We start from the raw sequence: 72,089 nt of genomic DNA, 5'->3' as shown, positions 1-72,089 counted from the left end.
CACTCTGGATAGGCTACGAGATGCAAAGTATTTTCCTCGCTGGACCTTAAAAGTGGATATTGGCAGATCGAAGTTGACGAAAGAGATCGCGAAAAGACGGCGTTGTGACACCGGACGGTTTATACGAGTTTAAGGTTCTTCCCTTTGGCCTTTGTTCAGCAACCGCCACCTTCCAGCGAATGATGGACACAGTGCTCTCTGGTCTGAAATGGCAGTCTTGTCTGGTTTATCTGGACGACGTCGTAGTATTCTCTGCTACCTTCGAGCAACATGTGGAAAGGCTGCGGGCTGTGCTCACCGCTATCAAGTCAGCAGATTTGACGATAAAACCGCAGAAATTGCCATTTCGGCTTCCGTGAACTCCTTTTTCTCGGCCATGTCATCAGTGCGGAAGGCGTCCGCCCAGATGCTGGGAAGACTGAGGCCGTCGCAAAATTTCCAAGCCAACGGATAAAAGGCCGTGAGGCGATTTTTAGGACTCTGCGCCTATTACAGACGATTCATCAAAAATTTTTCGCGAATCGCTGAACCGCTGACTCGGCTACCAAAAGAAGATGTGCCCTTCGTTTGGCTACTGAACAGGAGGATGCTTTCAATGAATTAAGGAATTGCCTTCAAAGCCATCCTGTTCTTGCGCTTTTGACGAAGAAGCGGCAACAGACATTCACACAGATGCAAGCAATGCAGGTCTTGGGGCCGTACTTATTCAATGGCAAAATGGACAAGAACGAGTTATTTGCGTACGCCAGTCGCACTCTTTCGAAAGCTGAGGTGAAACTACTCAGCGACGGAAAAAGAATGCCTCGCTGTGATATGGGCTATCACCAAGTTTCGACCATATTTATACGGCAGGCATTTTCGAGCTATAAGTGACCACCACTCATTATGCTGGCTGGCCAATCTCAAGGATCCGTGCGGAAGGCTTGCAAGATGGAGTCTACGATTACAGGAATACGATATCACAGTCGTATATAAGTCTGGTCGCAAGCACAGCGATGCTGATTGCTTGTCACGTGCTCCGATTGAACCCTCTGTCTCTACTTCCGCCGACGACGGACAGGATTTACCATTCTTGGGAGCTGTGACAACATCGCAGATGGCACATCATCAGCAATCTGACCCGGAACTACTACAATTGATCAAGTACCTACAGAGAGGGTCTGGCGATGTTCCACGAGCCTTCGCCCGCGGCTTGTCGGCGTTCGTTCTCCGCAATAACGTCCTGTATAAAAGGAATTTTGAAAACAATACAGCGGCATTCCTGTCGTCGTCCCTGCACTTTTACGACCTGAGATCTTGGAGGCTTGCCACGACGATCCGTCAGCTGGACATTTAGGAGTAAGCAGAACATTAGCACGCATCCGCAGTAAATATTACTGGCCGAAGTTGCTAAGCTCTGTGCAACACTATGTCAGAACTTGCCATGACTGCCAAAGACGCAAAACCCCACCGTTGAAACCAGCAGGTCTCCTTCAGCCTATAGAAACACCAGAGGCCCCATTCGCACAAGTTGGAATGGACTTACTCGGCCCATTTCCTACGTCGTCGTCGGGGAAGCGGTGGATCATAGTTGCGACCGAATATCTGACTCGATATGCGGAGACAGCGTCTCTTGTTAGAGGAACGGCCGTGAAGTGGCCGAATTCTTCGTCACCAACATCGTACTGCGGCATGGCGCTCCTACAGTGCTAATCACGGACCGAGGAACCGCGTTTACGGCTGACATGATAAGTCCATCATGAAATTGACGCACACCAGTCATAGGAAACGACAGCATATCATCCACAAGCAAATGGACTCACAGAACGACTGAACAGAACGTTGGCTGATATGTTGTCGATGTACGTGGACATAGAGCACCGTACATGGGATAAAATATTACCCTATGCAACGTTCGCAGTATAATACCGCAATGCAAGAGACAACCCGAATGGCGCCGTTTCAGCTTGTTTCGGCCGGAGAGTCACCACACCTTTAGATGCTATGCTACCTGTTGATGAGGTGACAGAGAATGAATATGACGTCAGTGACTATATACAAAGAGCTGAAGAAGCAAGACAGCTGGCGCGACATCGTATTCACCAACAACAGAAAGCCGACACGCATCGATACAATCTGCGACGGAGAGACGTCCAGTATGCACCGGGAGACAGAGTATGGGTGTGGATTCCCGTACGGGTACGTGGCCTATCCGAAAAGCTGCTACGCCGCTACTTTGGACCATACAGAGTGCTTCCGCCGTCTTGGCTCCGTGAATTACGAAGTTGTTCCGGAGGGACAGGAAATCTTCATCACGACTGGCGGCATCGCACAGAAATTGTGCATGTCGTCAGAATGAAACCTTACTACGACAGGGAATGAAACATCGAGGACGCCACACTACTTGACGGCAACTGCAATCACCAAGAGGTGTTGTAAACGATCGCCTGGAAACCAGTTGCTAATCGGCATCGGGACGATGCACTCTCGAAAGGGGGGTAATGACACAATGTGGTTTCAAACTACGCGCCAAGGCCGATTTGTGCGCCCTCCCAATTGTTTGGGGCATACGTGCGAAAGAAGGTAAATGTGTGGCTGAGAGCGCGTGCCTGCTTGACCCAGGCCAGAACAGCTGCGCGCGACCCGCGCGGGACACAAGCAGGGGAAGAGAAGAAGAAGAGGTGTAGCTTGAGAGCTGGCAAGAGGACTCTTCTCCAGAGCTGCTCGGGGGCTTCCGTTTTAGTCATCTCCTGCTTCCTTCTCGGGCACAAGTTCGCCCAACTCGCTATAGTTTATTAAAGTGTGTTTTTTTGAACTGTGCGTTACAATATATATATATATATATATATATAGATATATATATATATATAGGGAATGAAGAAAGAAACTACGACTTTTGTTGGTTTGGCACTGTATATTTTCACTAACGTTTCGTCTGGTGGACCAGACTTTGTCAAAGTAACAAGTACATCGCGGTGGGTTTCCTTATAAACACGCTTAAAGTAGATACTTTCAAAGAACTTATCGATAGCAAGAGTGACAACATAAGATAGCGGTCACACGCAGTCGACATAGATTCATGCGCGCACATTTGGGACTCGTGGCAGCGAAGTCAGGTTACACAGAGTAAGATAGATTGCACACACAGTTGACATGGCATTACACACTAGTGATATGACAGAATTATTGGATTGCACGACACATGGAGGAAAAGGCAGGGGGGGGGGGGAATGACATCAGATCTGTGCTTTATCTATTTTTTTCGCGGGAACGTAGTTACATGCTAGCATTAAACTGCACACAGTCTGAGATCGCAAACAGAAAATCTACGCAGCACTAAGATATTCAAACACATCAAGGTCAATACGAGAAGAAACTAAAAAAACTATTAAAACAGCACAGACACCGTACATGATGCACACAACTCAGTACGTATGCACGTAGTCTGGTACGAAAGCTGAAAAATAGTGGGTGATTACCAAAGTAACCGTAGAAGAAACACGAGCGATATTAGAAACAGAGCTGCCTATCCCGTTGAAGACCAGGTTATGATTAATAGTGCTTAGTGGGGACGCTTGTAAGCGTGCCTGTGCTTTCGTTGATACCGGATGAGACGGTGTTAAACTTATAGATTAGGTAAGACTCGCGGGCTTCACGATCATGATGAGAACGAAAGCCTGACTCAAGTATAGTGGCCCGAATATTTTCAAAAGAATGTCCAGGTAAACGAATGTGTTTTGATAATGGTAGGCTAGGAAGCTTATGGAATGCGATCTATGGTTGTTAAAGCGTATTCTAAATGAAGTTTTCCGTTTGGCCAATGTACTGTTTTTTGCAGACGGTACACTCAAGCATGTATATAACGTTAGAACTATCGCAATTAAATGAACCTCGAATGTTAAGGGAGAAGTCTGAAAACGTGCTAATGGCTTTCTGTGTCGTTTGGCATATGTACGCACACCTTGCAACGTGCTTTGTTGCAGGGTGCACAGCCAGTTATTTCGGGCTTATTTACTTTCGATGACGTTAATAAATCTCGGAGATTTTTAGACCGTCGGTACACAACGCGAGGTGGTTCAGGAAAAATACTCTTGAGATGTTCGCTTTGGGCAAGGATATTGTAGTGGCGTTTTAATATAGAATGTACCTTTGGTGCTGATGCTGAGTGTGTTAGTACAAGGTTGGTGCTATTCTGTTTTGGTGCTATTCTGTAAGCACCAATTTAAGCATTGTACGTCAATTCTTTCAATAATCATACTTTTACATTAGGGACAGCATTCAAACATATGACAATATATAGCCTCTCTATGCCATGACACCTTTGGCGGTTCTGCAAGTAAGTTGTGAGAGTCTACTAACAGAGAACTTTTTTGTTGGGCGAGTTGGTGTACGTTCATATTTACACTCGAAAACATATTGAGCGCTTACAAACAGGGACGTAAGGGAGACGACAACACAATGCGCTAACTTCAACAATTTTTATTTCCAGAAACCTCCAAACTATATATCCGTGCACAGTGGCGCCACCAGTCCATCCACTAGCCAACCAAAAAAGCCCTCTCCCAATCTAGAAGGTAAATTGACGGTGCACTGACACATGTGTCACCATTGCGAGATATAGCCTGGGCTTCGATTATCTCTCGGACGTCTTTATCTTTATGCTTTGCAAGCACCTTACATGCATCATACATCGGTACACAACCGCATTCGGTTGGCCGCTCCGGTGCCCAAATTTCAAAATTGACGTCGTCAGTGCCACCGACATCTTTTTCGGTACTGCTGGCCTTTTAAGAAGAAAAAATCCAATTCTGCCTGCATTTTATACACTTGCTGGGCAAGAAGTTGGATCTACAACAATTGCCAATGTAGAAAAGGAATAAACGCTGACCACAATAAAAACACTTTAAAAACAAACGACGTTTCGGCTCCCGCATGGGAGCCTTGTTCACAAAGAAGTGTAAAAGTCAGGTACGTTTCAATAGGTTTCAATACGTTTCAATAGACCTATTGGTACATTTCAATAGACCTATTGAAACGTACCTGACATTTACATTTCTTTGCGAACAAATTCTCCCGTGCGGGAGCCGAAACCTCTAGTTTGTTTTTAAAGTGTTTTTATTGTGGTCGGCATTTATTCCTTTTCTACATTGCCTCCTCCCAACCAGACGGGATTCCGTCGAACCCTGGATTTCAACAATTGCCAATCCTTGTGTGAGGGCCTCATTGGAGGGGCCGTGACTATGAGTGCAACGAAAGTATGCAATGTGTTTTGAATGATTGTGAAACGGGATGTGGAGGAGAATAAATGGACAAAGTTAAAGAAATATCAAAAAGGGTTTTTGTTTAAAATTGGCATCAGAAATTTTCATTGTTCGGTGTTTCCTTGAACTTAGCCCGATCGTATCTCTTTACTGAAAAGTTATATAAATATAAGATTCGGCAGTTTGGTAGATAATTATGCAAAGAATGCGATGGGGAATTTTTTTCGCTCTGCCACAAGGCATTTTTGAGATAAAGACCTTCAAAGTAAAGAAAAGAACGTTTCCTGGGCCAATTTTGAGGTTTTTTATAAAAGCATGCACACAACACATAAAAACTAAAAATACCTGATCACAAGCAAAAACATGCATATATTTAGTTAAAGAAATTTCAGCTACCTAACTTTAACATATTTTGTGCAATTCGTAACGAAAGATGGCCAAAACAGCAGAGCGGATGAGCGCTCCACTCCACCTCTTCGTGATTATTGATTCCCTGTGCTTCGAAAAAATTTTTGCCGGCAAAACAAATTGCGGATCTCTTTTTTTCCACTCATCAGGCAATAATATATAAAATTTTGAAATAAATTTAAGAGGTAGACCAGCCATCGCTTGTTCGATCTTACGTGGAATCACCCTAGTACATCATACTTTCAATTGATTTGTGGTTCATGGTAAGTGCATACACTTTCCTGCCTTGTACACTGATGGAAACGGCAAGGCAGATTGAATGACGAAGAAAAGGCAAAGTTTTGGCACCACCACACCAATGGTCGAAAGAAGGCGCAGCACCTTTTTTGGTTTGAACCCGTGAACAAGATGGCACCTGAAAAAGTCAACATGAGCAGGAGCATAAAAACTATGTCCAGACTGAGACTTAACTGAAAAAGGGCGCTTTTTCGTCTCACCACCATTGAAATGCCACGGCAGAAGCCAGGATGCTTCTGCCGCAGCAGTTCAGCATGCTCAACATGCTCAGCAGCAGAGTGCCTCAGTCAACTGAGCCATCGTGATGAGTGAAACAAAGAAATGAAGAACAAGAAGAATCTCGAGCTAAAGTTCAGACAGTGGACTAGCTTTGTAAAATTTATAAAAATTTTGAAATGATGGTTCTTCCTTACTTTAACCTTACCATATTCTTGTAAAGCCTTCGTTTAGCCATGAAAGGTACAACCTGCAACTCATGCATGTAGTCACATACCCAGGCAACAACATTGGCTGTAACCATCGGCAAATTCATGCCTTAAGCATTGCAAAAAAGAAAACTAAGCAGCAAGCAGAATGTTGCCCACAGCTTTCCCTTTCAACAATGGTTTGGCTCTCCCACAGCCACACGTGCTGCAGTGGGCATGTGGCGCGCAGCAGGCTTCCATCAATTTCTTTCTGAACTCTGCAGACAGCCTGGCACGAACAGCACGTTCAAAAAGAACCATAAGGCAGCTGCCAAAGACAAGGTATTTTGCCTCCGAGACTAGATCCACATTGACAGGCTCTTCTGGGCTGCAGAATGAAAAAAATTTATGATTTAATGGAATCTGCACTGAAGACAAATGTCGATGAAAAGATCTGCCACATACATGCTTGCTTCTGAGACAACAAAAGTTGAGTGTTCTGCTTCATTAACATCTGCATGTTGTACGATCTCATCATCCTCATCAGTGGCCAGGTCAGAGGCAGCCGATACGTCCAGCTGCGGGGCATAGTCGGTTGGCGGCGTGGAGCAGCGGGGATAAGTAGGCAGAAAGCTGCACTCGTCGGTCTGTACAGCTTCTACAGTAAAGAAGTGAAATGTTAAAGTTGCATGCTGAAATGACGCCTGAAATATGATGCTTACCACAGCTTTTGAATAGGCCAGCTGTCATTGTTCCTTTATTTGCAGATGCATTTGGTACATACGCTTGGCTGAACTTCGAGGCAGTTTCAGCAATTCTGTGCCCACAGGTGGGGCATGCTGTGTCGCAAGTGCCATCGGCAAGTATATGTATGAAGCCACCAAACAGCAATTAGAGAAGCCAGCAATAAGCCAACCTCTTAGGTGTACAGATTTTATTGCGTGCGGCTACCTGGTAGTCATCATGTAATGACTTCGTAAAACGACAAGTTCCAAAACATACAACATTGCAAGAAAAATGATGGTAGTAGACAGAGAAGGGCTGTACGCTTCACCGTGGACGAAGACAAAGTAGGCAAGCTGCTAAGTAAACTGCCCATGTAAAAACTGACGGCCACCTGCAGATCTTATTTCGAGCACAGCGCCTTAGTACCGAAACTGTTAGAGGGTTCACACGCCGCTTACCGTCCACATCGGCCGTCTCAAGGTCCGTGGCATTGAAAGCGCTGCTCACATTACCGTTTCTCACCTCCGTCGACTCCGTCACCTCGGCATTCGTCGTCGGCGAGCACGTCCCACTGTCGGCCTGGTTGCCGTCGAGCGCCTCGGTACTCGTCGACGGTGTGCACTGTCCGTCCAAAGCGAGGGCAGCTACGGCACTCACCAGTGCATTCCTTACGACCTAAGAATCGTTACGTACGTGTGAGTGTCACACAGTGATACTTTTAGTGTCGCTAAATAAATGAGGAAATACGAATACCTCTTGTCGCCGGCACTTCTCAACGCTGGTCGAGGCTTCCCGCTGTTGGGTTTGCATGAGAATTGAAACTTGAGCTAGTTGGTACGGATTCATCATGATTTAAGCAGCGCACTTAGGGACAAGGACAGAGAAAAGAAGGTGCACAACACGGGCGCTCGCGCCCATTGCAAACAATGCGGCTGCACACCATTCTTCGCCGACACTATGATTCTGTCACGTCATAGACAACAGTCATGTCATAGACAACAGATAGCAAGAGAAGTCACCTCCACATCTCCACACGTGGAGAAATCATCTCCACATCCAAAGGAAAGGAGAAAAATGTATCAGTCTACCTTCTCTCGCGCTAAGTGACGCGGAATTTCACTACCTAATGGTGCATCCAGACGACGGGCCAAAGGGCCGCCCGCCGCGGGCGGCTGAGTCACGTGACGCCGGGGCCGCGAGGGGCCCGGCCGCTTGCGCCGTACACACGCGAGGACCAAAACGAGAGGGAGATGCGTGGGCCGAGGCTAGTTCAAGCCTCTCGCCGCAGCTTGGCGGGTGGCGCTGCGACAGTGACTTTCACACGCGGTGCGCGTGCCCCTCGCACGCCGCTCCGCTCAGCCGCTCAAACGCAGAGCTGCACAAACAGAAAGCCTATGTTGAGAAAAAAAGAAACAAGTGAAAGCCAGCAGTGATCGCACACACACACACACACAAAAATTGACAAACTAAGGAAACGAACAACATCAACAACGTGTGTAAAAGCGGGCAAAGCATGGTGTGTGGCCCCCCAAGAGGTTGGCGGCGTCTGTCAAAGGGTTGGCTTGGGGTAGTCGCTGACAGAGGTCACAATAGGGGGAGGAGAGAGCAGCGGAGGCTACGGAGCTAGACAAAAGAGGACAGGAAGCGCCGCAAAATTGGAAACAGGCACTGCCCACAGGCGAAAGTCGGGAGGGCTTCGCATGCGAACAACAGCAAAAAAATGCCGTGACGCGAAGAACCGCACGACACACACGAAAGAAGACCTAATTGATACCAGCTGACACACGAAAGCTAAGAGGAAAGGACGTACCGCTACAGAAGTTGTCAGTTTGAACATGGAGGTTGCGCGCAAGAAATCCCTGGCAGCGATGGCTCTCGCGCTGTCGATTGAGGACGATGAGGATCTACAGATATATTCGTTCAAAAGGAAGCGATCCTGTTGGATGAAAACATGGATGTTTGAGAAAGATAGAGGAATTCAGAATCATCTATATCGAGAGCTTTTGCTCTCTGACCCGGACGAGTATCGTCGGCTTCTTCGCCTATCGTGTGAACAGTTTACGCAGCTGCTGGCGCTCGTGGGGCCAATGATTGCCAAGCAAGACACTACCATGCGCCGAAGCATCTCCCCAGGGACACGGCTACAGGTCACTCTTCGCTACCTTGCAACTGGTAAGCATATTTCGTCACTAATATTTTGTTGCATTAGACAGATTTCTCGTTATGTTAGCCGCATGGGTTCAAAGCTGCTTTTTAAACTAATGCCACGCGTTGTCTCTTATTACAGCCATGTATAAATATAGCGATGTCAGTTAACTAACATGGCACATCAATTGCCTACTACTGAGAAATTACTGTTTTTTTGTTGTGCTTATAGTCCTACAACATTCACGTTTGTCGTAGCGATAGTTGCAGTAACTTCCGCATTCTACTAATTTTTTTAAGGCGCAATGAAAAGCCAATAAATAGTAAAGTCGTATTTTCTAACGTTACAGGGGAGAGCCATCATTCGCTGAGCCGACAATTCAGACTAGGCCATTCCACTGTCAACGACCTCATTCCTGAGACGTGCGCGGCAATCTACGAAGCCTTAGAAAAGGATTTTGTGAAGAGGCCACGTACTGAAGAGGACTGGCTCCGTGTGTCAGACATGTTCAGAGAGAGGTGGCAGTTCCCGAACTGTGTGGGAGCCATGGACGGAAAACATGTTTGCATAGTGAAACCACCACGCTCGGGATCAATTTATTTTAATTATAAAAAAACATTTAGCATCGTGCTGTTCGCGGTTGTCGATGCGTCATACCGATTTATCTACTTAGATGTAGGAGCACCAGGCTCTCAAGGAGATGCCGGCATTTGGCAAACGACAGAGCTGCAAAAAGACATCGAAAAGAAACGTGCAAACCTTCCAGAGCGCGTGCAAGTGGCAGCGTCACCTGATATGCACCTGCCACCAGTCTTCGTCGGGGACGACGCATTCCCTCTTGGAGAAAATTTAATGAAACCCTTCGGGGGAAGCTCCCTCACGGACGACCAAAAAATCTTCAATTATAGGTAATATTTTCTAAATTACTTTAGAGTTAAGTAGGTAGCAAGGCAGGCAAGTTGACGTCAATTATTGCGGAAATTTACCACCACTGACTCTAAATGCTTGTGTGTTTTTTTTTTTTTTTTTTCAGGTTGTCCAGGGCTCGCCGAGTCGCCGAGAACGCCTTCGGTATTCTCGCGAATAGATTCCGGTGCTTACACACCGTTATTAATGCTAGCCCCGAAAGAGTTGTGCGACTTGTGCAGGCTGTGTGCGTTCTGCACAACTTTTTGAGCAACGACGTGCACATTAGCGGTGAAGCTGCCAGTGTGCCCCCATCAAATGTGCTGCACCGACTGCAAGCATCTCGCGGTCGCAGTAATGCCTTCGTTGCCGCCGTACGTGAAAGCCTGTGCGAGTACTTCAAGAATAGAGGGGCGGTGCCGTGGCAGAATGACTCTGCCTACCTGAACTTGACGAAATAAAGATAAAAACTGACTGACGGAAGAAGTTTCATTTATTCACTTGGTTAGACGTTGTTTATTGGTGGGAAAAATCTATACATGAATAATGGAGTGATAGAAAACTCCGCAAAACACTGCTTCAGTTCAGACACAGCACAAGACTTACAGCACACACATAGTTCACATATACATATGAAGCAAGTATACCAATAATTATGAGAGGTGTAGAGGTTGAGAAGGTAACGTAAGGCGAATTAAATTAAATATTATTTCGTGCAGAGTGCGCTAATTACTCACTGTCGAGGTATTTTTGAAGCAGAGAGATCATTTCTTGTTGGCACACCAGCTGTGTTGAAAAGCTCATTTTTTTCATAACCGATGCCACGTATCTACAGAATTGAGCGGCAGGCTCTTCCGGATCCACTGGCTCAATATTTTTTGCTATGCGCTCCAGAAGAGTTTGCCGCTGTGCGAAAATTTCATTTGAAATTGCAGACGTATTTGGTTGCCGCTTTTTCTTGCACGGCCCACTCGTGCTAGCCTCTGTCGCTGTCGCAGCAGTCTCCTCCGTTGCTCTGTTCAAAACCTCTGTGACGCTACTTCGGGCTTCTGCTGCTTCATCGCGAGGTTGTGTGCTCTCCTGCTGTATTTCACAGACACTGTCCGGAACCTCATCTGCGTTGCTGAGATCTCCCAGCTCATCAACCTGGCACAAGAAGAGGAGTTGCATGATTGTAACATTGTACAATGGGAAAGTAACAAAACAGCCTAGCATACAGCGTAATGACAACCGCTTTAAGGCATCAAATCTTATTGAAGGTGGCACTCCGAAACAACACCTGACGAATAGCTAAAATTCTTCAAGTACATGGGTAACTAAAGCATTTGCAGCCCTGAGCGCAATGCACATTAACTTCGTTCACTCCCTGACAGATGTATTTCATTAAAGCGGTAGTTCCACCACGACAAAAATTAGAATAAGGTAACTTGAAACGAATGTTTGTACTCGAAACGAATGTATGCCGTACCATTCCTTGTGCACTGCGGGCCCCGCTGACGAAACGATGCGCAGGCTGATTGATACCCTCCAAAAACTTCATCGCACGGTAAACTTCCATTTGCCGGAGTAGCACTCCGCCAGCGCCTGGCCGCTCTTCGTGTCCGAAACCTTTTTCTTCTCTTTTCGGAACGTCCGGCGCTTATTCGCGAAGAGTGTTTTCAGCACTTCTGCAATAGGATATGTTAACAAACTTTATCATGGCTCGCAATGAAACACGCTAGTACTCAAATTTCGGCATGCGACAAAAAATATGTTGCAACCTTGATACAAATACAGAAAAGAATTTCACGTACCGACGTTGTAAGGGCCATGTGCAGGATACTTCGCGGTCATCTCTTTGCCACCCGTTCCCACAGCGCCTGTTTCTTTGGGTTGTTTGATAATCATCTCGACCAGTGTCCCAAAGTGTCGGGAACTGCTCCACCAATGAGAGAAAGTATAACGTAGCATCGTCGCTCCACGTAAGCCATCTTTACACAAGCACGGCAGAACGAGTACTGGGCCGCAAAAAACGACGCGAATGATCCCGCGCGCTTGTTTCAAACAGAACACACATGTTCGAATAGCCGCCGGCGTGCCCAGCTACCAAAAAAGATACTAAAAAACCCGGTTTTGTGACACACCAGCCCGCGATAGCGCGCGGGCCGCCGTCGAGGGCCGGTACGGGCGGGCCCATGAAAATGTTTTCGGGATTTCTCGCGCCCTCCCTGCCCGGGGCCGCCCGCGGCCTCTCCCAACCGGGAAGTGGAGGGTCACGTGACGGCGAGGCCGCGGGCGAAAAGAGCGCTTTGGCCCGTCGTCTGGGATGCACCATAAGCGGCACCTGCAGATGATTACGAGATTATGTTTTCTGTTCCTTTTTTGTATTTCACCTTTTATTAGCATGTTTTTTCCGAATAAAATCAGTTGCGAGTTAGTGCCCGTGTTGTGCACCTTCTTTTCTCTGTCCTCGTCCTTAAGTGCACTGCTGTAAATCATGATGTTGGTTTTGCAGCGGCTCTGAATCGTCAGGCTTCAACATTCTTTTCATATTTAGGCAGCATTTGGGCAAAAAGGGACCGGTCGTACACAAAGTCGTTCTTCGATGGCTCCCAATCCTTTTCGCCTAACTGCGATAGTCCCACAGCTTCCGGAGCTTTTTGCCTTTAGGAAAAACGTGAAAGCTGGGTCCCGGCTGTGGCATACGTGTTAAAGCAGCCCACGGCCACGCATTTCGTTGGCATTAAAACTTTCTGAATCAGCTGCTCGCGGACAGGCGTCACGTGGAAGAGAGATTCAGCGGCAGGGAGTCTGCTAACAAGCAGCGACGGGCTGTAATAGACGGCATGTCCGGTCGTGTCCAATCTGCCTGGGCACACTGCTAGAGCTCCACGTCGTCTGCAAGCTGCAGTTAGAGCGCCGATTATCAATTAAATACCGAGCTGCAAGATTTTTCACTGTCATTATCATAACTTATCGTATATGTACTTCGTATTTCTGGCCGATTCCGCCCGAGTCAAAGTTTGTTGCAGTTGGCCTTTAACACTTTCGTGACCCGCCGCTATTTCCATCAATAGTATGTTAATCGATGACTTCAAGATTAAGTTTTGGCACTCTCTGAGAGGTTCTGGACAGCTAACGCATACAAAGCATAAAATAACAGGTTTTTTATCAGTTTTGTTTGCGAGTTTGTTTTTTCCACCGCGGGGAGATTTTTAAAGCTCGTTCGCAGTCGGGTAGGTGACGCGCTCATTGTTGCAGACTTCGCGTCGACGCCGCTCGCGGGTGCTCCACAGAAACGGCGAATTTCGACGGATTCCGATTAATATGAGCGGGAATCTCTGGATGATGGTAGCACCACAGACACGGAAGACGACTTCGATTCGCCAGGCTTCAGTACAGACGGCGGAAAGTGCATTCAAACATCCCCGGAACATCAGCAGCTATCCGCCAGTAAGTTTCGTCTTCTCCTCGGGTCGTTTTATTGCTGCCGCGCGTCGATGTAAACGTATCTGGTGCGTTCTAAAATAACAGCTGTCATCTGCAAGGTGTTAACTTCATTCGGGCGGGAGCATTTGGCGCCGGCTGCAGAAAGAGCGCAATTCTCTTCGCGAAGACGGCGCGGAGCTGACTTTGACCCAACGCTCCGGTGTGCTGCGCGGCGGCGTCTTCGTGGTGTTTTTTACCGCAGAAGTCGTCAGAGAGATATGCAACCACACAGGTAGTATGCGTGGATGCATACTTTCGAAAAGCCAACATACAGTGAGAAATACGGATCCATGCAGGGAGGTTACTAAAGAGAAGATGAGCAAGTTCGTCTCACTCCATGTGTACATGGTAATATCTGAAGTCCCGCACTTGCATTGGTGTTGGTGTCGACGACACATATTTCGAGGCCTTCGACCACCGTCAGTGATGCCACGGAAAAGGTTCAAGGCTTCTTGAGTGTTTCTGATCTGAAGAAGACGACCGTCACATCCCACGAGAATCTTCACCACGTGTTTTCTCTATTGCAACACATGAACGATTTTTCTGCGCTATCTTTTAACCCCGTCGGAACCTTTCAGTGGATGAGAAAATGGTGAAATGTGAAGGTCGGTATGGTATTCAGCAGTATATGAGCGAGAAAGAGGCCGAATGAGGGTACAATATTGGACTTTTGCAGATTTGAAACAGGCTACACTGTTCATTTCAACAAATACACAGGAAAATTGGAAAATACCAGAACTGCAAACTATGCTAGAAAAGTTGAACAAAAAATTTTTTTTTCCCGAAACATGCACAGCCAGCCTTTGTTTCACCGCGTCGAGAACCTGCATCGCGCGGTGGCATGATAGGCACTAGTGCCTATATTCTTGTATTTATGTAAATAATCTTTGTACTTACAGAGCTTATATTTCCACTATTATTCTACGAGGGCTTTGCGTTAAAAACATATATTTCGATTTTTTTTTAATGTTTAACCTTCGCAGAGTAGCATTGATGTTTTTATGAATCTTTCTTTCTTTTTAATGCATTTTTCTTTGTTTGGTAATTATTTTTATTATATTCAAAATAAATCTGTTGTTTGAAATTAATACTGTTGGAAAGACCAATTCTTCCTCTATCGTTTGATACCCTACACTTTAGCATCAAGTGTATTCTGTGGCAGGAAAAAAATATTTCTTCGACTAGCTAAAAACGACGATTTTTCCGCGGTCACGAAAGTGTTAAGGGGCTGTGCGCTCACTCTTTCACACAGCCCCTTGTGTGGAGCGGAGAACAAACAGTGACACTACGTGTTTAACCTATCTTTTTGATGCGGTGCGATATGCCATGCACATTTGGCCTGACCGCTCCTTTGCTGAAGTCAACCGTTTTTCTCCTTGGCGGGCTTTTCTTCCTTTGAGTATCTTTTCACTACAAGCATGCTTTGGGGCTAGTCTTTTAATCTTTTGAGCTGGTTACGAAGGCTGTGTTCCACACGATGATGGTAAGGGTTCTTGACTGCCTGCCTGACACGTGAAATACTATGTATCGTGATAAGTTTTGAGTGGTTTGACTGAAAACTTACTCAAAACTTATCAAAAAGAGGCATAGCACTTTCCTTGAACACGATCCACACTAATCTGTCTTCTGTTTCAACTGGCTCCTGAAGGTGTCAGTGTTGTTGTTTATCTTATTTTTATGTGTGCGTTTCACCTTCTCTCCTCCCATATAATGCTAACCTTTATGTGACACGCTACAAGGTATGAATAAACAAGCTGTAAGTTTGCACACCATCCATCATTTATGCGTCCCTGTTTTTCATTCTCGTTTCGTAGTACCTAGTGCAAGCAGTAACCAGGATGAACTTTTGTTGCATCAAGTTCAGTTGATGGATGACATCACTCTTGAAGGATGGCGCACATGAAGCATCTCGAATGCTTTTTCTCACGTTGACACTCCTTATGAGTGCACGCCATAACGAATGGCAATGGTGACTGACTGCGCGGTCAGCGTCAGTGGTTACAGTCAATGAAAAGGAATCGGCAACGCGTACTGTGCACGATCATACACGGGGGGATCCCATGTTGTTTATTTTTCTGCCTTTCCAGGGTGGTACAGCTGGCACCAACACAATGGACGGCCATTCCAAAACAATACTTAAATGAACTGTAGCACAACATGTCTGAATAGTTCATGAACATGCGAGTTATATGTATGTTTACTTTGTAAAAGTGAAAAAATTGATCTTTTATTTTGTCTACTACCTGAAGTTGGGCAGAGGGCACTGCAACTGCAAACAGTCTGCTATGAAGGAAAATGCACAACCAAAACAAAAACGTTTTGCGCCGTTCCGCTGTGGCTTGGCAGGGATAACTGGGAGCTGGTTGGACCGTAAGAACAGACAAACTAAACACTCGACTATCATACTAATGCTTGCGTATGTGTACAGCAAGCTTAGTGCTGTTGTAAGTGTGCTGCACGCTTTTGTTAGGCCACAAGCCAAGCATGCCTGCCTCTGAAAGAGCATCATGGATACATACCACGAGCCTCCTCAATTGGCAGATGAAAATAAAAACATTAGACAGGACAAAAAGCGCATTTTATGTGCCCTTTTATTGCTGTGCCTGCACGTGGTCTGAAGTGATGTGGGTACGTAAAATACTCGCACGACACGCATATGGTATGGCAAGTCGCCCAGCAGTGATAGCCGTAACGGTGTGGGAGGCTGCACACAAGCTGGGAAGGGGACCCCACATGGCACTGCCACGTTTCAATGAAACTGTGTTGGTTTTCACACAGTAAATCGTTGTACTAACGCGCACACGTGTATTGCAGAAAGCCAGTATGCGCGTACATACGCTGCGTCGCTATCTCACTCACTGTGTGTTCCAGACCTTGTAATAATTTCGAAACTCTCCTTTGCATTCCTACCATGCGCTATCGGACGGTCGTGTCAGAGAGCCAGAATTCTTCTGCTTCTGTTCTTTGCCAGAAAGATTGCATTTTAGTACCTTGGGCAATATTTGCTGTGGTGTTGGATTTATTTTTTGTTGAGAGCGGGTGGTGGTGTGCATCAGGAGATTCAAATTTGCACTTGGCGGTTGCTGCGCACCATTTAGTGCATAGTTATGCCATGCTCTCTGCAGGTACACGATAACGAGTTTTTACTGTATATGGCAGGGAAGCTGTTGTGCTGCCCAATTTCTCAGAAGGTCAACCTTATTGATCCCGGCTGAGTTTGAACTTTGAACTTTATTATATTAAAGGAAATACAGTGAAACAAAAACATGTTAGCAACATCTGAATCCTTAGCAGAATGCTAGTATGGATCCATGCAACTATAGCATACATAAAGTACAGGCAGGAGACAGAGTTATACAATGAACAACATTTTTTTCCCAGGCTGGAACCAGTGTGCGGTGTACAACGGGGGATGCTCCCATCTGTGCCTGGGTGTGCCGGGCCTGCGGGGCTTTCAGTGCGCATGCCCCACCCACCATTTGCTGGGGCCCAATAACCGCACCTGCCAGCGTGAGTTCCTGCACTTTTCCAATAGTGGTAGAGCCCTACACTGTGTTACAGAGCTATCAAGGCCAAGTCTCGATCCTTTGCTAGGCACATCGTTTCATCATAATCATTTATTAAACCTTAAAGGCCCCTGTTGGGGTAATACATAAGGGAAGGGGGGGGGGGGACACACCTAAGTAAAAACAATAAAAAAATATTATTTGGAAGGGTACGCAAGGTATAGTCGAATACACAATACCTTAACAACTGATGCTCTTAAAGTAAAAAAAAAAAGCCATGCAAGACAGCAAAAATAAGTCAAAATACGTTACGCATATCAGCAGTCAGGAAGTTCGTTACAGTTAAACTTCTATATAACAAAGTCGATAAAATTGGCAATTTCGTTATATTGAAACCGTTAAATTGTTGAATTGTGAATATGAAATTCAACCTTTTAAGTGAAGTATATTCGCAAAGCTTCTGTTTTGTGCGCACGAAGTGCCGGTAAGAGTGTTTGAACTCTATGCCAGTAAAAAATTAATTTCGACAAAGTGAAAAAGCCAATTTTCTTGAGCCTAAGATTCGGAGACCGCAGCCTGATGCTGCGCTGGCAGAGAGGTATTCACGTTGGCTGAACGTCACACGAGAACCCGAAAGAAATGCAGGCCAAACTCACCGAGGCAGTACGGTATAAGCGAAGCTGTCGTGCCTGTTCTGTCGCTGCAGCTTGTCATCAAAACCTCGGCTGTTGCCCAAGCAGTGCAATGCCGATGCTATCATGTTCACAGAACCACTTGTTTTCCACGCTGTTTGACAAATGTGCAATGTCGATAGCCGTCACGTGCCACAGAAACAAAAGAGCTGCGGTCTGAAATTGCATTAAAAGCAAGGTGACAACCTGAATTATTCAGCCATTTATAACATAACTGCATACAGTGCAAGACTGGCTATAATGCGGTTTTTTCTGACTTCTGTTTACTTTACCATAGAACTCCATGTATACTTATTGTGCATCCCCCCCCCCCCTCGAGATGAAAGACGAGACGGGTTATAATGCAGCTTCTGCAAAATTGTCAGAGAAGCGAGGGTGGGAGCGCGCTTCTCAGTAGAGGTGGACCGGCTTGGGAGAGAGCAACCACGGCGTTACGGAGGAGGAAGGGGCGTGGAACGAACGAGCGGAGAAAAAGGGAAGAAAACGCGCGAGTGCATGGGTGAGGAGGGGGAGCGGCTGCCTAGGCAACGGAGAAGCCTTTGCCCCCTTTTGCTCCGGCGCTTGTGGTGTGCACGTTTCACTCGAACAGGCGCCCGCGTCCACATCGGTGCGCGTCGGTTTTCTGTCAGGAAAATAGTTGCGCTGTCGTAGAACACAGATATTGCGCATGTGACGTTGATTCCCCCGCAAGTGAACACTTTAAGATGCGATTGAACCTTTGCCTTTGCCACAAACAGGGGACTTACAAGCTTGGAAGACTTTTTGAGGATAGTTGCTGTGGCTGTTCTCCAGACCGCGAACTGAAGCTTTGTTTCGTGCATGCTGACACCTTATAGCTCGTGAGTGTGATCTCTGCTACACCCAATATCCGTGTTGTCTGAGGCAAGCTTCCCGTGATGGCATGCCAAGTCGCGACCCGCGCGCTAGGCCTAATGAGCGCTAGCTGCCTCGTCGGTAGTGGCTGCGGACAATCAAAGCTGCGGTTCTCTGCTGAATCAATGCAACGTTTTGCAGTTGTTAGTTTTAGAAGGGGTGATTAAAAAGGGGTGACTGGACAGATCCAATCGGATCGGTCACCTGTGCTGCGTATAATGGAACAATTTTACGTAGAATGAAAGCGGGAAATTAAAACTCGTTCGGCTGAGCCACGGTGATCTGTAGCAATTTGCATGTTTCAAGTCTTGTAACATATTACACACTTTATGCAGAGAGCTTAAATTGGTCTGCAAATGATTCTTAGGACTTGCTTTACCGGCTCAATGCGTCTGTGCAGTATTCATACCTGCCAACTCGTGACCCCGATTTGGACCTAATCTCCCGAAAAGTGGCCACCACAGCAGAGGTGGTTTTTTTTCTCTCTTTTTTTAAAATCGTGTGTACGTCGGCCTTTCCTGCTGCGGCAGTGGCAGTGCTGCGGAAGAGCACTTGCCACCACACTTCTAGATTTCACACACATTTCATTGTAACCATATCGTAGAGTACCGCTGAGTACATTCTAGGCACTGCACACCTGAGCGAAGGCTGGCCGCGAGAAGCACTCGCCACCGTACCGAAAGAAGGCGAGGAAAAAGGTACAGTCTCAACGAAAAAGATTGCCAAAAGTGAACGGCGGCCAGAGCCGCGGCGCTGTATGTTCATGAGTTCCTATAACGAGGCGGCGGCGAGACTGTCGAGCGCATTCTATTTTCCAAAGGAGGGGTGGCCGGCAGACCGGCGGTAAGCGGCCCCCAATGTGCTTTGCACTGTCGATATCGGCGCGCTTGGGAGAGAAACAGCGCCGACAGCGCCGCGTGTCACAATCTTGCCGCTCCGGCCACCGTTTAGTTCACTTGCCGCAATCGTTTCCGTTGAGCCTAGCCAGAACTTTTGCATCTCCGTCTTGGCCCCGCATTTTGTACGCTACGTGTACGCCGTCTGCCGTGGTTGGGGGGGTTGCGTGTTTCCAGAGTTCAGTTAGAAGGTCGACGGCACCGTCAAAATCAAAGAAGTACTTTCAGGTGTTTCTGAACTGTACACAGCTGAGTTTCCGTGCTTTGTTACTTGGTGGAAAGGTGACAAGTATGGATTGTGTGCCTGTGATGTAAGCGTGTCGCACGGCGGGAAGGCCGATATAAAGGTGCACATCGCCTCACAGAAGCATCACAACTACCACCGGAATATAGGTCGAATTTTTTTCAGAAAACAGCCCTAAAAAGTCGACCCCTGTCTTATGTACCGGTCATAGGCAGAAAAACTTTCAAGTCTGGCCACTATGGGCAACTGAAATCAACCACCTCCATCGCCATCGCAATCATCGGCAGCGCTTTGTTTACCGCCAGCGGTGTGCCGTGGGCGATCTAATTTTGCGTTTTGTTGTTGTCTTGTGAATCTATTTGGGCTCCGAGGTGTTTTCTTTCTTGTTTTGACCGGTGGCCGACGACAATTCACCGTAGCATTCAAGAACACATTGATTTATTCTGGGAAGGCACGAAGAAATCTTCTCAGTGTGGAAAGGTGGTTGGATGCTAGCCACTTGAACGCGAGTGGGAGCAGTGAGTCACAAACAATAACTGTTTATCTTTGCACGGTGTTCTCCTCTTCCAGTCTCGCTGGATACTGTTTCTTTGTTGCTTCCTGCGTGCCGGCAGCGGCACGTATGGCTATGATCAGCGGGCAGATCGAGTTCACCACAAAGCGTTCATGCTGCGGATCACATGACGACACCCCGCATCAACGCTTGTTTTTGGTGCCATACTGTATCGTATCTAGAGGTGGAAACGAAGGCTGCACAGTTCACCGGAGCCGCGCTCGGGTCATTGCTACCAGTGACCTCTAGGTGTCCAAATAATGCTGTCAAGACGGTTGTGACGTTTTACGAAAAAATAATGCTTGAGCCCACTTCTGGCTTTCTGCCACGTGGAACTTACGTATAAATAAATGGCATTTTCCTGTGCAATTTGATTTTTACACGTAAAGGCGCGTGCTTTCTGATACTTTGGTTTTCTATTACGTTTTTTCGATTTTCAGTAGTTAAAAAGTGGGGTTTCAACCTATTACGGTCCACCTATATTCTGGTTTTTTACGGTAACGTTTCGTAGCTGTGGAAGGGTAGGCAACATCGGCAGCTTTTTCCAAAAGAGCTGCGAAGCCAGTGCGATCTGCGCAGAATGCCTATTCCCGGATTTCTTGTGGAACCACAACTTGCCGCTAAGCGTTAGTGATCATGCGGGCCGTTGTTTGGAAAATGTTACCGAAGTGTGAGGATGCGAAGCGTACGGGTGCGGACGTACGAAAACACTGCCATCGTCAGAGAATGGCTGCACATACCGGAAACACAATGACGGAGGCTCTGAAACCCCTGCTTTCGCAATCGCACAGTGGACGAAGCGACGACAGCGGCCGCAAATGTACCCAATCGTGGCGACGTACTGCGTCGAGTGAATCGCAAAACGTGGAAATCGGCTGCTTTGTTTGCAGGAACCGAGAGACCACCGCCGAAAGATTGGAAACCTCGTTCTGGATGCGCTCAAATCGCGTGGTATCCTGATTGAGAACTGCATCACATTCTGCCGACAATCCAATATGATGATTGGCAAAAAAACGCGTGGCAGCTGTCTAAAAGAAGCCCAAGAAAATTGATAGTCGTTGGCTGCCCGTGTCGCCTCATATTCTTGCGGCCGAGAAAGAAGCCACGTGCTTACCTGCCAAATTCGACGAGGTGCTCGCGGACATCTTCTGCTACCTCAGAAGCGCCAACCGAAAAGACAGCCTTGTTGAATTTCAAGGGATGCACAACACGGAGGTGCGGAAGATTTTGAAACACGTGCCATGGTGGCTATCTTAGAATAACAGAGCTGAGCTAGTTGGTAAGTATTCATTCTAAAAAGACAGGGCGTGCAACAAGGACACAGAAAGAATCAGGACACCACAAACGCCGACTAACAACTGAAGAGACGCACAACGGCTGAAAAGAAAGAAGGCACGAAAACTTATCTGCGCATGCCCATGCCAACAGGCGAACCTATCAATCCGGCACGCGTGGCGGTCTACGTGGAAGATAACTGTTAAGCATTGATTTCATCTTTATGCAAGTTAAGACGGTGGCTCACGCATGCGCTACACTATTCACGATATTCTACTGAAATTTGGCAGCGCAAACTAACGGGACACAGAAGGGGAACACAAGCAGGCGCAGACTGAACTCGGATTTATTCACAGAAGATAGTATATACCAGGAAAACCTGAAGGGAAGGTAATGAGGGAAGGATCCACCATAATCAGGTGTCGTCCATAAACGAGATTTCCAATCTAAAAGCGATATAGAAGGTGAGCTGACACAACTATCGATATTCTTTTTAATGAAAAAGGCTTCCGCAATCTCCCTAGTTTTAAAAACATTAAAAGCATTTAAAAACATTTAAAGTCATTAAAAAGAATATCGATAGTTGTGTCAGCTCACCTTCTATATCGCTTTTAGATTGTGAAATTTCGTTTATGGCGACACCTGATTATGGTGGATCCTCCCTCATGTATTTCCCTTTCCCTTCATGTTTTCCTGGTATATATTATCTTCTGTGAATAAATCCGAGTTTCAGTCTGCGCCTGCTTGTGTTCCCCTTCTGTGTCCCGTTAGTTTGCGCTGCCATATTTCAGTATGAACCTATACCAACTTGCCCGCCTTTCAACACTTCTGCAATTCTCGATATGCCATGCTTCAATCATCAGGGCGTTTCTCTTCATTTCTATGACGTACAACACTGCGCATTCATCGAATTTTGGCGTGCACTTACAATCTCGACAATGCAAAGAGATTAGAAGGTGAGCCTCCTGTTAGCGATCTCTTATGTTCCAACAATCTTTGGTTAATGCATCGGCCCGTTTCCTACGTGGAAGCAGCCGCAGCTGAAAGGGACCTTATACACCATCGTATTATAAGCCATCGGTAGTTAGGCAACGTGCTGTCGACCTTTTGTTAAGACATAACTTGAGAGAATAGCTTGTAATGTCAAGAAGGCTAAATCACTTACTTTAGAATTGTTTTTTTCAGCCAAAAACATAAGAACGAGATCCCCTTTCGAGCAATCGTTTCAGAGCAAGGCACCTGGCAAGTCGCTGTATCTAGTTATTTGCAGAACTGCTTAACCTCTTTGAGTTTTTCAGACCCTTTCCGTGCGTAATTCTCAGCGCTAGTTCAGTTCCTCTCAGAGGAGAACCCCGGCTGTTGTAAGCTTTTAGTATGGATATTGAAGACCTGTATTATTCTTTGCCGCATGAGGACTTGTTAAATTGTGTTAATGAATGTATTAACGAACAAGAGCACCAGACGGTTTCACCGATAAAGGGGTGTTTCTACCGGGGCATTTCTAGAAATCCTTTCCATGTATTTCAAGTCGACGCTTGTAGGTGGAAGGAAGGCGTTTATGTGCAGAAATCAGGGATATGTATTGGTTTCTAAGGTTGCTCCGGTTCTAGGATTTATACCTTAGCAAGATTGACAATCTTTTGGAAGGCGTCTTAGGTAATTCGGTTATTAAGGTTTTTCGTTATGTGGACGATTACTTGATCTTTTGTAGTGGTGAGGACTTTGAAAACGTGGTAACTTCCGTGAGCGAAAAATTTGAATTAAATGGAGTGGGCTGAGCTTTACTAAAGAGGTGCCTCAGAATAATAAAATGCAATTTCTAGACATTTCCTTAACGTTCCAGAAGAACCACGTGTGCTGGCAGTATTCTCCTAGATCTTCGAAACCGCTGTTAATTTTTTGTCGAAGCACTCGAAGGTTGTAAAAAACGGCATCGCCATGTCTTGCCTTAAATCACCCTCACCAAGTCGTGTGAGCACAAATTGAGTGATAGCTTTAACGCGCAGGTTACGCTCTTTTAGATGTAGGGTATCCTCGTGATGCAGTGCCACGGTCGCTGAAACGTTTAAAGAAGTCTATTGTGTTAAGTCCGAGCATGGTTTCAGAAAGCGATAGGAGAAACGTGTCGTAGGTATTCCGTACATTCATTGCATCTTAGGCTAAAGAAAGTAGGAAGTAGATACGGCGTTAATGTTGTTTTCACGGCTGCCAATGAGCTAGGTAAGATTTGTGCCGCTGTGCAGAGCAAGATTGAGCCAGTAAAAGAAAAGAAGCGGACCGATATTTGTTTCGTAAAACACACCAACAAATTCACTGATTGCCGTACGAGTGTGGTGTATAAGGTCCCTTTCAGCTGCGGCCGCTTCTGCGTAGGACAAACGGGCCGATGCATTAACCAGAGATTGTTGGAACATAAGAGATCGCTAACAGGGCTCACCTTCTAATCTATCTTTGCATTGTCGAGATTGTAAGTGCACGCCAAAATTCGATGAATGCGCAATGTTGTACCGTCATAGAATGAAGAAACGCGCCTGATGATTGAAGCATGGCATATCGAGAATAGTGGTAGCGCATCGTGAGCCAACCGTCAATTAACTTGCATAAAGATGAAATCAAATGCCTTAACAGTTATCTTCCACGTAGACCGCCACGCGTGCCGGATTGATAGGTTCGCCTGTTGCATGGGCATGCGCAGATAAGTTTTCGTGCCTTCTTTCTTTTCAGCCGTTGTGCGTTGTTAGTCGGCGTTTGTGGTGTCCTGACTTCTTTATGTGTCCTTGTTTGCACGCCCTGTCTTTTTTAGTATGGTGGCTATCGCTGGGAAAGTGTCTGACCAGATTGCTGGAGCAGTGGCAGCCCTTGTCAGCTTGTTTTTGAATGAGACAAAGCCGAAAAGCCAGCAGTGCCCAAACTTTCTGGGGTCATACCAGATCCCCAAGACAGCTGCAGCTCTGGCAGATGTGCGCGACAAAGTCCATCGAGATCAGCAAAAACGGAAGGAGCAAGATGGATGCAACCCCGGCAAAGAAAGTGAAGCTTTCATCTGAGAGTACCGGACGTGCCAGCTTGACTCGTCCTGACCTCTGATGGAAACTTCGCTTATGGCCTTTCCTTGAAGGTGCCATCCCTGTGTTTGACAAAGTCAACGCCCCACTTCAGTCACAGGCAGCTCAAGTTCATCTGCTCCAGTCCCTCTGATGCAGTTCCTAAGGGACCTTTTGGCTATGTTTGTCAATCCCCCTGCCATTAAAGCCTGCTCTTTGCCTGGAGGTTCCCTTCAGATCTAAAGAACGAAAAAGCCAACGAAGATCTTGTCTTCGGACCGCACATTGTCTGTTGTGGAAGGACTGCGTGCCAGTGAGAAGCAGGAGTTTTTTTTTCCTACTGTTCGGAAGTACTTTACTGTCACGTGACTATATACGGCACAAATTTCCACTGAAGAATGAAACCTTGAATAAAGTGGAAGTCGCTAATTTGAAGTTTTTAAACGACTCATCTTTCACAAGCCTTCGCTTCTTCATTGAGTCCTTCTCGCAAATTCTGCCCCAGGGGAAGAATCAGTCAAGAGTAGAAGCCTTCGATGCTCTTGAAGTGGAATTTGCAGAACTGCAGGCACACGGTATTTCTGAGGACATTCTAAATGAAGAGAGGATTGATGTTCAGTGGTCAGATTAAGTGGGAGAATCACTAGTGTCGATGGAGAAGTGAAATTTGGTAAAGTGTCAAAGGTGATGCTGCAGCATCTTGCCATTCCACAGCAATGCTGATGTGAGAGGATTTTAGCATGGTTAAGAAGACGAAACCGAATTTCGGTCTTCGCTTTCAAACAAGACTCTAGGTGACCTTTTCATCGTGAAAAGTCGCCAAACCGGACGTTGTTTTGAGCAGATGTATTCGGACAACTTTTTGAGGCTTGCGAAGTCCGCAACTGGCAGGTGCCTTCACAAGTAAAGAAGTTTGGTTCAAGCAGCTCAAAATAAACATCCTTACCCCTTTCTGATGTCAGTCTGAGTAATTTCCGCTATGCAAAAAGAACCCCCCACCTCCTGTTCGGTCTCCGAATTTTCATGCTGCGAGGTTCGCAGGTATGAATATTGTCAAAGCTGTTTCAGGGTACCTTTTACTTCCGTGGGGACAAGAAATTTGCTAAAAATAGAGTTCAAACTCGTCATCATCATCAGCCTGACTGCACCCACTGCAGGGCAAAGGCCTTTCCGATGTTTTGCCAATCAACTCGGTCCTTGTGCGAATATTCGAACTGCTCGAATATTCGCACAAGCCTAGTTGCTAGCCATAATGCCGGTGAAAAAATCTGCACGTGTGCGTGGTGGTGGTGACGGGGCCGATAACGGCAAGGGAGGGGTGCAGAGCATGTTACGGATGGATTAAGACACTGGAGTCTTGCACCACGGTCACATTGTGTAAAACTCATGAAATGACAAGAATTGCAACTTTTACACTGTTCTTATGCAAAATAAGAACAGGATTTGCGTATTCATGCAGAAAATACTTATTTAGTCGCATAATGATTTCACTTTCTTTCTAAAAATGTTGATCGAGGCTTGGGGTGCGATCATTAGATAAATTTTCACGAAATGAAATTTTCGTGAAACTCTCACGGTAAAATATTCACGAAAAGAATCAAGTTACAGCTCGGCATTGTTATGATGCTAGTGTGAAGCGCAAACCAAAGAATGAGGCTAAAGAAGGCCTATCTTGCATTAAATACATACGTTGCTTTGCACGAATTGCTGTACGGATAGCATGGGAAAGTTGTAAAAACGAAGTGGGGGAGCGGTAGCAAGAAACTGCCCTTGTGGTTCTCCTCAATATCTTGTCTGTGCTCACTTTTATCTGCACTATACCCCACCAAAGCGATTTAGCTGAAGACGTAGTGTGCCCGTGTTTAATCAGCACGTACGATTTGAAGACAGCTCAAGGTTGGTTGCGACAGAGCGGATACAGGCGACGCGGAGCCAAACGGAGCCGAAAGAACAAAGTTTAGACAAATCCGTGTACTACCCATCATTCCCATGCTAGCTGAAGCGCCATGCGTTGCAGCTCCCCGAGACACTAGCACCAGAGTTCCCTCTAGTAAGTATTGTAGGAAACTCCATGGTTTCCCACCGCCAAGCACCACTATTTCGGCAAGCTTCGAAAGCAAAGTTTCAGCTTCCCGATTCCATGTACAATGGGTACATTGGAAGGTTGGGAATGGGAAAAAGAATGATAAAGGCAGGTCTAACGAAACTCGCGATGTATGCGGACCTCAGTTCGTGGTTACCGACGCTACCGAGGGAGTGCTCGTCTGTAGGCCTGAAAGAAACAGCTGATCCACCATTGCTGGTTTGACAACTAGGTGCCGTAAACAGCGGTGAGGTGCTCGTTTGACAAGTTGTGAATGGGAATGTCGTGGTGGCGTATGGAGAGCCAGGCGCAACCTTTCTGTGATATGCAGTGATGGAGGAAGCGCTTATCGCGAGGTTCAGACTAGCCAATGACCACACCGTGGCTTGCATAATGAGAGCAGCACATCATCGTTGGCTTCTTACGGGGAACAGATACTACTCACACAGTTCCTATGAAAAATGACCACAAAATGTGCTCAGTCACACAGTCCTCTCATTGTATGACAGCAATGACATTGCATCTGACCCCTCTGACGGGAGGCTGCTGACAACACTGTGAACATGGTTTCGGTTTCGTACTGGCGGGCACTTCTTGTCTCCATTATTGCTTTTGTTTTGCTTTTTATTGCCAATACAGTCAATGTTAGATTTTTCGGACTCCTTAGGGACCGCGAAATCGTCCGAAAAATCGGGCAGTCTGAAAAAACGAATTCATGCTTTTTTTATTCCGCAGTCAAACCGCCACAGCCGCGTCCGAAATAGCTTTAATACCTTAAATGCATAATATAGCGGAACAAAACAAGGACAGAGAAAGAAGCACACAGGACGACCGCTAGACTTCAACTGAAAATTTTACTCTGGACACGTGACATATAAAGTGTAAAAAACAACACCTAAACTGATGGAAACGTCACCATTCTGCCTTCACATCAAGCTGCACGTGCCAAGCTACGCGTCGCGCATGCGCCCTTCCAAGAAGCCAATCTCCTTTTTCGTTAGGGCAATTGAGGGCACACTCACACACCTATCTGCCTCCCTGTTTATATACATGGCCTCACAGATCTCACGTCGTATCTGGTCATGACCCTTCCCAACCCGAGTTGCACCAAATGCTGGGGCGCACCCACACCGCTTCCGATGATCCGCCAAGCGGCCCCTCGCGGCAAGCGATGAAACCGCTGTTCGATGCTCTCTTAGCCGGTCATTCAAACAGCGCCCCGTCTGTCCCATGTAACTTTTCCGCATTTTTTCGTCGTCTACAGTATCCCTTTGTCCTGCGGAAAATGTTACAAGGGACAGACGGGGCGCTGTTTGAATGACCGGCTAAGAGAGCATCGAACAGCGGTTTCATCGCTTGTCGCGGGGGGCCACTTGGCCGATCATTGTAAGCGGTGTGGGTGCGCCCCAGCATTTGGTGCAATTCGGGTGTTGGGAAGGGATCATGACCAGATACAACGTGAGATCTGTGAGGCCATGTATATAAACAGGGAGGCAGATAGGTGTGTGAGTGTGCCCTCAATTGCCCTAACGAAAAGGAGATTGGCTTCTTGGAAGGGCGCATGCGTGACGCGTAGCTTGGCACGTGCAGCTTGACGTGAAGGCAGAATGGTGACGTTTCCATCAGTTTAGATGTTGTTTTTTACACTTTATATGTCACGTGTCCAGAGTAAAATTTTCAGTTGAAGTCTAGCGGTCATCCTGTGTGCTTCTTTCTCTGTCCTTGTTTTGTTCCGCTATATTATACATTTAAGTCAAGACCAACTAGCCCAAATTTCAGCTTTAACTTTAATACCTCCCAGTATCAGGCATTTTAGTGCGCGCCCAGGCTTTCGCAAATGCATTCAGTACCTGCCGCAAACCCGCTTAACTGCGTGCCCACCGCCGCTTGCAAATTTCCGTCTCATGATGAACGCCGCTGATACCAGCAAAGCGTGGAATAGATTACGGCTCTTTTGCATGGAGCGTTTGGAAACGATGACGCGGAAGAAAAAGACTGTAACTGAAGAACTGACAACTCGTCCGGCTTTCCCCGATGCGTGTGCGCACGTAAATGATGCGCACACGCATAATTTTTTTCTACACCACTGAATCTCCGTCGATACACAGCATTTGCTACCTTGTGAAGCCTATTATTTCTAGTTGTGTGCAGCGCATCGCCAACTAAGCTGACGCTGTCACCGTACTGTTGCTGTACCGTACGCACGCATTTGTCATGAAAAGGTTCGTGATGCCCACTCCATTCCTCACCACATTCTTCTCCAATGGCAAGCTGGTTTCGTTCGTGAAGGCAATGCATCTGTGTGGCGCACTTAGAGGTCTCGCGCCAAGAGGCAGCATGAATGGCAACGAGGCGCGTTTGGGTTCTCGCCTATTAAATGCGTGCAATACGCATGCAACTGTGCTAGGCCACATGCACTACCGAGCAGTTAACTGAAGATGCTTATCATAAGGGCTGTCAGTGACTAAGCCGTACTGGCGCGTTTGCCACCTGCCGCCGTAACGCCTCCTTGCATAGCGGCCCCTTTGAGTTTCTGGTCTGCTTCACCCCATAACACTTTGTCGTCGCGGCAAAGCTGACTTTCGGACTCTGCTATCGTCTCAAACAGGTCGACTCGCGAAAGCGCTGGTTCGAACCTACGAGATGGTAGATGCGGCAGAGGTGGGGTCTTCAATTAATGCTTTTCGGAACTGCAATTTGGGCAGATAGTCTGAAAAATCAGACGTCGAAGAGTTTCAGTGTCCAAAATTTCGAACGTTCCTATACATTGACGTCTATGGGGCCGGTGACGGTGCCGCGAAAGCGTCCGAATTTTCGAGCGTGTCCGGAAAATCGGGCGTCCGAAAAATCAGCAGTTGACTGTATATGGACACTGTCCGTGAGTTTTTGCTGTTGCTGTCGCCATCATTTTCCGTACCGAGTCTAAATTGACATCATCATCCCCCGCCTCGGTTCTACCCGTGAAGAAAAGCTTGCGAGCGTTGGTAACAAATGTGGCTGTAGAAGAGATGACACAAACGGGCCTTCTCCGTTGCGTGGAGGGCACACGTGATAGCATCAGCCCATGTGCGAGGCCTGCCATCGATTGCTGCTCAAGCAGAGAGAAAACACCTCGTCCGTCTTTCGGAAGGCCAGGTTGTGTTGCTAGAAGGGCACGATCACTGGTGCATGTGACAGGCGTCGGAGACAGCTCGTAACCTTGCTGCGCTCTCAATGCTTACTTCGCATTTAGAGAACTCACAGCACGAATACCGCTTCCGTACCTGGAGCGGCCACGTTTCTTAAACCAGCGTTTTGTTGAGTTACGCGAGGTCACATCCGAAAGAGTTAGCTGCTAGCCTTCTTCGTATAACATTACAATTTGTTGCTATCGCATTCATTGCTTTTTCCTTAAGCAAAACAGATTTTTCCCCCACTCCCAGTGGCGGTCCAACTGTGCCATTGGCACCAGTTTGCTACAATCCTGTCCCTCTGCGCCTTACTGCACTTATTCAAGTGTAGCTTGTGCCAAGTGCACCAAAGTGCATTATTCCGCCTGTTTGCCTTGCAGTGGAGCGTTTTTGGCCTAAAGTATTCTTTGCCAGGCCCAAACACACCAACAACCTTTCCATCATTGCCACGGAAGCCCTTCGATCCCCCGTTTTCACTTATGTGCTTTTTCTCGTTATATAATCGGCGTAACTATATGTGTGTGTTATCTTCATAGGGGTGGTCACTCCTTGCCTTCTCGAAAACCTGGAGCGAATGATCTTTTGGTACCTGTCACTCTCAGAAACCATATACAGTAGACTCTCGATAATTCATACTTGAGGGGACCTCAGGATTTTATTTGAATTATCAGAAGTTCTCATAAATATGACTCGGGGCAACACACCAACTAACACTGCAATGTTTATTGTTTCTCAGTGCTGCAGCAACATCATAGACTGCTCTGCATGATTGCCAGTAAAATTTTTAGACATCAGCGGTAATACTGGTACTTGTTATTACACAAGGGACGCACGGATGTGTAATTAAGGGACGAAATGTGTTGCATCCCACGACAGTTGCTAGCGCCTTCTAATTCTTAGGACACCTTCTCGCATGGCATGTCGCAGAGAAAGTGACTTTAAGAAACGTTTGGCATGCGATAGATCAAGGCCAGACCGTACAGTTTTTTTTCCCTCGGTCAGCAGGAGATTATTGGTGCGCAAGGTTCGGCTAGTTTGGCCATTTTGTAGGCAGGCAGTCAGCTTTATTTGCACCGGTTAGTAACAGAAAAACGTGAATGTTCAGCTAGAAGCAACAAAGGCAGCAGATATTTCCAGACATGGAAAAGCAAAAAGTTTGAATTAACCGAATTTGTGCAGTGAGGCAGTTTGAATTAAGCAGCTTTAAAATACATTGAAAACATAGTGGGCCAACCAAAAATTTAAGATTTGTTTGAATTAACCGAAAGTTTGAATTATCAGAGTTTGAATTATCGAGAGTCTACTGTATGCCATGCTCACCTTGTCACTAATGCTTCACTGCAGTGCACACCTAGTATGTTGAGGCAAGACAGCACTGACCATGGGAACAGCCTCTTGGCTGCTATGGCTGCTCTCTGACTGTTGGTCTCGTCTCCTTGTTTACATTGGGGCACCATTTCCTGTTTGTGCACTAAAATCTTACACACGTACTGTTGCACTGCTCCAAGTCCCAAACATGAGTTTGCCTGATCCAAACCTGCTCTAAACGGTCTTTTTTCTTGCTCCAAAGATTGCTCCGAAACCTAAACTGGTTGAATCACCACTGCATTCCTCTTGCATTTTGCCTCTCTGTCACCGTAAGGGCCCCAAGCTCTTGTGTTCTTCTATACTCCTTTATACTCCAGCTGGAGAACAGTAGAACGCCGTGAGAATACAAAGGGACAATAGCTTGGGGGTCCCCTTACTTCTTGCTTTCTTTTGCTGATAAAAGCAGCACCTCTGGTTTTATCCTTTCTTTTTTACTTATCTCACTCCCTCCCTATTTGCTACGCGTGTTTGCACCAGAAAGTGCTTTGTTTTTTGCTTCTCTTGGTCACCTCAATGCCCTCAAGAGTGCAATGTTTGCTGCGCAGAATGGCCAGTGTTGGCGGTCACTGTGAAGGTTCATGTGAACAGGAGTGTACCTCTTAGGCAGTTCGTCTTGAGAGGATTTTTCTCGCATTGAGTCTATGGGAAACCAAACAACCATGCCCAGGTTTTTTCCCATGAGTGAGAATTCATCTTAACCAAGTTTGTCTTAACGGGAGGGAGTTTACTGCATATGGACATTCAAATGAAAGCTAGTATTGGACTTTCTGCATTGGTGCCAAACTTCTTTAAATTTTTGCGCCACAGCATGAACTTTGAACAAGAAAGCAACCAATGCTCGCAGCACATGGGAATTTTCTTGCAGCATGTGTGTGCGCTGTCTTCTCAAAATTTTTTGTGCAGTGTCTAATTATGACATTGCCTGTGTACAGCTTTATAGTAAGCTGCCTTCTCAAAGTCAAGCTATGAAAGCGATAAGTCGGTGGTGGGAAACCTGTGCAAATTGCACCAATCTGCATCGACTGGAAATTACTGCTCCACACTGCTCCAAAAGGGTCTTTTTTGCCTAATTGTGCCATTGCTGCACCACAACATGGTTCTGGAACAGAAACTAATGTTTGGCGGACAGCGCTTCGTGAGCGGAAGTACGTCATGGTCGCCATCTTGTGCGCTTGTGCTGCTGCATTTCTTAATGGCGTCACTAGCGCCCCAGCCGTTGTTACAGCCGATGTGATTCAATTCAGTATCAGTGGCAGCTGCAACCACGCCGCAGTGTTTAGCTTTCTGCAAGAGATGCGCACTCCTCAATGCTCTAGCGGTCCTGGCAGTGGATGGAGGCGCGTTTGGCTTGTCGCCTAATAAAAGCGTGCAGTATACTTAGAGCAACGCTACGCTTGCTGTGCCATACGTGTGCATTTATGGTAAGCGTCAATGCACTGAGGTTTCTAGGTGCACGATGTATTGACGCCATGTGTTGAGTAGGCAGGAGCGCGGCGTAACCCCGCGGCAGGTCGGCGGAGGGCCGAGCTACGGGAGGGCGCGTAGAGTGATGACTCTTAGACCGAGCTTGGGCGAGACTGACGGGAGGCTGTTCTCCTGCATTTATTGCAGGTGGTTTTATGGAGGGGAAGAAGGGCTATTGGTCAGCGAGGCACGGGTCACATGACCATGGCCACGCCGGGTTGGTGGCAGCAAAGAAGCATGGGGGAGGCCAAGCTCCACCCAGTGGCATGAACAGAGACGCTTACAGCACTGGTGTTTTCGCATGTCACCAGGGGTCGCACGACACAACATCGTCCCGCCCTGGGAGGAATTGCATCCTTATACATTCTTTGAACAAACCTTGAAATGTGTGAACTATTTATGCCTGTCATACATTATACATTGCGGCGGACAATTGGCTAAGGCAGAAGGCAGCCCAGGCTGCATTTAGATGGGCTAAGAGTAACAGTACTGCTCACGCCATATGAATTACCTTATGATTGCTATGTTGCACATCTGCAAACACTCAACAAAGGAAAAAAAAATTTCACATTCGAGTTCCTGTTGAGGGAATGAAACCTGCATAACTCGGAAGTTCAATCCTAGGAGCACACAAACACAACCTAGGATACAGAAAAGAAGATCCGGTTCGCCAACACCAAACACAAGTGCCAGCTTGCACTATTCACTGAACATTCACGTACGCTCACTAGACCTCTGCGTCCATGCTGCGGGCCTCTAAGGCAGTATAGCCCCAGAAGACGCTGACTGCTTTAGTCTGTGATGTAGTCCTTCAAGTGGGCTGGGGGCTTACGTGTCCGCTGTGGGCGATGTGACCCAGGCCCTGCAGGAAGACTTTGCGTGTTGCGGCTGTCGAGAGCCGACATTGAAGACCCGTCCCCATCTCTCCCGGAAGAACTTGGTGGATTGTGGCTGCCATGAGCCGACTCTGAAGACCTATTCCTATCAGTCCCAGGCGAAAAACTTTTTGGGTTGCTGATGTGCAATGCTGAATGCAGCCGTCGACCGCGGCCGTCGATGATGACGTCGTCATCCTGGAGCCGGCGCAGCTTGCTGGCGTCTTGCTGCCGTAGCGCCAGAGGCAGCTGACGCAGCTTGGCGAACACTGGCACGATGTGCTGCTACCTCTTGGCCCGATGGACGTAGTCCTCGACACGTCCCAGGGCTCCGCCAGGCATGTGCTCGAATCCCAGAGGTACACCTGCAGGAAGCTGCGAGGAAATGGGTGTAGCAAGACGCACGTTAACGTTGCGCCTCTACAGGAGTCCCAATTGCTGGATGGCGTCCAGCCCCAGCAGTGAAGTGCCGTGTGCTGTCACGTAGAAGGTGACAAAGGCCCGCTTGCCCTGGTGCTGCAAGTTCGTGCGGAAATAGCCCAGGACCGGTATGCGGTGCTTCGAAAAATTTTTCAAGTGAACTGACGCTTGCGGCAGGCGATGCTTCAAAGTGAAAAGCGTGTCGAAGTCCCTCTTTGTCATCAATGATGGAGTGGCTCCGGTACCCACCAACAATGACGTGGGTAGGAGGTGCGTGCTCCTGTAATCCATGCGGAGCCCTGGTGGTTGGTCCAGTCACAGGTGGATCTCCACCAGTGGGACTTGTCCCATTCGGCATCCCGGTTGGCCCTGTATTTGGCCGTGTACCAGGTTAGGTGAGACACCAGCGTCGTGAACGCTGAAACTGGAGGGTGTGGCGGCCCCCTGTAATCCAGCCTAATGGAGGCCGTGTGCATCGGTCTCGGAGATGTTGCACAAATGCTGGAAGATGTTGCGCCCTTCTGTAATCCAGTCTACTAGGAAGCGGCGCACGTCAAATGGGTAAGGTGTAACCTATGCGTGGGTACTCGGGGGAAGACTGCCTGGAGGCCTGCAGCCGGGGAGGTCGCGACTCCCTGTAATCCAAGCCTTGGAGGCCGAGTCAGCCACCACAGTGCAGATGGTAGGCTTGTGTCCATGAGGCGAAGGTCATCTCTGGGCCTGGGTTGTGGTAGCCCACTTCAAGCCGTGGGAACTTGCGGGCCCCTGTAATCCAGCTTTGGAGGCTTTGCTGGTGAATTGGCCACTAGTACATGTTGAGCTTTTGCAGGACACTGTGGTGTGGGAGGTCCACAGGACACAGGCGATTTCGCTGCGGGAGGTGGTGTTCCCGTGTAATCCGCACCGGTTTTAAGGAAGCGCTGGCTGTGCCCACCCTTGCCCCTCCTCCACGTGGGCGCCACGGGCAACATTGCTCCGCAATGGCTAAGTGGGCGAGAAAGTGAAACCGGGCCTTCGGGCTTGGAAGTAGCACCACAACGTGGCAATGGTGTTGGCCCGGGACAACACCGTCACTAACGTGAGAGGTCCTTCACTGTGAGGGCCGGTGGCCAATGCAGCCACTTTAAAGATGTGCGTAGAGCTTGCGTCCCTTGGACGTAACCTCAAAGATGCTGTTGCATCTGGGCAGAGTTGTCTTTGCACGAAGGGACATTCGGAGGTTGTGCATCCCCGCCCTTTCGAGCACATGCCAGTGTGGGGCCACCGCACATGGAAGGGATTCCACTTAGGTGGAAGGCCGACGATGACCCAACGTAAATGGGTACAGGTGGGGCTTCGCTCTCTCCTGGGAAGGTGCCCTGCTCCTGTTTAACTTGTACAACTGGAGGGAATCTGTTTGGCGGGCCATAACCTTTTACCGCAGTGGTGGCTACATGGTTGAGCATCCGCTTCCAATGTGGGGGTACCGGATTCGATTCTCAGTGCCGACCGAGAACCCACCGGTTTTTCCAAAGGGGTAGAGGAGTACACCTACCTGGCGCTCGGTTGTCAATGGGTACTCATCTCGAAAGGTGGCCTTATAAGGTTCTGTAAAGGCCCCTGGGCGCACCTTAACCCACTACAGTTGAGCATCCGCCACTGCTGTGGGAGGCAGAGAATTGCTGCTGCTGGGTATCTACCAGTAAAATAGGTACAAGCGCACTTCTGGCCTGGTGCTTGGCAGAACGGAGTTCATAGTCGCTTGGGAGGCGCCCACCCTGTCGGAAATTGGTGGCATGGGACCGCCAGACCTATAAATAAGGTCATCCTCTCTCTCTCTCTCTTTTTTTTTACTGGCTGGCAGCAGAACCCAGTCTTGTACACCCACCGTCGAGCCCGCGCAGCCATCTTGGGTGCGGCTGCCTAACTTGGGGAGGAAGCCACCACCATGTTGAGTCACATGCGGGCCAGCGAAGCAGCCGACCCGCCATTTTGAGCCGCTGCGACGCACTGGATGCTGCCGCTGTCACCGGAGTGCAAGCCGAGTAGCCGCTCGTTTTCTCCAAACGCCTCGTTGGCTTTGTTGAGCGCCTCCGAGTCGCATCCAACTTCTGCCTTTTGCAGCGTAAGGGCTTCCTCGTAGGAGAGAAGTTTGGCCCGTACATGTGCATTGGCGACCCTGTGAATTATTTGGTCCCGTACTCTGTCGTTGTAAGTGGCGCCAAACTTGCACGAGAGGGCTTTCTCCTTGAGGGCTGTGACAAATTCGAGGAAAGTTTCGCCAGGCAGTTGTTTGCGGCTTGTAAACAGGTGCCGCTCGGCTAGCACGTTCGTTGTCTCGGTGAAAAGCCCATCCAAAACCGGAGCACCGTGTCATACTCCGTTTCCGTCGCCGCTTCTGTCTTCGGCACCGTGCCCGAACTCGACGCTGTAACGGTGCCATCTGCCTGCGCTTCAAGCTGCTCTTGCGCGGCGAAGTATTTGCGTTGGCCCTCAATTCCGAGCGCGCTGATAAGTGCTGACACGCGTTTTTTGTCCTCCCAGCCGGTTCCGCCGGCCGCCTTCAGGTGTACTGGAAAATCTTTTTTATATATGCCATGGAATGGGAGGCTTGCCGGGAACGTTGAGGAACGGAGGAAGGTTTGCAAGCAGGGCAGCCATGCGTGCAGGTGGCAGTAGGCCTAAGCAGAATGGAAGTGGTGTCGTTCAGTAGCCGGAGCAGGAACAAATAAATTCAGGCCGACGCCCTTGTAGCGTGCAGGAAGCCAAAGCACCGATGCGCAGAAAAGGTGACTCATAGTGTAATGTCGCGTACGTCGTACTCTTCCTGGCGTCGCCTGTAGAACTGGGTTCAACTACCTCGTCGCCATGTGTTGTATTGGCGCCATGTGTTGCATAGGCAGGAGCGCGGCATAACCCCGTGGCAGGCCGGCGGAGGGCCGAGCGACGGCAGGGCGACGGCAGGGCGCATAGAGTGATGACTTGTAGACCGAGTTTTGGCGAGACTGATGGGAGACTGCTCTCCATCAGTCTCCCTCCCATTGCAGGTGGTTTTATGGAGAGGGAAGAAGGGCTATTGGTCAGCGAGGCACGGGTCACATGACCGGCATGGCCACGCCGGGTTGGTGGCAGCTAAGAGGCATGGGGGAGGCCCAGTGCCATTAACAGAGGCCCTTACCGCACTGGTGTTTTCACATGTCACCAGGGGTCGCACGACACAGCACACGACAAGCGGTGCACTTGAACGCAGTCCCGCACAATGAACAGCAGCAATCGACGGCTAAAAGCATGCAGTAGGCTTAAAGTAGCGCTACACAATAAGCATGCTCTAGAATGTAGCTGAAGATACTGCGATAAGGTTGTCAGCGATAAGTAGAACTGCCGTGTTCGTCGGTTGCTGCCACCACGCATTCGTTCTTTCTCTATGCTTGCCCGCAAAGGCATCACCACAATCGTGCGGAAGTAAGAATCATTCATCGACCGGTTTCCGCATTTCTCGAAAAGATGGAAAACATTGTGGCGTCGACAAATTCAGCAGCGCAGTAAACTTTTATGTCGCAGAAAGTTATCGCGGTATGCAGTGTACGCACTAACCCTTAGACGTAGGATGAACCACTACGGCTTAAGCGCTTCGCGAAGACATAATTATGCTCGATGAGACTCGGTCAGGGTTTTGTCGTCGAAACTACGTTTTAATGATATATATATGTGTGTGTGTGTGCTGCTGCTATGGACAGTTTTCATGCTGCAGCCAGCTTTTGTGTGCAATAGCCTTCACTATTTTGTGTCATCGCCTCTGTACGTAATATTACTTTTGTTTATTTTTGTGCTTATTTTGCAGGCTTGTTGCCTATGTAGAAATCATTATGTAAAGGGAGGAAACATTAAACAAAATTAAAGCTACAATGTTCTTCCTCTGTGTATTTCGTGAAAGCCCATGCCTGCTCCAAACACAGGGGTAGCTGCTCCAAAAGCAGATTTGCCTGCTCCAATATCTGCTCCAAAATGCTGGAAGGCATTCCCACCACTCATAAGTCAGAACCATCAGTTTGTAGCACGAAGCTACAAGGAAATCCATACGGATGTCCTTGTGGTGTTGTGCTACAAATGGATGGTTGTCAATATCTTGATTCTTGCTGCAAATGTGTGGTTGTGAATTATCCCTCTCATAACCCTTCCGCCATGTTGCAGGTTTTCCGCAGGACTCATTTGCCAAAGTCAAGCTGGTGTCAGTTATCATTGCTGAACTGGCACCGGCCTCAACATTTAACTTGTTTGGTTCCTTCCTCTGTGCTTTTTTCCTCACACTTCTTCGGTTCCTCGTTTCCATTGCGGTGTGAATGTGGTGGTCAGTGTTGTTCTGAATGGACTCGAGGAGAAGCCTTCTTTCCGGGTTTGTCTCGGCCTCTGTCACACTCAATATTGATTCACGTTTCTCGGAATGCTCAACAAAAGCGTAACACCGTGTTTCCAGTTTCCATTCTTGGGCTCGAGGATTCTGTCGCAGAAGCTCTTGCCTTCAGTGATATAGCGGGCTAAGCAACCCAAACTGACATTTTGTAACAAATTGTCGGGCTTTTTTTTAGATGGCCGGTTCTTTGTCATTTTAGCAGGTGGGCGAGCATTGACACCAGAGTCATCTCGGGGCCCTCTCACGAGAACCCTTGAGGCTGCTCATTAACTTCAGGGGTAGCATTTGCCAGGCAGAAAGGGGCCACTGCTGAGCAGGGCTTTTCATCTCAGGATGATGGCGGCTTGCTCTTGTGTATCTTAGCTCGGAGGTTACACGCCTTCTTCTCTCTGCTCCTCTGATTGTTCACGCCTAGGAAGAGAACATCACAGAAACTTTGTGGCCAGCCAGGGGTTTGGAGTGTAGCATTGCACGCGAGTAGCACTGAGTTGGAGCTAAACTACTGCTTGCCGCAGAGAATCGTGGCCATGTGATTTCGAGGCACTCGGCCAGCCATTGTGCACCAAGTGAAAACAGAACTGCTGCTGATAACATCACAAGTGTGGCACGTCTGACAATGTAATCATGGTTGACCACCATGCATGCATGCAGGTGATGCGCAGTGAGAAACACAATGCTGTAGAATGTCAAAAAGATTTTGACATTCAACGCGACACCTCTCTCCTTGCTCGCCTGTTTATGCAACAGAAAGCCTGATGGAGCCTTAAGTTTGGCCATCACAGTGCAATCACATTTGTGATGAAACACATTTGATGCATATTTTATCTGGAATGGACACTAGAGACACTTTCACTGGTTGGTGCTGCAAATTTGTGGCGCGTCACAGTCGGTGTGCTCTGATATTCAGCTGGGCTGCAACCAGATACATCCAATTTAAAAGGTTTGTGCCATTAAACATGCATATTCTTGCAGGAACCATGGATGAGTCCAGATTATAGAGTTTTCCAAATTAACAAGGTTTTACAGCGAATGCCCATTAAACAAAGCTTTTATGTAAAAAGAGAGTTTGATGTTTCTTTTCTGTTGGAACATTCTCGCTGCAGTCCTAGGCGGTTGCTTGCTCAGGATTTTGCAGTAGGCACGTCTGGATGTGTGAGTACTGCAGCTTTGCACCCATCACTTAAAGCTTTCTTTAGAAAGTGGATTTCACATTTGTGATAGTCACTTATATTCAGAGTAAACACAGCTTGGTGAAAATAAATCTTTGCAAGTAGTTAACAATCAAACAGTAGCAGCAGCAGTATGTATTCAATTACTGCATATAGTGGGAATATAAAAGCCATCCAAACATGCAGGCCCACCCGCTTCCTGCTGTTCAGCCAGAAGTCCAGCATTAGCCGACTTGGCTTGAATGCTGACGACTCTCCAGACATAATGCTGCCCATCCAAGGCCTCAAGAACATTCGCGCCTTGGAATTCGACCCTGTTGCAGATTTCCTCTACTGGATTGATGGCAAGTCGCACGTTATCCGCCGAAGCCGGGACATGGAACCCAGGTAAACTGCACTTCGTGACGCCACTAAAAAAAATCCTTGCTCTGTTGTTATGCTTCGAGTTTGCGTCGCATATGTGGGGCAGTGCCTCACATGGAGTTCGCTCTTCGTTTTCGACGCTATGCGCACGTGCGTGGTTTCACCGTGCGCATGAGCACGCATGACGACGTGCAGCTTTGCAATTTTTTTTTTTTTTAATGTGGACAATGTGGATGTCAGATTAGGTGCTGGTCGAAACTGTCCGCGACCACAGTGACAATGATGGATTTTTGGAGGTCGATTCGTCACGTGCTTTGCCGTCTTGCGCCGTGCCGCGTGTTGGCGAGACCGTGACCTTGGCTATTAGCTCTAGCAATGCGACGGCACGTTGCCGGAGCCAATCTCGGAGGCCACGGCTAGACGAGTACGGAGCAGTGTTGTATTGATGTCCTATGAACGTTCAGTATTGCCATCCCTCACGAATAAGCAATAGCGCAAAATAACACGGTTTTTTTGCTGCTAAATAAATGTTTTGAGCGAGCTTTGCCTTCAGTTCCCCTTTTGTTAATTTGTGCGTTCCTTTTCCGAATTTTCGTGCTGAAACTGCATATAACGAAAATCTGTTTGCAACGAATTTTTTCGGGAATTTGTCCATTTCATTATATCCAGGTTTAAGTGCATTACCTTATGCGCACTAATCAATGTTCACTCTATAGCAGTATAATGAAGTTTGTGAAAAATTACTTTGTTATATGAAATGCCGCTAAATTAAAAGTAAACTTTTTATGCAATGTATAATAGTGCCACATGCGCTTGTTTTTTCATTTTGATGTGATCGAGTTTCACCCACAAGAAACTGCTACTATAGCAGTGTCCCCCCTGTCAAAGCTTTGTCAAGGTGCTCTTAAAAATTTTTCATTTCTTAATCGATTTTGATGAAACTTGACAACTTTATGTATATTTCGTGCTGTTTTCAAGTATCCAATTACTTTTCTTGTATAATGTGGAGTTATTAAAACACGAAATATTTCCTGTGCCTATTGGGGAGCAAGTTTATTTCTAAACTGAGTGCGTTACAAAGTAAATCAGCATATCAGGATGGTCTGCAATCGGAACTGTGTGCAGTGCAACAAAATGGATGTTCTAAACCCATTTGAACAAAAGTTATGGTATGTTGAACATTCGTGAGTGAGTCAATTTTAAGCTGAAAGTTCACTCGGGAATGTTGAACATACCATAACTTTTGTTCTAATGGTGTTAGAACATCCATTTTTTGTTGCACTGCGCACAGTTCTTATTTCAGATTATCCTGATATGCTGTTTTTGCCACTTGCGCGAAACAAACAAGGATGAAGAGCACACACGGACAAGAGCAATCTGACAACTGGTTTTTTTTGAAAAAGCATCTCCTCAAGTACCCAACAAGATCTGCGCGATCTCTTCAAAGATCACATCACTCGCGCATATAACTATCTTGTGATTACAAAGCCTCGGATCTGCGTGTCCACAGCAACGGGATACGTAAAAGCACATCTAGCAACAACTTAGAAGAAAACGTCATTAGAGGTATGATGACAAGAGCGAAATCTCTTTATCTAACAAGGCAATGGAAGGATGGCTGATGCACTCTTCTTTTAGTTTTTCTATCCAATGGGCTTCCATGATTTGTCTCGCTGTTTGTTTTCTGTGTTTGAACAAAATGCTAGCGCTGCTAGGCTGAGGTGTGCACCCACATTCCTGACAATGCATGGCCAAATACGTACTCGGCGACCTTTCAGGCTGGACAAGTGTTCCCTTAGTCTCGTGTTGCAGCATCGCCCTGTTTGCCCCATGGGCCACACGTCATAGGAATGTTATACAAGATTTTTCGCGCATTCTACGAACTGGTTTCTACGCGGATGCTTAATGCGACATCTTTTTTTGCTCTTTGCTCGCTTTCGAACATCTTTTTTACCTTAGAACACACACTTCCTACGTTGTTTTCCGCTGCAAACACCACTTGCACTCTGTCCGCGTGTGCTCTTTTCCTCGTCCTTGTTTGTTTCGCGCAAGTGGCTAAAATATGAATTCGTTCCAACTAGGCTGGCTAGCAGTTTTGCTGATATGCTGATATACTTACGACCGATACCAGTAAGCTGGTATCGGTCGTAGACACTCTTCAGGTTTGAAAGAAAGGCATCGACATTGTGCTTGTTGAAGCTTGTTGCCCTACCGAGACTAGTCGCTTCTGGCGATCGAAGGGCAGCTCAGGATGGCGGTCCATAAAACCCATAAACCAGTCTCTTCCAGCTAAATTGTTGGCTTGTCACGACGCTGGGCACTACCGGTTTAAGGCTTTTGCATATTGGTACGCCAGTGAGCAAACCTGCATCCTCGTAAGTCCGTAATGCATTTTGCTAGCCTTCAGCAGATATTCCTTCAAGAGCACTTCATCTTCTGCGGTGAAAATCATTCCGCAAACCAAATTGGACTTGAACAAGATGTTATCTTTGTCACCGCTATCCTTGTACTTCTTGACTGCTCGGCCAAGCGCTGATTTCGATATCTTCAAAGCTTCTGCTACTTCCCTTATACTTTTCTTTTGGTCACACACCAATCTCACAGCATCAAGCGTCCAACTGTTCGATGCTTGAGCCCTGTCAGGATGTTTTCTTCTGTACACCCTTGGCATCTTCCTGAAAATATAAATGAGCAATAACTTGCAAATGCAAATATTCACGCGCGCGACCTAATTTACTGAACGCAGTTCACAGCACTCCTGCTGTAGCCGACTGTTCGCGCTTATCCCGTGCCACTCGACAACGTGAAGGTAACTTAAGCTTTGTAACGGAGCAATATCAATATTATAACGTCCTCTTAGTACAGGCATTGTTAACGTGAATTGTATGTAGTCTGCCTATGTGTTATCTAATCTGATCTTCATGGCACCGAACATTTAAGAGCTTATCATGTGAAATAAATAAAATAACTGCTTGCTGGGCTAATTCGGCTCAACCTTGAAGCTTCATTAACTGCTCACTGCAGGAACTTTACTGTGGGGAGGACTGGGACAAGTCCCGTTCCACCCGCACCTCAGCTGTCCCACTCCTCCCTAGGTACATTGCCAAGGTAAACAACGTTCAACGGCAAGCGTTCGAGCATTAGGCCTAGAGTTGTTCTTGCAAAAAGTACGACGATGATGCGTGTTTTGGGAGACAAATTGGTACTGGCGACTAAAAAGCCGTTTCAGTCTCAGGTAGCAGATACTCAGATAGCAGAAACTTACTTTTGGGCGCCGGAGACGTCCACCATTACAGCCAGGTTGTCGGTATGTTAGCGCCATCTAATGAGTATTTCGCGAGTGTCCCAGAAATAACTGTAGGAGAGATACACGAGTTGTCCCATTCCTCCAACTGTCCCAAACCTCCCGACTCTCCCCTACAGCAGACTGCAGGGTCCTTTCTATGCTTTCCCAGTACCAAAAACTTTGTAAGGTCTTCCTCTTCAAACATTTTTACACAAAGCAAAATTATTTTTTTCATGTCATTGCTGGAAGTAACTCCTGCACCTACTGGTCCAAAAGAAACATGTTTCCTTCCGAACTATTTTTATTCATAAGTAAACCCGCCCGAGCAAAGTGGCATATATTCTAACTTGCAGTTCCAAAAAATTTCTTGAGGCAATGCTCACAGCAGGCATTATACTAGTGGTAAAAAAAATACCCGACTATTTGTCACTTAATCCAACTGTAAACACCTGTAAAATTACATCTTAAAGGGACACTAAAGGCAAATAACAATTTATGTCAGAGTGAAAGCCCAATGTATGACAACTTCTAAAACGGCAATATTATCAACAGCAGTGCCCTACTTACCGAGAAATTAAGCTAAATGTATCACATGATGAGCGCCACGAGTGGGACATTTTCGAAGTGATCCCGATGACGTAGGGAAGTCGGCCTACAATAAAAAACTAGTAATCAAACTAGCAGCAGTAAAAAAAGAACATTCCGAGCATCAAAAGACGTAATAAAATGCTGTTTGTTCGTTTCCGCTTGATTCATGGAAAACAAACCTCCGTGGCGTTGCCATGGGGAACGGCGTGCGTGGTTCAAAGGTTTCGTTTTCGCCGAACTGTGCCTCGCCCGTCTCAGTGGTAGTTTCGGGATCGCGTACTGCCGTGCGTGTTTTGCGCGCTCGTGAAAGTCGCTCTGACAGAAAGTTCGACAAAATGCCGCATGCGTGTGATATTGCCGGATGCCCGAATGGTGCACAACGCCAGTGCTGCAGCAAGGAAACCAGTGTGTCTTTTCACTGGGTGCCGCGGAATGAACCCTTACGCTCGAAGTGGCTTAGTGTCATGCCATTGCGCCAGTGTGCTAAACAGTCAAAACCTCTGCGTGTGTGCTCGCTGCACTCTCGTACTGAGGATTACGAGTCCAACCGCAACTTGGTGACGGCTTTGAATGTGCCCATCCGAGCAAGTCTTTGCCGCAGCGCCGTTGTTGCTACTGTGGGTACCGCTACTTCCGCTCGGCTGCTACTAGTGTCGGCGGCCGCGCAGTAAAAGCGGGCAACGTTGGGCACGGCAGCAGTGACGTATGAGAGTCGTATTTTCAGGCGGGAGATTTGAAGCGCGCTAACACGATGCGGACCACTAAAAACGTGATTTTATTTCAAAATAAGCACTTCCTTGGCACAAAAGCAGCGCTACGAGGTTTCTGGACCGCTATTTCAACAATCAATGTCGACTTAATATTTGCCTTTAGTGTCCCTTTAATGTTTTTATGTGTTCACTTTTACTGTGCAATATTTTCATACTCAACTGGTACACCACAATCGCGCACAGCACGGTACACTTCAGGTTGGTTCAACAGAAAGCAGCAGGTTAGAACCAACCGCGTAATGAGCTCAGAGTTGACAGCAAGAAGTGGACTATGAGTATTCAAGCGACGTCAGCTACATCTAAGACCTCGAGAGCTCTCTATCAGTGCTGATTTCTGTTGACCTGACAAAATGTTGAAGAGTGGTAAAAAAAATCACACAAGCACAAGTAGACTAAAGATGTCAAGCCAAAAGGAAAACTGGTCAATGCAGAAAAAAATGTCAGGCCTGCATGGAACACGTAGCACTGTCGCAGCATAAGCTACGAGAAGTGGCCTTCTATAGAGCCCATAGTAAACTCTCACAAGGTGCCTACTGCAAGTACACTTACGAGGTACCGACTACACCAATCGCCATCATTTTGCACAGTAACAAACTACCCACTATGCATCTGCAAGGTGCTTACATAGCTGCACACTTTGTTGATGCTGTGACTGATGATGATAAGGATGAAGAATTATGGCTCAGCCCTTTTGCAATGAGTGCGAAGCTTTCTTGTGCAATTCTACATTTGTGCCAAGCATTGTTACATCTGTAAATGTGATTCCTCACCTAACATGATGCCTGGAAAGATTATTTTTGGGAAGAAGATTCAAGCACTTGCATGGCTACATGGCAGGATGCATGGCTATCATGTGGATTCCGTGTTTGATTCCAGCTCACACCCTGGGCTTTTTTTCTTACAAAGGATGACAGCTGCGATGGACCCTGGTGGTGGTGGCAAACAATTTTGCCACTAAAACCGGCTGTTATTGTGAGCTCACAACAGCTTACACTACAAAAAGTATCTTTCTTTTGTGTGTAGTTATGAGACAGCCGGAAATCATATAACCCTACCAATGAAGAACAGCTGTGTGATACGACAGTGTTCACATGTAGATCGACTGGTCGTACATCTAAAGAAATGACTGGTAATTTGGCTGTGCTTACCACACATTTTGTACAAGTACATTTTCTTGGACAAATTAGTCATTTGCTTGCACGAAGTTAGGCACGGGGCCATTGTTTGAATCATGTACTTGTGAGCAGCAATATGCCTCACAGTGTACGCTATGACCAACCTTCATGTACGTGTTGAAATTGATAACTTCCTCATGACAAGACAGAGCAACAGTTTTTAAGAGGCTTGCTGGATGATGTGGAGAATCTGATGAGACTCGAGAGAATCAGAGCTGGCTGCTGTCTGTGCAGTTGTGCACAATACAGGCACTGAACACTTTTCCATGGCCCCGATAGGCGCACGGCAATTTCAGTTCGTCTCAGCTGGATACTGCATCCTCTCTTCAATTGGGACGCACTCTTTAAATTATAAAGCAGATGCAAGTCCTAACTTTTTGAAAACCTTGGGTGCGGAGCAGTGCTTGGATGTTCCTTCGAGTCTCCCACCATGTTGAATCATGCCCTCTGAGCCCTCTCTCGATAGTCAAGAAAACCATGGCTAGGCGGCACTTCTGCCTCACAAGAAGTGTCGCAGAATTTCCCTTAGTGGTCGCACATGGCGCTCGATCTGCAATTTGTTTACGCGGTAATTTTGTGACTGGTTGTGCACAAGCTGTCTCTCCCACACTTTCTTGTTCCTCATGCTTTCACACTGAGCATGTACTATCCCAAGTCACTTGTACGTTGCGTTTCACTTCCTTTGCACTGTTCTGAACAGTACGCTCGTGCTTTCCTTATTGCTTGTGGCACTTGTGCAAGAGAGGCTTGCTTTTACCTTTGCTGTGCATCCGTCCTAACCTCGAGCTGCGCTGCTTGTCTGCTGTGCCCAATGTTAAATCATCAATTAAAATGACACCAAGGCTATGCTGAACACAAATAACCAGACCTTTTGCAACATTGAGCTGAAGGTACACAACAAACATGAGCAAAAAAAAAAAATGTCACATTGCTTAAAAATGTGCATGCATGTGAGACAGAAGCATTTATTAATGAAAGAGCTTGCATAGGCCAACTCATGCTAACGCAAAGTAACCCAGAAAGGATGTTAAGCAGTGCTTGCAGTGATGTTAAGCAGTGAATTTATAGGAGTACTGACACAAAAATTTTACATCTCGTTTTTTTCTGTTGCAATATGTAGCCGAAGGAAAGCAGATGATTTTTAAGGGCTCGTTTATCTTTGTTAGACACAATATTAATGAGAACTAACAGACAATAACGCCGAGTCACTTATCACGCCTGAAAACCTCATTTGCTTGAGCACACGACGGTTAATTATTTGGAGACAGTTTAATAGCAACCAATTGCAATTTCACCTCAAGAGAGCGCCGAGTAAGGCGAGACCCAGAGTGGTTTTTATGTAAACATAGCTGCCTGGTGAGCACACAAAACTGCACGCATACGAGCACTACATTGACCATTTTTTTCAAGAAAGGCTATAATCCCCTCTGGGACGTTGCGAATATGCGTGACCCTTCAGAAATGCTTCAAGTACGCCAGCCTTTGTACTGCCGTGCAAGCCTCTTTCCATTGAAGATGGCTGCTAGAAGAAAGCACTAGCAAGGAGTACGGCAGCCATGACAAACTTTTGATGCAAGTGGGTATTGGTTGTTTATGTTAAAACTAAATTGGTGTTGATGTCGTGAGGTGGGGCGTTTTGCATGTAGTTGCACCACACACACTTCAAAGTTGATTTTAAATATGGGCTAGGCTATATTAGCCATTTATTTTTGTAGATGATGCATATATTTCCACACAAATCTATGCCACAAGTTATCTCGCCTTCAAAATTTTTTGTGTCGGTACTCCTTTTAGCTGAACTGTATGGGGACAAGTTGAAAAAAAGTTGCTTTCTGATTTGTTTCCTAGCACAGTTTTCCCTAAGTGTGAGGTTGGTGGTCTTCCCAGTCACACTGCTTCTGCAACTAGAAATGCATAAAAAAAAGAAACTGCTTGAATTTATTGTGATGCCAATTGAAAGGCACATGAGCCGCCAAGCTTAGAATTTTTGGAAATGAAAGTGGTATGCTATCTAAATGAAGCACATGGCAGGCCACATTTCCGGTGTGATGATTGCATTGAATTTTGTTGTGCAACTCGGCATCACAAACATAGGCTTAATGGTTTGTGCAATCAATACTAATCACATAATTATGTACAGCAGTCTATATATCTGGAAATAACAAATCACTGAATTTCTGTTGAGCAAATGTAACATTTCTTGTAACAAATTTGGAAAAAGAAACAAAAGAAAATATCAAGCCGCTTGATCTCCCGCGGTTGTGTAGTTGAAAAGTGTTTACCATCACAAAATGATGTCTTTGTTTTGGTGAGGACTGCATACTAGTGCAAGGACTTCCAAAGGCCTTTGACAACAAACTAATCGAGTTAAGTATGATAAACAGGGTAAGCACCACGTGTGTTATTAACTGCGCAGCAGTAGTGTCAAGCAGCCATCCCATGGGCTCGCAGACACAGGCAGAATGCTTGAAGAGCACCAGTGAGATTTGCCCTTTTTTAGTATTTCAAGCTACACGAAATCACAATCATTGTTTTGAATATTCGCAATATGCACACAATGACAAAAATTTTTTTGCGTTGGGTAGTGTTGCAGCGCGCTTCTTCATGAAAACATGGAATGAACGCGACCATGCCTGAGCGGTTATCTAAACTTTATTGGTGTGGCCACTCGAAAAATTGGGCACTACTGATGCAAAGACTGAGGAAACAGAGGAGCTGGTGGCGTTCCCCTCACCCTCACTTCCCTTTCCCACCCCTTTGTATACTGTACTGTACAAGGCCTCACTGTGTCCCTTCCCCACCCCTTGATACACTATATCCCTCCTCCTCCTCCTCACTCTCCTTTCCCACCTCCTTGTTGTACTATACCACACGTGGCTGTGGTATGCCTTCTCTCTTTCTATTAACAGTGGAGCTGTTTTAGGTCGAAGAAGCACCGTTAGTTGCAGACAGACATCATCACACGCTCTCCACTTCATCTTCTGCTTGGCTCCCGGGACATGTGCACCAAATTCTCCGGCACAGGATCCAATTACTCTGATAGGCGAGAGAACGAGTACACAGAGAGAGAAAGAGAACGAAAAAGAGAAATTCTTGGCAAAAAAATTTTTTTTTGATGAGGTGGGATTCAGACCTGCATACCCGCAATTCGAAGGGGAGCGTTGTTCTTGCACATTGTGTGGTGTGTGCCTTTTTCTGGATTGAAGGTGCTGGGGTGCAGCAAGAAAACTGTTGCATGCAAGCTTTTGGAGTCATTTCACGTGAAAAGACGGACTCAATTGTGTCAGCCAGACATCAGTGTGCTCGTGGGGGAGTGAATTTCGGCTGCTTTGCGGTAAACTGTAGCAGATCTTTGGATGGATTCGCTTTATGATGCACGCACAGGTGCTTGTCATTTACTGACTGTATATGTCCCTTCAATTTTCCCTAATAAACCTGTTGGTCATGAGCACCCATCTCGTCTTCATGTCTCTCTTGTCCTGTCTTTCTTGCACTCTGCTTTTATTTTAAACACATGAACTATCTCGCCCAAAGCATTATTGGAGAGAAAGAAAGATAGAAGGAGCGAGAAATAGAAATAAACAGACAAAGAAGACAGAAAAAGAAAGAAAGAGAACTTGTTGGGGGAATGCATTGTAATCACTCGGCTATCCAGGTACACTAGCAGAGCATAGCATAGCCTTGTGTAGTGCAGCATAGCATGGGGTGAAGTGAGGAGGTGCAGAATGGCTCTGCCGTTTCTCGTCTTCGCACCACTATGCGTAGCTGTCCCAATCTTTCCATCTCTCTCTGTGCTTACTTCTTTCTCTCCACTCTCTCTGCATCCCGCCTGGCTTTTGTTGCGAATTCCCGGTGAAACTTCAGTTTCACAGGCTCATTTCAGTGGCTATCATGTTTTCAAGACTGCTGAGGCACTGTGCCACATAAAAATGGTGCGTACCGATATCTCGGGTAAAACCTTGCCATTTGAGAGGACCTGTTGCTGGGTGTGTCCCTGTCGGCACTTTTGAGTTGCTTTTTCTTTTTCTTTCAATGAATCGACGAAGACTATTGCTTGTAAAGGCTTTCTGTGATCTAAGCATTTCAGTTTATTTGTATAGTGCTACTGTGGGAATGATTGAACTTTGGTTTTGCGTGAATTGCTGACATTTCCATGGTTTTAGCACACCTGCTGCAGAGTACATGTTAAACCTTGACATTTGAGAGGACCTCTTGCTGGGTGTGTCCCTGTTGGCACTCTTGAATTGGTTTTTCTTTTTTTTAACGAATCAATGAAGACTATTGCTTGTAAAGGCTTTTTGTGATTTAAGCATTTCAGTTTATCTATATAGTGCTACTGTGGGAATCCACGATGTTAGCACACCTGCTGCTGCACAGTGATGAGGTGGAGCCTGCTACATCTTGCTACATTTCTGCAGAATTCACATAATTTTCATTAAGCATAAGTGAAGACATTTTCGTGGTTTTTCGGCGAAAAAAAAAGATGGCAGTCACTCGAATACATTTTACCGTTGTAATACATACTTAAGTTAGCACTGTATTGCACCAAGGTGAAATTTTCGCAGTTTTTCGGAGAGAGAGAAAAAAGAAAGATGATGGTTGCTTGAAATACGTACTTAAGTTACATTTCTGATGTTTAGTTCTCATTGTAGTAGACAGGCGACAGCTGTGTAGCAGAAAAAAAAAAACTCTCAAGGACAACTACACACTTGATAGAAAATTGTAATTGGATTTAGATGGTGGTAATCAACGCAGAAACGCCACATGTCATCTTTCTTTTTAGCAAGTATGACGGGCGATGCCCAAGGCTTGATGAGGATTCCATAATGCCTTTGGCTAGCATCTCGTTCACTTCTTCTTGAATGACCTTGCTCTGCGGCAGATATGTCAGCGGTGAATGGGAACAGCATCACCAGTGTTTATGCGGTGCTTTACAAGTGAAGTCAGGCCGAGCGGTTAACTGTTGATGTCAAATATGTCGTGGTAGGATGCCAAAAGGCGGCATAGGGCGGCTGATTGCTTAGGTTTGAGGTCTGGGGCGATCAAGGGGCGTAATGCCATGTCGAGGCATCTGGCATCCGGTGGGCAACAAGGAAGATCTGAGCACACGTTGGCTGCAAAAGTGGTGACGGGATCACGTGACAAGGATCGCAGCGGGGTGATCGAGATTCCTTGAGGTAGCACTTGCATCACGAAGCTGAAGTTGATAACGGTGACATATATCCGGTTAGCAGCTACGATTACAACGGAGTGTGGCACCGCGATGTCGTGCGCTAGAAGGACATCAGGAATAGGCGTGACGACGTAGTCACCATCAAGCACAGGTGAAGTTGTTGCCAATTCAATGAATGTTAGGGCTTTAGGCAGTGTGTGGTTGAAGACTGTGGTACAGGGGTTGTGGAGTTTGGGGCGAGTATCTGGCTAATGAGGAAGATCCAAGCAAACAGTACCGGTGGAACAGTCGATCATGACAGAATGCATCAATAGAAAGTCCATCCCTAAGATGAGGTCGTGAGAGCAATTGTTGAGCACCGTAAATAGATGAGATCGTGGTGGCCGGCAATGCTTATTCAACCTGTACACATTCCAGTGACGGCAACAGTTCCACCATCGGTGACGTGTGCGGCTTTAGTTATAGCAGGCATGAGTACTTTTTTGAGTCGGCGACAGAGAAAGCACTCATTATGGACACCTGAGCTCCAGTATCGACAATGCCGTCAAAGAAATACTGACAACATGCACTTCTATTAGGTTCTTGTTCGTAGGGAGTGTCAACGGAGGACTGGGATCAGTCGAAAATGATGCAGCACTACCTCCAGGAGCTGCATGATCTCGTTTTCCGTCCAAGATGATACTTAGTTGTCAGCATGGAATAGCGGCGTGGTTGGGGTGATGGTGAACGAGCAATAGGGCGGCTGTTAGTCAAAGCAAAGTATACGTACGGCTGGGCGAACACCAACGAGGGTCTGCATGTGTATTAAATTGAGTTAATGGTGATGGGCAAGTAAATCGCAGCAATAATGTTCATACCTAACCGTCATTTGTGCTACAACTTTGCCCATTGTGACGACCTGAGCAGCAAAGACATGCACACAGTGCTTGCCGCCATCTCATGCAACCTGGAAGGTTGTATGAGAGCTTGTTGTACTGACCCAGACCGCAACACTGGGAAGGGGGAGGTGGAAGCTGAAGTTGCTATGTATCATGAGTAAGCAGTGTAGAAATTTGGGCTAGTTGGTGAGCGTTCATCTTGGTTGAATTGACTGTTGGGCAGGACACTAAGAAGGAAGTGACAAACAAGCGCAGACTTACAAGTTTTTGTGTGACTCCAGTCTTTTATGTGAGGACTGATTGTATTAACTACAGTAAGAAGTATGCACATGTGATTAGAACATGGCGTTCGAGTTCGGTAATTAAAAAAAATGATTTTGATTGCTATTTCTTCTGACTTCTAATGGATTTATGCAGGTCACTGAAGTTTTAATATCGTACAATGGACAGAATTTATAAACAATGTCAGCCCACTGCAGTGGGTGGCGGGATTTTGCTGGGATAGCATGGTGAAATACAACCCTTGTATATCGGTGCCACTTCTTCGGCAAAAGTGCAAGTTAAGAAAACCTGTCTAAATAAAATGCGAAGCCTTTCATTAAGCAAATTTCATGTTGCTCATTGTTTGAATTTACAATATATGAATTCTTCATTAACTGCAAAAGAACCAAAAGCCTAACGAGTCTGGCCATAAAGTGCGACAGCATGTACTTCTCCACTTAACTCGAATGCCTAGGCTGCATTGAAAGCACAGGCATCATCACAAGGCTGGTTCTTTCTGATAGTAAACAGTATATGAGTGGAAATTTATGCATCTTGAAGCATCGGGAAAGCCGTACTGATTAGCAAATGAGATGTGTATCACAAGGAAATGTCATGTAGCCTGATGTCATGGATATATAGAAATCTAGGGCTGTCAGCAGAAAGTCGAGACGCTGTGGGTTAATTTCACCCTTTGGGACATCATAGACAAGTAACATGCATGTGTGCATAATTTATTCTGTTAAACATGGTAAACTACTGGTGTTTAGCAACTTAAAATGTGTGTGCTAACTCGCGAAGTTATTGAAGCTGATTTCATACATAAGCTAGGAAATAAGTGCGTTAGTGCTCCCTCTATTGCGCTTCTAAATCAAGAAATTGATTACCTGGCTGGATTTTAGGGCACATGTGGTGATATGCACGCTGTATTGGAGATGATGAGGCAACGATGGCAGCATCTGTGCATCCTTTCTTTGTTTTCTTGTCTAGCACCCTCTCCCTTGCCATGTATATAGGCACTTCTTATCGAAATGAAGACTAGTTTGAAGTCAGCGCTCTTTACCTTTGTTGTCTTGTCCCTTCCTAATCTTTCTATGCGCTGTTAACATTTTGAAATGAATCCACACCAACTTGCCCAAACGTCAACCCTTGCAAGCTAGACACTGCCTTTACGAAACACGATTTATTTTCACCGTGTATTTTTTACTGCTAAATGTTGACAGCATCGCACTAGTCTGTGTTAAGGCGGTGCATCGCGTCATAAGAAAAAGATGGCAAAGGACTCTTGGGTGAACGCGCGGTATAGCAAGAAGCAGCACCCCGTCACAAAAGGACTGCAACTTTGAAACAAATTCACATGTAGCTTACGCGCAGAACAGAAGACCGCAGCGTAAATACCACAGGTGAGACAACTACTTACCTTAAAGGGCCCGTAAACAGGCTGCGACTTTTTTTTTTACACCCGCCAAACAAGCTCGCTAATCCGTACAGTAGACCGCGGCGATCACATTTTCCGAATATTACAGCGCTGCGCGCCACGCAGACCCTTCATTTCGAATAACAATTCCCGCTTCTTTCCTACGCCTGACCAATCCTCCTCGTACGCACAGTGATGTCAACTCGGCGATTGCCGAGTTGACGTACACTGAGCTCGTCGATTGGTCTAAACCAGGTCTCAACAAACAGTAGTCGAGTTAACGTCAGTTCCTGTTCCCACCCACCGCTACGAAACTGCGCCTTGTTTTTTGGCCCTGCGGTGATGCGGTTTCGGCCACGCAGTTGTCGCGCGTATATTCCTCGCACTGCATAGCAACGTTTCTTTGCTGCATAGCACCTGCACGCACTTCGCCTTCGACATGAGGCGAAGCGTTGTTCAGTTGCCGGCTGCAAATCGAGCGGGGAGAGGGGAATCTCCGGTAGCTCGGACGGGTCGCGCTTGCTCACGCGGCAAGTGGGGTTCTCCAGGCTTTTCTCTTGCGCCCCTTCGACGTCTCGGAAAGCAAGCACGCATTCCTGCTGCATTGTGAACTGTCACAAAGGTTTAAAAATAGTGAAGAGCCGAAAACTGCCCGTCAAGTTACGGAGCACGTGCGACAATATAAACAATAGACAACCAGGAGCCGCAGCAAGCGGAAGTGCATTGCGACTGATCGAGCTCGCCCATGACGTCAATTGTTGACATCGTGTCACGTTGTCGAAGTGGGCGGAGTCACGACGACGAGCTCCTTTTTCTCCATGTGGCGGAGAAGGGTGGTGAGGCCGCGCGAAAATTTGAAACCAGCTGAAACGGATGTTCTAACCCCTGTAACTTCCTTATTATGGCACGTACTCGCAAAATTCTTGTGGCAGCATGTTCACATAGCAAAAGTGGCATATTTTTTTTCATTACAATTTTGGACATCGGGGTTGTTTACTGGCCCTTTAAAACAGCCAACATCCGAAGACGTACAAGTGCTGCCGTATCTTCCACGCGGCCGACAGCGGACAATAGGCGCCGCCGTCCCAGAAGCCCAAACATTTCGGCGTCATCTCTACGGCGGGCACGGCTTCAGCGCGGCAGCGCAAAACAAACTAGAATATGGGCACCGCCATGTTGCTTGAAAACAAACAAAACACAAAAAAAAGCACCGGAAGTGCGCATAGGTCACGTGACCATCTCCAGCCAATAGCGGCGCAGTATGGGCCCCAGCCATGCTAGGGGATATGTTTGGGATACACGCGTCCAGGAACGCCCGTTTCAGCGCCCATAGCTCCGCGAAGGCGATATCGCCGTGCAGGGGGCGGAAATCAGGAGCTGCTGGGATCCTGCGGGCGATGATCGGGCAGAACATGGCGGGGCGGGGTCCTTCCCGTTGGGCGCCAGATGTGGGTTTTCGTTTTATAATTTGGCTTTTGTTGGCACTTAACAGCCTTTAACTTTCACAGTGATGCATTCCTTCTCTTGTTTGTCCTTTGAGCGTAGTTTGGCACGCAAGCAGCGCTCTTCCGCAGTTGAAGCGGCACTCATGTAATGTGAGCGCCCGCAGCATTGAGCGGCCGCTGCTGCGGGTTTGTCAAGCGGCTGATCGCAAGACTAAGCTTACTGAAACATGACACCTGGCTGCGCATTTGTTGGCGTGGAGCTGCTGATTCGTGGTTATGTCACGTGCAAGTATATTGAACAACTTATATCCTGTTTTAGCACATAACGAACAACGCGGCCGCTAGGCTGACTTTGTCACATTTGACGCATTATAACTCGTTAGCAACCAAAATAATGCAACGTTTTCCTATGCAGAATGATAGATGACGTCCTTGGCTTCAATCAGAGGGCTTTTTAAAAAAATGAGAAATGGCCTTTTTGAGAAAACCCATTTTCAAAGTTCGGCGTTTTTGCTAAATCACTTACGTTTCAGCCCAGTTATCGAGTAAAATGTAGCGCGATAAAACCACCAAAATTATTTTAAAAGGGAGTGAAAGTATCAAACTTAATATGTACCGATTTTTATTATCCTCACTTGAACTTGTTCGCAGCAATAAATTCCTCAAACACGGGTATTTTGTGCGATTTGCCAAGTTTGTGATTTTTCTTCAAAAATGCTTCGACCAGCAAGGAAAATAATAGACTCGTAAAATGATATTTCACTTGTTCTTTGAGGGGAATAAATATTCTGACCAAGAAGTGCACCGTGTTTTCCTCTATGTGCGCTCAAAATTGAGAAATCGCAAAATTGGCGGAAAAGTGTTTTTTGTGACCAAAATTTGTATATTTTTTTTTCAGGCGAACCAATTTCTTTTTTTCTCAGACCTAACTTTCAAACCATTGTGCTGGCTGTAATGCCTAGACCTACAGCAGGTTTCATCAAAATTGGGAATGGTGACGGGACCTCGTGTTCGATCTTATCTGGACACACCCTACTACATTAGAGCTCTCTGTTATGGATTGAACAGCATGCAGGTGAGATGGTAGCGACGGGCATTCGACTACAGCGGTGGGCAGTGAATTCCACTTGTGTATAGTTCTCAGGATAAGAGAATACTGAAATTAGTTGGTGTGACCTGAAAACTCTGTTACTTTTTCTTAGCATTATGGGACCGAATAAGCTCTCGGCGAGCGTTGTTTAGGTATGTATCTTTTCTAATACCTAGCTGTCCATGGGAAAGGAGATCAGAGTTTCACTCGCTAGCAGTATTGCCGAGTTTCTAGTTTCTCAAGCTCATGTTTTCTAGGAGAGATGTAGATGATGCCTGCCAACTGTATTTGTTATAAAGGTCCTCTAAATGGATCCCATACAGCTGCGCAGTATCCCAGAAATGGCCGAATAAAGGTTTTATCACTAAAAGTTATGTTTTGATGTACACTTACCCAGGCACCTCTTTAGGTATCAGAGTTTTCCATCGCCTTCCTCTATATGTAGTTAATGTAACGTTCCATCTAAGAGTATGAGAGATGATGACTGCCAAATACTTATAATTAATTACCACTGAAGAGGGTTGATTATCAAACAGTTTGGGCAAGGTACTTCTTGCCACTAATTGTCGTTGCCACAGTTTTCGTTAATGGTCATTTACCAGTTGCACACCATGATGAATTCGGCCCAAGGATTCAGTCAGCAAACTGGTAGTTGGGTGTAGTAGCTGCGCAGTATATATCACACAATCATCAGCAAAGAGCCATATTTTAGCAGGAATGTTTGAATGTGTCGTTGACGCACAGAGGAAAAAAAGAGAGAACCAAGAACGGACCTTGTAGGATGCCAGAAAGTGCTTAAATGGTGCACGAAGTTACGTCGTCAATGGACAGACTTGACGTCTACATGAAAGGCCTGGCTAGTAATGTGGTTTTTAGTATTGGTTTTAGCTTCAATAATAATTTTTCTGAGAAACTTAGTCGTAGGCCTTTCCAAATCCAGAATATAAAGTCACCCTGATTAAGGCCACTGCTATACTCATGGACAGTTTCGATGAGCTGAGTGACTCTAGAGTAACCACGGCGAAAACCATGCTGGAAGGAACCAGTTAGGAATTTGTTTTCAAGAAAAGTTTATATATGTTTAAAAATTATGTTCTCTAGTTTGCACGTGCATTGCATATGTGCACAATAAGGAAATGGCCTGTATGATGACGCATCTTATGGCACACGTGTTTTAGAGATTGGAGGGATTTTTCTGTACTTCCAGTCACTGGAAGTTCAGCATTGGACAGGGATTTCTTAAATAACAGACATAGATATTTTGAACACCATACCACATAACGTTTAGAAATGTATTCGATGTACCATCTATGCCTGGCGATTTCTGTCATCTAATTTTAACAACAGCATAAGTATGCCTTCTTCGGATATACACATTATAATTAGGTTCTATGTTTAAAATTTGTTAAATGCCAGTGTGCGGCTATTGCCAACGAGCACACCGAGCCAGAATAAAATATTTGATAACATAGCTAACTTGGTCATGCAACCACGTTAGCTATGTTATCAAATTTGTTAAGAGCGTAGGGTAAGGCAAAATTTGAAAAAAATAAGACTTTTTTTTTCATTGCAATTTGTGAAGTGTGTACTTTTGTGCATATTTTCCACATTTGTGCTTTTCTTAAAAAGTATTTTTTGAGGCTGAAATAAGTTTTTCCCGAAGGAAGTGGCGAGTGAACACATCCCAGGACAAGCTCCTCGATTGCGCTTCGTGCTTGCGGTCCATTTTTCTAAAAAAAAAAAAAACATTGTGTACGAAAGCTCGAACGGGTCGCGCTTGCTTGGTTTTCCATTGCACGGGTTCTCCACGCTTTTCTTTCGCGCCCCTCGTCGTCTTGGAAAGCAAGCACGCATCCTGCTGTATTGTGAACTGTCACAAAGGTTTAAAAATACCGAAGAGCCGAAAACTGCCCGTCAAGTTACGGAGCACGTGCAACAATGTAAACAATAAACAACCATGAGCCGCAGCAAGCGGAAGTGCATTGCGACTGATCGAGCTCGCCGATGACGTCATTTGCTGACGTCGTGTGACGTTGCCGAAGAGGGCGGAGTCACGACGACAGGCTACGCCTCCCCCTTCCTGTGGCGGGAAAGGGTGGCGAGGCCGCGCGAAACTTTGAAACCAGCTGAAACGGATGTTATAACCCCTGTAACTTCCTTATTAGCACATTCTCGCAAAATTTTTGAGGCATGTTCACATAGGAAAAGTACACATATTTCTCTTCATTACAATTTTTGGACCTTGGGATTCTTTACTGACCCTTCAAATGCCAGTGTGCGGCCATTGTCAACGAGCACACCGAGCCAAAATAAAAAAATTTGATAACATAGGTAACGTTTCATGCAGCCACTTATGTCATTAAATTTGTTAAATGCCAGTGTGCGCCATCGTCAACGAGCAACACCGAACCAAAACAAGCATCAAGTGCTTTGGCAATTGCTGTGATATCTGTCATAGCGTTACCATACATAGTGCGATTGTAGGCGGAGACTTTTTTTTTTTTTGACGAAATGTGTTTCCAAATTTTTCTGGTGAAGTTACAAGAAAGTATTTAAGGCGAACGTGTTCGTAAAAATTTTATACCATAGCTAACATGACCATGCAGCCACGTAACGTGGCTGCATGGCCACATTAACATGGTGTTCGTAAAGATCTTTTGCCTTTTTAATGCTGTTCTTTAGCTGCTCACCTAGCTCCGATATCTTATCTGAGCCACTTTAACATGGATGGCGTCTGCACTGCCTTTTGCGCTTTTTAACTTATTTTGGGGACGTGGAATCTCTTTCGTAATCCATGGATTATGTGTACGCTGCAACTTACGTTTGTGTGGAATAAAGTTTTTTACGTAGGTCAAGACTAGGTTTTTGAAAAAGCACCACATATGTTCAACAGAAGTTGCATCCAATTCGTAAAATGAGTTAAACAAAGAAAAAGAGCTATCTAGAGCATCCAATATATAGACGTCATTAGCAAGTAAGGATGCAAGAACAATACACTTGTTTTTGCCAGCCTCGTTCGCAATTTTACTTCGAGATTTAACCCTTTCAGACCTGTCTGTAAATACGTCAAATTAATACAATTTTATTTAAAGGCACTCAGTATTACATTGCATACAAATAATGTAATACGTTAATTTATGTGTGTTAGCAATCATTCCTAATTACTTTGTAATTAAATATCTGTTCATTCTGAAGCCATTCATGCTCTGTTTTTGCATAAGTAGAATGAACTCTCAGGCTAGAAATATAGTGCAAATCTGTTTTCGGTTTTGTTCATTTCGAGCAAAGGAAAATTGCACTTTTTGTGATAGCTCCCACAAAGCAGCACGTCGAACATTGTAGTGCCTTCAGCAAAGTGATCATATGCAACTGCAGTTAGATGAAGATGTACGTTTATTACACATCCGAACCTCAATCTATCTTGCTCTTTCTTAGCGACTTGTCGACGCAACCAGCACAAACAAGTGATGTACTGAAGAAGGCACGCAAGTTGGGCGAGTTGGTGAGGTTCCATGGTAAAAATATGAAACAGCGCTTACTTAAACACAAGACGAAGAGAAGAGACACAATGAACACCGTGTGTGTGTCTCTTCTTCCTTCATCTTGTGTTCAAGTAAGCGCTGTTTTACATTTTTACCATAAAGTGATGTACACAGTTGTGTACAAAGCGTCTCAAAGGGTTAAGCAGAACAGTCTGTGGTCCGAGATACCTTTGAATATGTCAGCTTTTGGTTTGCGATCAAGAACACTGTCACTAACGATAAAAAGATCCAGAACTGATTTGCTGTCACCTTGTGTTCTTGCAGGCACTTTTACTAGTTGTGTTAAGCCATGTAATCAAACAGTGTCTACAAAGGGCTCAGCAGAACCACAAAGTAAGTGCTTCAGGAAAATCACCGTGCCAGTTAACTGACGGAATGTTCAAATCGCCAGTTAGTACATGATTAGAAATGCGGTTCCTGCACATGAATTCATTAAGCACTTCAAAAAATATGCCTTCACTGTTAGGGGTGGTGGTGCTAAAATCGTGCAGTTACCAAACAGAATTCATTAAAGGGACACTAAAGAGCAAACGATTTTTCTCGCATTAGTAAAGTAGTCTTCCGCGATACCAAACACCACGCTTTCTGCGCGAAGACGCTTAATAATGAGAAAACGCGCAAGAAGAAAATACAGGTGGCGACGCCACCTTGGAATTCCCGCTCCATTTGCCGTGACGTCACATATTTTTACGGCGCCTGCTTGGGCCTACGTAGTTCCTAATCGGTTAAATCGAAGTACATTGTCCTCTGAGGGGACCAGAGACTTGACATAACGAGTTTGTGGAAATTTCGTCGAGCCAGTGGCGCCAAAATACATTAAATGCTCTTTGAAGTCTTTTACGTCGCGGATTACAAAGTTCGGCACGAAATTTAAAATGAAACTTTGAACTTGGTTTTCTCCTCTAATAATAAACCTATGGTGGTGAAATAAACTACACAAGAGTTCTCCGAGCACACTTTATCAATCTAAACCAATTCATTGTTTCTCTTTAGTGTCCCTTTAAAGTGAATTTTCACCAATATGCGCTAAATGCTGGCGTTATCCGGCAGTCTTGTAACATGCAACGAGCAGCGACGACGACGCGGGAGTAGCGGTCCTTGCGGTAGATACGGTATCTATGAGGTACGACTTCCGAGTCACTTAGTCGCCGTTCTAACTGTTGCTTACATGAGGGCGATAACTATGCTTTCAAGGTCAGCTGTTTTCTTTGGTATACTTTGGGCATTCAGGTTAAGACATCGAAAAGTATATTTGCAGCCTTTGCATGGCTCCCGTGTCGGCGCGAAGCTGATGGTCCACCATCCGCTCGTTTCTGCGGCGCCGATTGCTTCGTACTTGTATCTTTTTAGTTCTACCCAGTCATTCAATCCACTACCAATTATTATTTTATCATGGACCAGTTTACTTTTGTCCCATCTCTCCTGATTTCAGTCGTGCTATCCCACAGACATGATGTACATTGTTTACAGATCAAACTGTGTGATGACTACATCGCTAGGTGCTTAACTGTCCGCTTCAGCGCTTGCATGAACTCAATTCAAATATGTTTTAGGCTGCATTTGTGGCTAATATTGTACAGATGACACCCATGTGCTCCCATCAGTGTGGTGTAGCAGTTAAATTGGTTTATTTCATGTATATCAATGTGTGTACAGGTTGATACGCGTGTGAGCACTGAGTTACTGCTCCAGACCATGGCGTACTAGCTCATTGAATTATGAGCTCACAGTAAGAGCCAATTTTGGTGGTGCCACCGCTCGGCTCACCTAGTAAAAAGAAAGGTGGCAGCGGATGCACCTCGCTGCAGCCATGGAGGAAGCACTGTCATTACTAGGTGCTTGAACTAAGCCGTTCAGTTAAGGCCACTGTTGTGCCAAGCCATCATCACATATGCTGACTGCAGTCAAGTTCATGACGTCGGCGATAGTTTTCATCTTTTTGTGCCTTGCCTCGTCTGTGCTGCTATAAGAGTTCACAGCAGGCCCTTCTCCAGTTAACGCACTGCATGGCCCTTGCAAAGTACCTTCTTTTGGAAACAAGCTGACTGTACTTGTATGCACATCGAACCACTACTTTCCTGGCTTCGTACTTGCAGAGAGCGTCCTGAAACAGTGTTTGACGTGCACCTACAAGGCTGCTCCACCAGCTTACACTGTGACGGTGCTGGGTGCAGACTTGGCATTTTTTTGTGCTCCAAAAGCATAAGTTTCTGCTTCAAACTGCTGCTCTTCCTTCTGCAAAACACTCTGCCAAACTTCAGTTACAATCGTCTGAAACAGCTTGTAAGGGTGGACTGAGTGCAAAACTTGCAACCAACTGCTGGTACAGCTCACTGAGCAATGCTTTTCCTTAGTGGAAGGAATGTTTGAACAGCCAGGACAAATGCAGGTGACAACGGTGGCGGTCGGCACGGGCACTCATCCGTTTGCTCTGGCACTGGACCCGTACGCACGCCAGCTCTTCTGGAGCTGCAGCCAGGGCAACCTAATCAACATCAGCTCACTGGATGGTGGGCGTCCGCTGGGCATCTTACTGGCTTCAGGCGAGGATCGGCCCAGACATCTTGCCCTGCACCCACACCTGGGGTGAGAGCCCTTTCTCTCTCATATTTGGTGTAAGCAGCAAGGCCCAGTAAAATCCCGAGCAAGCACCCCTTCCCACCATTTTTTTTTCCAACCTGTCTCCACTACAGAATCCTGCAGCAGTGGTTCCTTGGAACCCAAGTTCTCAGTCCTTAGATAGTGCTCAATTTTTAGTACTTTTACAGTGTGGTGCCTCGGGTTGCAGTCCGAGTTGTCAAATTGTCGGAACATTTGAAGAACGTCTCTCTGCCCTTGTCATAACACATCACGTGAGGATTGCTTCCGATTCAGTAAAAACAGTAAATGCATGCGTATTCAATAAAGCATTTCATTAGAAGCACAGGTGTGCATTCTTAGAGGCTCTTTCGCCACCATGTTGAATTTTGGTCCACGACTGAGCAAGAGCCCCCTTCAAATCTTGTCCAATTATCGTTCACCGTAGGGAGGTGCTTGTTTGGGATATTACGGTAGTGTTTTAGCTAGCAGTGCCGGCTTACCACTGAAAAGAACGGTAATACCGTGAAGACTCTACACGCGTGAACTTTATTGTACTGAACACTTTCTGTAACACATACCGGGTCCACCATAACCGGGTCCATAACCGGTAAGCTGCACATTGTGAGAAATGTGGCTCATACTTGGCTTATATTAAATTTCATCTATCCTATCGATGTCATGTCAAACGTTGTATCCAAGAACTTGTGCACTCTACCCATAACAATATTGAAAAGTGTAGCGAAGCCTTGGAACTGGTGTAATGGGTCAACCTCTCCAGTGCCATCTACTGGGTCGTCCTCTTCGGCTCCTTTCTGACAGAACGCCGCTCGAGCCGGGAGTGCGTGCTCTGCCTTGACTGTTGCCATTCCACATTGTCTCCGAGCGCTGATCGCCTTTACAAATTTGTGGAGAGTGCTGTGCCTTCGCAACAACTTCGGTTCCCATTTTGATCCTCTTGGAGCTTCGATCCCATACCGTGCCATTCTATCGTTGCCTCAAGACGCTGCCCAGCAAACTCCTCCTGGCGTCCCCCATATCCGCGACCCTCCTGTCTTCACCAGCATGGATGGCACCAGTGTGGAGGACTGGCTCGCGATTTACGAGGCGTGTGAGCGTCTCCAATAAATGGGACGAGGCCGGAAAACCGAGACGTTTGATTGTCTGCCTTGCGGATGTGACAAGCCTGCGGTACAACAACCCTCATTGGATATTCCAACGTGGTCCGATTTCAAGACTGCCATTAATTGACATGTCTGGCCGCCCTGCCATTCGTAAGCTGCAAGCCGACAGCGGTTACGTGAACGAGCTCAGCAGGCGGGTCCATCTTCACGTGTTACATCGAAGACATCCTCGACTTGTGCAAGAAAGCTGACGCGACCATGTTGGAATATGACAAGATCAGGATTGTATGAAAAGGCATTGCCGTCTATGCCTTCACCGTGCTGCTCCCCAGAAACACTCGCAACTGTGGCAGAAGTCAGTCACACTGTGGCAAAGTTTGAGGAGCTGCACTGGCTGCAGTTGGTGACCCGTCGACCTCCATCGTGTGATGCGATCTCGATTGCTTGTTGGTCATTTCGGACCACTATGTCTTGCTTGCCAAAATCAAGACCTTCGTGCACGAGGAAATTGCCTGCGAGGTCTCTCTACCTTCTCACCTGCAGCTTGTTGAACAGCCATCCAACCACACTTCTGCCTCCCTCCGCCGAGCTTAGGCAGGAATCGCAGAAGTCATGCCGGAAGTCACGCCTACGCCACACAGCTATGCTCAAGTTGTAGCCAGGCCGCCCCAAGCGATCCCTGTGGCTGCCCCGCTCTTAGTTTACACTGAAGCTGTCGCCCACAACTCAGGCTTTCAAAGCGGGTGTGCCGCCTACATACGCTGACGTCATCCATACACCCCTACTGCAGCCCACCATGCAGTCATATCAGCAGCTGCCCTGTCCATCGCGTCCTGCGACATGGATGGGGTCCTACACCAGCGAACCGATGGTGCACGTTCGACAAACCGCCCCATCTGCTTTGCGTGCGGTTACGCCAGTCACGTCACACGCTATTGCGATCGTGTGCAGCCGGCAACCATGACCACCAGTCAAGCCGCCCTTAGTACAACGCACCGCCGTCTCTGTCACAGACGTTCGCCCAGCTCCATCTAACCCGACGTTCACCGTCCCCATGACGCCACTCGCTGTCACCGATGCAACCCCGCCCGGTTCGCACGAGACCAGGAAAACTAGTCGTCGCAGTGCACAAGGCAAGGGCTGCAACACTATCGAACTGCCAAAGCCCTCAGCAAAGCTCATCGAATGGTAATAGACATATTTGTGGACAGTGTTCGCACACCTGCCCTTGCAGGATGTTGGAGCCGACATATTCGTTATAGATGCAAAAATTTTAGCCGAATACTACGAAAAGTGACGACGCCGCTTACCGGGCCTCTCCTTCCGTACAGCTAGTGCCCAAAGTAGCCATCCGACAGCAGTATGCACAGCCCACGTCAGTATTCAGGGACGCTCTGTACACCGTCGAATTGTTCATAATTTCTGCATGCTCTCACTACGTCATCCTCAGTGGATTTTTTCTCCCACCACGGCGCTGTAATTCATTGCACACCCGCCGAAATAGACCACTCACCACTCTCAGATGTGAGGCCGGCAGACCAGCCCATCGGCTTCGAGAAGATCCTTCTCAAACACGATACCAGAGTGCCTCCAAACTCGTCTACGGCTGTGTCAGTCTACTGCACCAGTCTCTCCGACTTCTTTCGCCAACTGAACCGCATTTGCACTAAGAAGGCTTCCTGGGGCAATTTCTGACCATGGCAAGTCACTCGGGGCAGCACAGCTGCTTTCATTACCAGCCCATCCCCGTCCATTGTTATGTTGGTGTGAGGAGGAAAGTCTCGGCAGAGTGGAACCCTTCAATGACGCACAAGTTATGGACACACCTTATGACACGCACTGTCCCAGTTCCAGTACACTCAGTGCTGTTTCCTCGTCCGATTCGTCACCCGCTGATATATTCGGCTTCTTCATTGCTGAAAACATTACATTGGTCAAGCGTTCCCAGCTTCTGAGCCTGTTAATAGAATTTCATTCTTCTATTGATGTTGGGCAAACTTCTCTTGGCCACACATCCCCTGTTATGCATTGCATCAATAATGGCGCCCAACCGCCACTGCACAGCAACGGCCGTATCGCGTATCTCCTGCAGAACGTCAGGTAATTAATGAGCAAGTCGACGATATGCTTCAACGCGATGTTATTGAAATTTTGGACAGCTCGTGGGCGTCTCCTGTTCTCGTTGCAAAAGTAGGACAGTTCAGTGCGGTTCTGTGTGGACTACCGACGCCTCAACAAGATCACTCGCAAGGATGTTCATCCACTGCCGCGAATCGACGACGCGATTAACAGCCTGCGAGGAGCAGAATTCTTTTCATCTCTCGATTTGCGCTCGGGGTACTGGCAAGTACTCATGGCTGATGACGCTCGGCCGAATGACAGTCTTTGTCACGCCCGACAACTTGTACGAATTCAACGTCATGCTGCTTGGGCTCTGTAATGCACCCGTGTCATGAGTAAAGGGGCACGGGGCGTGCGCCGGACAGCGCAAGGCGTCGATGGTGTGCGGGCAATGGAAAAATACCCAATGGTGTGCACCCCCGCCACGTCGACGCAAGCCTTGGCCGGAGAAAGGCGCGTGCCGCGCGACCCGAGCTGAGGTGAGAGACCACAGAAGAAGAGTTTGGCATTGTTCGGTGGAGTCGTCGAGGAGCAAAGGTGTTGCAAGCCATCGTCGCACCCGCGACGAGAGCAGTAGGGGCCCCGTTCTGGGGGCAGCGGCAAGAGAAGGCTCGGGAGGGTGGCCGTCGACCTTGGTGTCATCCAAGTGAGGCTCCCTGGGCTTGCAAGCAGCCCCGTCACAGCAGTTCACAGGGCACCTACGCACTCCCACAGCTCGGCAGGACGACGGCGATCCACGGACATCACCAGAGAGCCACATCGGTAGTTCGACCCCGGTGGTACCAAGGGGGAGGCCAGGAGTTAGGCCTAACTGGACGAAGCAGATGTTCTCGACGAAGGGCCGAGAATCGGCGACGACGACCCCAAGACGTCGACAGCAGCTGCGACTACGACGCAGGACGTCGATCTTCGCATCGAATCGAGGCGACGGGCAACACGAACCGTAAGAAACGTTCGATTCGCGTAGCGGGACTGAGGCGCCATAGTGGCCAGACTTTGGAGTCCGGAGGAGTTAAGCATAGCTTGTAGGCTTTGCGATTTGTTGTTAGTGATTGCGCGCTATAGCGTCACCTTTTCTATGCTATTTTTGATGTAAATGTTTTGGTGTGAGAATTTTTGTTTGCCGTGTCGTGTGATAAAAATTTGTCTGCAGTGACGCCACGGTCTCTCGCCTCTCTCACTCTCCCAATTCCATTCCGCTTTGCAAGTTCAGTGCGGTTCTGTGTGGACTACCGACGCCTCAACAAGATCACTCGCAAGGATGTTTATCCACTGCAGCGAATCGACGACGCGATTAACAGCCTGCAAGGAGCAGAATTCTTTTCATCTATCGATTTGCGCTCGGGGTACTGGCAAGTACCCTGGCTGATGACGCTCGGGCGAAGACAGTCTTGTCACGCCCGACAACTTGTACGAATTCAACGTCATGCTGCTTGGGCTGTGTATGCACCCGCGACCTTCGAGCGCAATGATGGATACTGTTCTGCGCAGCTTGAAATGGTACACGTGCTTCTGCTACCTGGATGGCGGCGTCATTTTCGCTCTGGGCTTCTGCACGCATCTCCAGCGCGTTTTAGCAACGCCGACCTCCAACTGAATCTGAAGAAGTGCCAATTTGCAGCATGGTAGCTGACAATCCTAGGCTGCGTCGTGTCCAAAGACAGAATCCCTCCCGTCCAGCCAAGCTTAGGGCCGTGGCCGAATTTCCCAAACTTATTTCTGTCAAAGAACTGCGCAGTTTTATAGGACTCTGTTCTTACTTTTGACGCTTCATTCGAACTGTGCCGCCATCACATCGCCGCTGACAAGCTCCTTGGAAGTAATGGGCCCCCTAAAATTCGTGCTCGTCTGAGAGCGACGACACACTCGCATAGCTCCGTCATTTGTTGACGTCTCCTCCTATACTATGCCAATCCGACCCTACCACCCAAACGGAGGTACACGTGGACACCAGTGGTGTAGGCCTCGGCGCTGTCCTTGCACAGTGCAAACCGGGGTTATTCGTATGTGTCGTGGCATATGCAAGTCGTACACTTAAGAGCCGAGACCAATTACACCGTTATGGAAAAAGAATGCCTGGCGATTATCTGGGCCCTTACAATGTTCGACCTTATTTGTATGGTCGCCTATTTGATATTGCCGCGTGTCTTATGTTTCACGAGTCGAAGCTACACCCCCGAAGACTGTCAGCAACGCTCAGTGCAAACTGTGCCACATTGTTCGCGAAGCTTCCCGATCGTTGTAGATCGTTTTGTTAAGATTGCGCGCCGCACGCGAATGTTCCAGCTTTGTCTAGAGATAACGCCGTCACCAGCGATATCGCTGGAAAGTTCGATAGCGCCTGTATAAAAAAGCCGACACGCTTGACCGCTTGTCAGTTGATCGATGGTCGACGCTCTGTTCGACGCTATCAGTGTATTACTGTAGTTTGACCTTCAGTTTCCTTTCCACAAGTTCGGCCAAATAAACAGTTTCATCTCGGACGTGCTGACTGCTATCTTCGTCGACGTCACGACCACGTGACATCTGGTGGAGGTGCTGCTTCATGATCCGGACGCCACCGCGGAGCGCTGACCAAAGCCCAAGCTGCGAAGAAGATGACTCTAAGGTCAACCCGGATCCTCGAACCAGCCACCGGCAGAAGGGACTACAACCAGAGTACGGGCTCCTTCCCGAAAACGCCAGGCAGCCGAAGACCGTCACATCTACCACCGAGACGATGACAGACCCCCTGCCACCTACACGGTAGTGATGCAACAGCCAAGGGAGCCACCAACTTTCCGTGGATCGTCGTTTGAAGACCCGGAGAGCTGGCTGGAGACGTACGAGCGAGTCACCGCCTTCAACCACTGGGACACTGAAGAGAAGCTGCGCCACGTCTACTTCTACTTAGAAGACGCCGCGAAGACGTGGTTCGAAAACCATGAATAGAGCCTTCAATCCTGGGACCTCTTTCGGACGACGTTCCTCAATACCTTCGCGAGCATCGTCTGCAAGGAAAAGGCCGCTGATTTGCTGGAGACCCGGGTGCAGCTGCCAAACGAAAACGTCACCATCTTCACGGAAGAGATGACTCGACTTTTCCGTCAGGCCGACGCTGCGATGGCGGGAGACAAAAAGGTCGCCTGCTCATGCGGGGTGTCAAACAAGAACTTTTGCGGGACTTGTCCGCAACCCGCCCACGACGGTCGCCGAATTCCTCACCGAGGCTACGACTATTGAAAAGACACTGGACATGCGGACGAAACAGTACAACCGCTCGCCGCTGTCTGCAACCTATTCCGAAGTGCACTCACTAGCCACCGACAACTTGCGCGAAACCATCCGAGCGATCGTGCGGGAGGAGTTGCGCAAGCTGTTACCTTCGCCGCAGCCTCAAGTGGATTCAATCGCAGACATTGTCCGCGAGGAAATCAAGAGTCACTGGGTGTTCCTCAGCCGGCACCGCCGCAGCTTCAAGCAATGAGTTACGCTGCTGCAGCCCGACGCAACGCCCCCCCTCCTCGCCCGCGTCAAGACGCCGCGCCGCCCCAGCAGTTCCGCCGCCAGGCACCACCGCCGCCACCACCGACGCCATACCGCCCGCCAACCAGCCAGCGATACACGCCCAGAAAGACCAACGTTTGGCGCACCCCCGACCATCGTCCACTCTGCTACCACTGTGGAAAAGCCGGCCACACCTACCGCCGCTGCCAGTATCGACGGATGGGACTGCGTGGGTTCGCCATCGACGCGCTGCGTCCACAGCAGGGTGAACGACCACGTGACATCGCCGACTATCTGGCAGGAGTGCAGTGGACCCCCCGAGGACCTTCCCGATCGCCGTCGCCAGGCCGCTACGCCTCCCCCCAGCGCCGCCAGTACACTGGCCCATTCCGGGGCCGGTCGCCTAGCCCGTATTTGGAAAACTAAGGGCAGCAACCGATGCAGGTGCGGTTGCTGTACGACGGAACATCGAAGATCTTCCGCCGCCGACGACGACGCCACGACGAAACCTTGAAGACCGACGCGAACCAGACAAAGCCCTGACGACGAAGCCTCGCGGACCGAAGTGGACCTGACAACGCAACGGGGAAGCAGCGGAACAAACCGACGTAGCCGTGACCCGACGCCACGACCTAACTGCAATGCAAGACGACGAACTAGCGACCTCGACATCCTTATCGACGGCCACAGCGTCACAGCTCTCATCGACACCGGAGCCGACTATTCTGTCATCAGTGGACCGTTCGCCGCGAAGCTCAAGAAAGTTAGGACAGCCTGGGAAGGCCCCGAAATCCGGACAGCTGGAGGTCATCTAGTAACACCGGAGGGAATCTGCACAGCGAGACTCACCATTAACAACTGGATTTATCCCGCGAACTTCGTAGTCCTGCAGCGTTGCTCTAGTGAGGTCATTCTTGGTATGGACTTCTTAAAGGGCCCGTAAACAGGCTGCGACTTTTTTTTTACACCCGCCAAACAAGCTCGCTATTCCGTACAGTAGACCGCGGCGATCACATTTTCCGAATATTACAGCGCTTGCGCGCCGCGCAGACCCTTCATTTCGAAAAACAATTCCCGTGCTTCTTTCCTACGCCTGACCAATCCTCCTCGTACGCGCAGTGACGTCAACTCGGCGATCGCCGAGTTGACGTAGCACTGAGCTCGTCGATTGGTCTAAACCAGGTCTCAACAAACAATTGTCAAGTTGACGTCAGCTCCTGTTCCCACCCACCGCTACGAAACTGCGCCTTGTTTTTTGGCACTGCGGTGATGCGGTTTCGGCCACGCAGTTGTAGCGCGTATATTCCTCGCACTGCATAGCACCTGCACGCGCTTCTTCGACATGAGGCGAAGCGTTGTTCAGTTGCCGGCTGCAAATCGAGCGGGGAGAGGGGAATCTCCGGTAGCCCGGACGCGTCGCGCTTGCTCGCGCGGCAAGCGGGGTTCTCCAGGCTTTTCTCTCGCGCCCCTTCGACGTCTCGGAAAGCAAGCACGCATTCCTGCTTCATTGTGAACTGTCACAAAGGTTTAAAATAGTGAAGAGCCGAAAACTGCCCGTCAAGTTACGGAGCACGTGCGACAATATAAACAATAAACAATCAGGAGCCGCAGCAAGCGGAAGTGCATTGCGACTGATCGAGCTCGCCCATGACGTCAATTGTTGACGTCGTGTCACGTTGCCGAAGTGGGCGGAGTCACGACGACGGGCTACGCCTTTTCCTCCATGTGGCGGAGAAGGGTGGTGAGGCCGCGCGAAAATTTGAAACCAGCTGCAACGGATGTTCTAACCCCTGTCTCTTCGTTATTATAGCACGTACTCGCAAAATTCTTGCGGCAGCATGTTCACATAGCAAAAGTGCGCATATTTCTTTTAATTACAATTTTTGGACATCGGTGTTGTTTACTGGCCCTTTAAGCCTTCATGGTGCAGTCATCGATCTGAGATCCACAGAAAAAGCACTGCCGCCGTACACGCCGCCAGAAAAACACGCCTTGAATGTGCTGGAAGACCAGGTCACCATTCCCCCTCGCTCCAGCGTCATCATTTCCGTCGGCACTCAGAAATCAGCAGACCTGGAAGGCGTCGCCGAGGGCGATCAGCACCTGCTTCTGAACCGTCAGATTTGCGTCGCAAGAGGCATAGCCGAGCTGCGCGATGGCAAAGGAAAGGTAGTGCTGACAAACTTCAGCCACGAATATATGCACCTAAGCATTGGTACGACGGTCGCCATACATCGACGAATTCGTGGACGCCAGCAATGCTTTCGCCTTCTTCGATGCTACCGAACCTGCTTCGAAGGATCGAGATCCCCAAACAGATTTCGACGTCAACCGAGCCTCCCGAAGCACAAGCAAGACCAGCTTCAAGCCCTGCTCCTGCAATTCAAGGACTTAAATGTAAACATTTCGACAGAAGTCTGTCTGGCTGGGTAGAAGAATTAAGAAGTTGAAATACCTCCAGCCACAAATTCTTGGAGGAAACCCGACGTTTCGAGACCGGCTTGGTCTCTTCTTCAGGGGTGACTGTGCTGATCAGGGGGGCTTCGTCGCAGCTTGTTTTTGGCTCCGTCTTTCTCTTTCCCTCACATTCCGGAGGAGGGAAAGAGAAAGGCGGGAGCCAAAAACAAGCTGCGACGAAGCCCCCCTGATCAGCACAGTCCACCCTGAAGAAGAGACCAAGCCGGTTCTCGAAACGTCGGGTTTTCCTCCAAGAATTTGTGGCTGGAGGTATTTCAACTTCTTAATTCAAGGACTGCTTTTCGTCGTCGTCAAGAATTCGACAGACCCCAGTCGCGAAATATTGCATCATAACAGAAGAAGGTGCCCGACCAATTCCGTCAGAGCCCGTACCGAGTTTCGACGCGAGAACGCGACGGCTGTTAAGAAACAGGTCGGCGAATGCTACGCGACGACATCATCCAGCCGTTGAAGAGTCCGTGGGCATCCCCCATGGTGCTAGTGAAGAAGGATGGAACTCTACGTTTTTGCGTCGATTATGATCGCCTGAACAAGGTGACGAAGAAGGACGCGTATCCCCTTCCCCGGATAGACGACGCCCTGGATCGATTACACAACGCAAAGTACTTTTCGTCGGTGGACCTGAAGGACCGGTTACTGGCAAAATTGAAGTCGACGAGCGAGACCGAGAAAAGACCTGCCTTTATAACACCAGACGG

At 47.4% G+C, this 72,089-nt stretch overlaps 1 protein-coding gene across 1 annotated transcript; it reads left to right on the top strand.

Annotated features, from left to right (window-relative positions):
* Positions 1–16,954: 16,954 nt before the first annotated feature.
* LOC119376325 (low-density lipoprotein receptor-related protein 6) lies at positions 16,955–62,191 on the top strand (the record flags this gene model as incomplete). The annotated part of the gene is made up of 6 exons (XM_037646213.1): positions 16,955–17,105; positions 38,229–38,265; positions 39,804–40,004; positions 47,315–47,375; positions 59,870–59,938; positions 61,995–62,191. Coding segments are annotated over exons 1-6 (716 nt in total), but the record flags the coding sequence as incomplete, so codon positions are not given.
* Positions 62,192–72,089: the final 9,898 nt, after the last annotated feature.

The sequence above is a fragment of the Rhipicephalus sanguineus genome, unplaced genomic scaffold (assembly GCF_013339695.2).
Source record: "Rhipicephalus sanguineus isolate Rsan-2018 unplaced genomic scaffold, BIME_Rsan_1.4 Seq11762, whole genome shotgun sequence".
NCBI classification, from domain to species: domain Eukaryota; kingdom Metazoa; phylum Arthropoda; class Arachnida; order Ixodida; family Ixodidae; genus Rhipicephalus; species Rhipicephalus sanguineus.
This window is presented reverse-complemented; position numbering and strand designations above follow the sequence as displayed.